Below are 72,089 nucleotides of genomic sequence, written 5' to 3'. Positions count from 1 at the left end.
AGAAGATGAGATGCATGATATTTACTGGTGTCGGTGATTGTTTAGAGGTCAGAAGTAAAGAACTGTATTCCCGATTGTTCATTATCCTTTAGAAAATAAAATATATTTCACATACCACTCTCAGACCATAGGCCAGCTGTCTCTACTGCAAGCACAACTAGTACTGAAACAGTAATGGTATTATAGCTAAAATTGTGCTTGCATTTCCATGTCATTATGTTTTTGTTGAGGTGAAGAAGGTCAAGTTACTAGAAACATTGATTTTAATTTTTTTTAAGATAAATTCCAAATACTTAGCATAGTTTGTGAGTTGTTTCACTATGTTAAATTATGGTTTAAAACTACTGTAATATTGGTTAGTACTTAAATTTTTTTCCTACTGAAATTTCTACAGTATCTGATATATTTTCAGACTTTCTCACTATGAGACTGAATGTGTGTGCTTCTTTGGTGTGAGCAGATACAAACATTTGTTTAAAGCATATTAGTGGAATAAATTCTTATTTAAGGTTGGGAAGAATTCCTGTCTCTGATATGGTACAATTGGCAGGTCAGGATTGTTTTCATGATGCAAGGTAAAATGGCTCTATCCAGGATAGTAATAAACTTAAGAGCTATGCTGATGATTACGTGGTTTATGATGACTTCATGACTCAATGTCTACCTGATGTCCTGGTTTGTACCAATAGATGCTCTTGTATCATACAATCAAGACAAAGTTTTCCTATAGGAAGCAGGACCTAGAAAAGTCAGTTAATAGGTTTGCTCTTTTGAAAAGATCATGCTTATAAAGGGTGGTTAAACCCTTGCTAAAATACACCCAAGTCTGAAAAAAGTACAAATCCCCTAACCTTGGGGCATCTTCTTTCCCTACCCAGAAGTAGCTCTTCTGGTCAGCCAGTACTGTCCTGAGTGTTTGCAGAAGCTTACGGGTTATCTACTGGTCTTTACTTAATCCACATGACATGTTTCATATCATGCTTACACAAAACAGTCCATGGGGTATAGGACTGAGTGATTCACAATTTCACATGGCAAAGAAGCTGGGACACATGCTGTGTGTTGATAGACACTGGAAAAAGAGAAGTCTCTCCTGGCAACTTGTGCTGATGATATGAAAGTGACAAGGAATCCTGGAAACTTTCCCAAAACTTCTTGTTTATAGATTGTGACAACATGGGGATTCCTACAGTCCTGGACTGTGTCTCTGTCACTTGTCCTTTGCCAGAAGGCACTGGTTAATGTCTCACTGGAATGACTCTTTCCATGTCTTGGCCCCTGATGCTTTTACCCTTTAAAAGACTTTTAACAGGTTGGTTAGAAACACACCCCAGCTGCTAAGGTACTCCAAATTTGTCTTGGTTTCTAGGCACCAAAAGGATTCTTCTAGAACAGTGTATTGTTAAGATTTCTGGAGGAGTTTCTGGGAAAGAAATTTACTTTGTGTTGACAGCATTACTTGAAGCCTCAAAACTTGAAAAAGCATTAAAAAAAAAAAGTGCATTGAGTGCATCAATGCGCTACACTCCTGATTTCAATTTTGGAAACAGAGCTATATGAGGACACTATTAAGAATGTGTAGATGAAGAATCAGCAAGTGTTTGGTTCTGACAAGAAAGGGCATCTTGTGTTCTGCTGACTCTGAGAGCATCTCTGAGGCATCTTGCAGCTGTGGAAGCTGAAGGAACACCACAGCATTACTGGTCTCCCAGCTCTGCCTGTTGGAGCATCCCTCTTTGAGGCTTAGCCCTGCTGTAGGGTTTTGGGGACACCTCTGCTCCAAATGTGCTATATCAGATGTCTGATACTAATTTGAAAGCTAAAAGCCACATACCCCTAGAATCAGGTTGCTTAGCTTTGAGATGGACTTTCTTTAACACGACCTATGTTCCCCTTTCTCTGTGCACTTCAGCTGCATGAAGGGTGTTCCTCTGAGTATATACTAAACTTGGCTAAGTTTTAGTCTCTTATATTCTTTAGGATGGGGATAAAAGGAAAGCAAAGAAAATAAGATGCTTCTCTGAGTTTATATATACTCGTATTAAGCATCCAGGCTGATGTAGCTTGTGAGTTGAAGGGATGTCTTTGCAATTCTGTGCAAAGACATGAAGCTGCGCATTGCTTTGCCCCAGTCTCTGCCTGGGGCTTCCCAAGGCATTGTTAAGCATGGGGATGGGGTTCACCACTCAGGGCAGGAGGGAGATGCTTTGGCCCAGGATCTGCTAATCTCACAAGAAGGAGGGCATGGAAGAGGGGCTTGGAGGTGGAGGTGACATCACAAGCTCACAGGAAGCTGTAGGCAATTTGATTAAAAACAGGAGGACCCCAAAGTGTCAGTACAGAATCACAGTTAAGACGAACAAAACTGAGCATTAGAACAGAAGGGCCAAGTTTGTTTAGGAAGGACTGACTGGCAGAAAAGAAGGAAAATGAGGTGTGAATAAAAGGATGCCTACACCAAAATAGTCCAAGATATGAGGAAAAAAAAATCATCTTGATAGTATCAAGGTCATGGAAAAAAGAGGAAAGAACATGGATATTTTCATGTGCAGTTGTCTATCATAAATCTATAATAAACCAAGGGCATTTCAATCGCACCAGAAGGATCAGATAGATGTGGATTTAACTTAGCAAAATTATCCAGCATCCAACTGTCAACAGAGATTCCTAATCACTTGTCAGGGATGGACTGCAGCTGGACAGTAGGGATTGTCCAAAAATTTATCATAGTGTGTTGGGATGAACTTTTTTGTATGGATGGAGAACAAAGGAATTAACAAGGTGATCTACCAAGTTTGATTCTGACAAGAAAGTCTTGCAGAGAATGTGAAGGAGAAAGGCACCAATTAGGAAAGGATGGTTAAAGAAAATCAATTGCAAGAAAACAGACTTCAATAAGTTGAGGAGTTTGACTTATGTTAAATCTTGAGAAAACTCTTTAATAGTGGAGATAGTTGCATAAAAAGGTATAGTGACAAGGAGTGGGGAATGCTCATTGCTGGGAGATTTGAGTGGAGAAGGAAGCTGTGTTAGGGAGCTGGTGATCTTGCACTGAAGGAGGTTGCCCACTTGTGGCACCTCCTATGCCTATTTTTGATCTGATGATAAACAGATTGCTATTGAGTTTAGCATATAAATCACACCCCTGCTTATGCCTAATTGGCTATAATAATATTCTCTATTCCTATGAATGTAACTAGCTGGTTTGTAAAGCACTTTGAAACATCAGATTACATGAAAAATGCCATTAAAATGCAAATTGCTCCCTCACAATAAACACCATTAAAAAAGTAGTAAAAGTTGCCAACATTTTATCTGATATCCCTTAACTGTTTTTTTTCCTACTGTACTCACCAACTGTTGTTTTTCAGACCACATCTGATGAACAGACAAGCCACTATTAATATATATTTAAGAAAGAAATAAATCCATATTTAAGCAGCTGAATAAAAATGCATAGCACATTATGGGAACACCATAAAAAGTGGCCTGGTATTGTATGAAAACGCCTGACAAATGTGAGTCTGCCAACATGGAAGGACACTTTTAATGCATTATTTATAGATATTGCTTTACCACCACAAGCCATTGAGATCAAGGTCACTCAGTGGATTTCTGGGCAATGGGTCAAGACTTGAGAGGCAATATTGATAACAGCAGCTGACAGTTTCTTGGATGCAGCTGGTATTTTTCTAAGCAGAAGGTTTTTCTAACTTCTAATGAACAATGGAAATCTGTTTGCTGTGAAACTGCTTGTGTCTGTCTTGGTCAAAATTCATTAATTGTGGTCAGTTCTGAGCTTGATGTAACTGCTCTCCCTCTTCTCTGCATCTTCCTGTGAATCAGCCAAGTAAATACATCTAATCAATATAACAACTCTAGGTGGGTTTTAGTTTTGTTTTGTTTTGTTTTGTTTTGTTATTAGTTCCCCAGACCCTGGTTTCTCTCTCTCCCAGTTCTCTGCCGACCATACTTTCTAATATGTTCATGTCCCAAAGCTGAACACTTCCAGTGTGCTGGGATCAAAAATAATGAAATTTAAGCTGTGACTGAAGAAAATGTGAATAGTCTCTGTGTCCCCCAGCACAATGATATCTCTGTCTGGCCTTAAAGGTTTCCACTCCCTTTATAACCTGTTCTTCCTACTGATCGTCATAACTTACACAGTTTTGGTTGGTGGAGTTTCTTTTGTTGTTTTGTTGTTGTTGTTGTGTATGTGTTTGGGTTTCTTTTCCTTAATGCTATCTAAGTGAATTTCTTCTCAGAGGAAGATGTAAGGAAAAGGCATTTTGTTCTCCTTAGACAAATTACATTCTTATTTAACAATCCAAGTCATGTCTCATAAAGTATGAGGGGAATTTTTTTTTCCCAAAATGTTTTTGCCTGACAAAGCCTCCTGACCATGTAGAAGCTTTCATCACTCTCCTAACTTCTTCCTTACTTCCTCCTGATTTTTCAAGGATCAGTTCTTATTGCTTGCCTAGCAGGTGCGTTTACAGTCTAAACTGGTTAGTAAACTGCTGATGGAAGGCTTGGTCAACATTTTATTAAATTCCATTTTTTGTGTCATTCGTTTTGTGTGTTTCTCTTACCGTTACATTTTCAGTGGCATTAAACCAACCATGTTTATATATTCATCTTTTATTGGTTAATGGATGTTCCTTTCCAAAACAATTCATCACCTTTGTTAACATAAGTTATGGTTTTCACTGAGAAAACAAGCAGTCAAACCAGGTGACGTCTTCTGAAGAAGAGAATAATGCACATAAATAGTGTTAACTTTCTTTTGGGTGACTGGACTGCAAACTAGCTCAACCTTTACTTCTAAGAAAAAAAAGTCTTAAAAATAAATTACCTCTTATAATCCCTATATTTCTTTAAGAGACTTTGGAAGGACTTCATTCAAAGTAAGCAATAATCCCTAAGAGTAACCAGAGTGAGATGAAAATAGATGGATTCTTTCTCTATTAGTTTTAATCACAGGGAAAAACTTACAAGATTATACAAAGAAAGCTGAAATCTGGGCACTGCATCTGCCAGAGCAACTGAGTTTCCATTAGCTGCCAGAAATTGTGGCATTTTTTGCTCCTAGTAATAGTGGCATAATCTAGTGCAGACTTCCTCTCCTGCCTTTTCTGAAGCAATTTGGTTCACATAATGTATACACAATAATTAATTTAAACTAACATGAAATAGCCCACTTAACTTTGAAAGGATTTGGGATTAGAAGACTTCTAGTACAATTTTCAGGACGATTTCTGTATATATGGCAAACTACTTGCAAAAATAAACTAGGGCAGCAGAAAAAAAAGGATAAAATCCAACTGTACTTTGAATTCTGTAAAATTTGACACATGAGTTTTTTAATTACTTCATGTGGAATTATTTCCCTGAAGTAGGTAAATATTTTTGGTACTCTTTGATGGAGGATGTGGCTCTAACAGTCAAAAATGCCACATCTTTAGTCTGCAGGCACTGGTGTGTGTTGTGCTACTCATCAATCAGTGATTTTGTATTGCTGCAGATAAGATCAATATTTGTCACTTGTAAATTGTGGCTTCCAGTCCAATATTTACAACAATTTTAATGGCTAGTGGCTTCATGCATGTCTATAGGGAGAGAGCAGCCTCTCAGTTTGCTGGGGCAATAAGGATGTGAGATGGCCTTGCAGAAGCGAAGAAGCATTGATCATTTTGGTACCACTGGGCTTCATTAGAGATTTAGTGTAGGGATGCGTCAGTGTCTCTATGAAGAGATGGGGTGGGTGCAGCCACACATGTTGGGTCCAGGTCCTTGGCTCAGGTCATGAAAGACAAGGGCTTGCTTTCACAGAGCCCCTTGGATGTGTCTGCAGCAGGCCTCATTCTGTGGTAGGTGCCTCTGGTTTGGCACAATGCAAATGCGTGGAGCTCACCAGGCTGAGTACAGGTCATGTGGAAATGCTGCATTTGGGGTGTGCAGACAGTGCTCCTGGTGGCATCAGCCAGAATCCCACAAGCCCAGGTGGATTTACATCCAGTTGCATACCCAGTGCAACTCTTTGCTGTTCACTCTGCTTTGGGAATGTAGAGAGGAGACACCAGCCCTTGCTCTGAGTAGGCAATAGCCAATATGGAAGGGTATTTATCTATTCTGGTGCTGAGCTACGCAGAAGCTGATATGCTCTCTGCAGATAAGCTGGCCTGGCAGCAGTTTGCCCACTTTTATGTGGCACTCACACCTGCAAACCTGCCCAGGCAAAGGTGCCCCTGCAGCTGGGAGGTGAGGATCCAGCTATGGGTAAGAAGGAGTTAATTGCAGGTCATCATGTGATAAGGCATAAAATGTCCAATCCAAGAATTGCTTACAGAATGTATTATAATTGGCAGGTGAGAGGTAATGATGAATAATAGCTACATCATCATGTAGCACATAATCCCAGCACTAAGTGTAGTCTCAGAGCCAAACCCTGGCTTTCCCCACACACTTGTGTCAGTGGATCACATCATTTGACAACAAGGATTGTTCCTGCGGTATTTCTCTCCTGTATTATATAGAAATCAAGGATCTGTGAAATGGATGAGACCTACACAAATACTTCTCTTCCCATATCTTTCACAAGTCGTTTCCATCCCAAAATTTTGAGGCTTGAAAGGTTGTTGGCAAAGAAAAGGTTAACTTTTTCAGCTGCTTGTTTACAGCACCAAATGGGAACACATCCTTTTGCCCAGTGTTTAAATTAACCTTGCTCAATTCTTGTTTTTGAGTTTGCTCTGACATTTGCATGAATTTTTCGATGTAATTTTGAAAACCCAGTGATCAGTCAGGACTGTATAGTAATTTTCATGATTAGAAGTATTAAATGTTTCTTCACTGTTTGCAAGGTGATGCTCTCTTCTTCATAGTCCTGCCCACCATGAGCATGCCAAGTATCTCTGTTAACCACTATAAGGGACAAACATTCAGAATAATTTTTAGCTTGCTTTGCTTTAATTGATTTTATACCATTTGCTGGGTATAATTAGTTTTTCATAATCAAGTCTTTTTTTCAAAACAAAATCATATATAAAAATAAATCCAAGTTGTACTAAAACCTGAAATCTGAATGAATACATCAAAGCTGAAAGAATAAGGCTTACTTTCCAAACTGTTTGGAGCTGTGCTCAGCTTTATGTCACTGTGGTGAAGAACAGTTAAACTGCTTTTATTCCTTTCTAATCCCAGGACCACCTATGAATCATACTGGTCCCTCTCCTCCTTACAATAACCTCTGAGCTCTTTTTTATGCCTCATTACCTAATGACTTGCAGGAGGCTGGTGTCCTTGAGAAGGGTGTGGTATTACCAACCTGTGGATTCTCTCTGGCTACTGTTCCTTCTTCTTGGTTATGTCTCTTGCAGTAGAGGTTAAAGAAAGATTTTGGCAATGCTGGGGAATGGTTGGACTTTATGATATTAAAGATCCTTTCCAACCTGGATGATTCTATGACTCCCTGTTGCAGGGACTCATGCAAGCTGAGGTGTTCTCCAGGTGAGCTGGCTGCCTTGTGCTCATGGTGAAACACAGAGCATCTGAGACAGGACAGGAGGGTGAGATTAACCCTATGCAGCACAGCTATGTTTATTCACTGAACGTGCAAAGTGCTCCATGGGAGATATCAGTGAGAATTCCTGATAGGAACTAAGTTTCACAGAAAGCTGAAGTGAATGCTACAAGAAAAAGTGCTACAGCAGCTGGTGGATGCTGAAGGGAGTCAGTGAAACATGCAGGTAAAGTGACTGCAGCTCATGGAGATGATATTAAGAGCAGATTGTCATTTGAACCTGTGATGTGGAGTCATTCCTATCTTCCTATCTTTTTTTTTCTAGATCCACCTTCCACCATCTTTGTTTTGTGGTATTTCAATTATTTTTACTACAGCAACATACTTAAAAGAAGTGAAAATAATAGAAATTACAAAGTGGAATGCCTGTTAAGCATAGACTGAGTGCTGAATCAGAAAACAAAGCTCATTTCTTTACTCCAAATTTTAATGTTGCATCTCTGTTCTACCTACAATAAGAGTACATGATTCATTCCTATGCCAAGACAGATTTATTCTTGCTGTAGTATATGTTCTGGTGTGCTTTATCCTGTCTATATGCAAATACCTCGGATGATGATATTTCCATCTATACCCTCCAGAGATTACTCTGTGGGCTAATACATTATATTGTTAATGCATATTTTTTCCTTCCCTCCTTTCTTTTTTTTTTTTTTAAATTTGTATATATCTCAAACTTTTTTCCTCTCTTTATTATTATTTTTGGACATTTTATCACATGTATTAGTTATAGCAGGAAAAAGATCACTTTGAGGGTGGATTTCCTATAATAACAGAGTCTTCATATGTTCCTATGCTTGTGGAACAGTTAATGACCAAGTAGCCAATAAAATGTGCTCTACTCATTACTCATATTTTATCTATTACGTTTATTTTTAAAACTGTTAACAACTTTCCCACCAACCATGTTGCTCTTGTTGCTCTTATAAGTCTTGGGGATATTGAATGGAGACACAGCAGCTGCAATGGAAAGGCAGGACAAGATGTTCTTTTTCCTTACCATGCTCTAAGGTAGGAGACCTCAGGTGCCAAAGACAAAGGGAATGCAAGGAAAAGTAGCTATGCCTGTCACAGTGAATCTGAGCTCTGGTGTTTAGCACTGTAAGTTTGGGTCCAAAGCTTTTACCTTATTGCACTTTAAAGGTGTCACTGTTGGTGGTATTACTGCATTAACCATGAGCTGCTTCTCTCTGCAGTAAGTTGCTGGCAAGTCTGGGTGGTGTGCATTTAAACGCTGAACAGATCGACTATTGATAAATACATACAGAGAATTTTAAAGAAGCAAGATCTTAGAAAAGGCAAGCCTGCAGTACATTGAATAATGGTATTATCAGCACATTGAATAAATTGGTGTGATAGTGACTGGCCCATGGTTTTAACTCACAGACTGTGTGTGTAAGGCTTGGCGCAAGAGGAGAGCAGCTGTCCCTGCAAGGGACAAGGATGGTTAGTGTAGTTGTTTTACCTGCCGGAGCTTCAGATGAGCAAAGCAGGGAACCAGAGACACTCCCTGGTACTTTTTCCATTAACACTTTCAGGTGGAGAATAATGTGAGCAATTCAGATGCCAGGGACTAGACTCTAGTTAGAAGCAGCTAGAGCTTTTTGTTTTGATTGATATGTTAAACTTAAGCTAGCTAAAGAGTGGATGTTTGAGCAGTGGCTGACATGACTGACAGGATGGTTGTAAAGTCAGGACCATATAAAAGTGAAAATAAGCAGTCCATGCTGGATGTGACAGAGGAAGGGAGCTTTTGAGATGTGTAGAGGACTGATAGCTGTCGTCAAAGGAGCCTTTAGAGTGTGGTGTTTGTGGCAGCATTCTGGAGAGAGTTCAGCTGTTCCAGATTACACTATACAAAGTCAGGCATGGCTTAAGGGAAGTTTCACTTGTGCAGCTGCACAGGAGGGGAAAAATTTCCAGGTGTTAGCACTGGGACTCAGACTATAATAATCACTGTGAGGCTGAACAGTGAAGAGTCACGTTGCCAGCAGGGCTGGGGAGCTGATCCAGCTCAAACCTCATCCAGTAAAACTGAGTTACGCTTTTCACGGCAGCTCATGCTTAGACTGGTTTAAGATGGTGGAAACTGCCAGCTCGGACTGCTCTTCGAAGACAATACCTGTGCTGCAAGCCTGAGTGACAAGCAGAATAATGGCATTGTCTAGAGAGATTGAGAAACCAAGCAGGGGAGAAGGTATTGCAGTTCTGTTTTAACTACCCTGGGCTTCAGCTGACAGCTAAACACCAGTGAGGAGATGTCAGGGAGACAGGCCCAGATCTTAGCCGGCAAATGAGGAGACAAGTCTGCAGCAGAGAGAGGTCTATAGGTCATCAGGATAGAGAGAGCAGATGAGTTTGGCTTGGTGGATAAAATTACTTGCATATTTTTCTTGCCTTTATCAGAATTCTTTCCAATATGTCTGTTGATATGTTTCTGTTAGAAAATTGATTCACACTCAGCATATTGCAGCAGATTGATCTTCATCAAGATCATGACGTGATGTCCTGTATCTGGAGTTCTAAACTGTGCTGGCCTCTCCTCTGAGTTTGGGGTATTGTTAATTCATGCTCCATTTGCTCTTTTCCATGCTTCTGCTCTGTGTTTCTATATTTTGGATTATTTCTCTTGTAAGAGATTAGGTGTTCATTTTCCAGGGTGCATTATTTAATTTCTCCAGGGGCTCTGAATTATTTCTTGCTATCCTTGCAGCAATGTACACAGTGCTTCTCATTGTGTGAGTGAAATGAGGTTTGTATAAATTTGTATTAGGAATGGTATGTACACCTTACAACACAACCCTTGTGAGACAACTGCACCAGCTGAATGAACATTAGAAGATAAGATGTTCCTTTTCAGTGACTATCCTCTGAGAATTTCAGATTATATAAGTTTCTGCTTACCCTGTCTGGCCTCTCCTAGTCTCCATTTCCTTCCTACATATACTTGTGGCATTGTGTTTAGTTCCTATTTCCTTGCTGATAACAAATCTTATATATATTATTATATTCTGTATATCTATTTCATATAAAAGTATATCTATTTCATATAAATATATCTATATACATATCTTTATATCTTTATATACATATATGTATATCTATTTCATATAAAAGTTATGAGTCAACAACATATTTAAAACCATGCCTTCAATATTGTACAAAAACATAAATGTCTTATAAGTAATTTATAATGTATTTACAGAACATAACAATTATATTTTCAAGCATCAGTGATTACCGCAGACATAGACTGGATACTATATTATAAAAATTGTCCTTTATTGCAAATGGCTTAGACATGCTCTGAAAACATATTTAATAAAATGAGTAGCCTTTATCATCAAATAAAGATAATTTTGCTGGCTGTAGACAAGTTATAATTCTTTAAAAAGCCATTCAAAATAAATTACACTATTTGTGGATATACAATGAACAATCTAGTAAAGCATTAGTAAAATACTGTGCATTTGAAACATGAGCTGTTTTTTTCTAAAAGAACTTTAAATTGTATTTCTTTTACAAAATTTCCAACATCCTTTAAATATAGTTGGAATAAAATTTACCTTGGAATTTGTAGATTGCTTTGATCATACTTGACTGTGTTCCAAACAAATAGAGACACTTAAAAATGGTGTATGTGTTTGCAAACACTTCAGTAAAATATGAAAATTAAAAAAGTATATGTTATGCTACTGAAAAAATATGTAATAAAATATTCCCAAGTTCCCCAAAAAATTTCACTGGGGAAAACTACTATATTTTCCTCCAATAAAATAGTGTTACTTTATGGAATAAAATGAGCTGAAATTTTATAGAATAAAATACTCTCTGGAATCAAATAATGAAAGTAGAGGAGTTATTTTTCTCATACACTGGAAGAAAGGGTAAAAAGTCGATGAATTGAAAGCTGCCTTTCTGGACAAACTGAGGAGTGAGAAACATCAGGGGAGAGAAGCGTGAAAACAAGAGAGAACTTTTTCATCTTAATTACAAACTTTTTCCACTTTGATTAAGCCCATTTTCCAGTTCAGACTATTTTGCTAGGAGGAATTTTAACTAAAGTTGTGAAGAATGGATAGCCACATTAGCTGAATATTTGGTTAACCTCTCTTGTTTATTAATAGATGGAATAGAAAAATGGTAAATCAGTTTTCTGTTTTGGTTTAATTGTATCTATCAAAGGTATTTATTCATATTTCCAGGAAGCATTCAGAGGTGGGCAGGGCTTGATGTAATTGTTTTATGTGGACTGATGAAAAAAGATGTTCCAGTTGGAAGAGGAGTTGTAGCGTGTGTGATGAAAAGGTCACCTCCAGCCACACAATGAAGTAGACAGGCACAAGGGCTGGTGGGGGAATCTGGATAACCCCCTGTCCTCACTGCTTCTAGGGCTGTCTCAGGGGAGCCCTCAGCCAAATGGTGAAGATAGGAGCACCCCAGAGGCTACCCAAGGGGAATGGGGCTCACTATGGGATGCAGGGAAGAGCCTTTTGTAATTATATGAGACACTGTGGGATTTTTTAGGTGCTCAGCCTTGCTGCTGGCTTGATCTGGGGACATGTAGCTGTGCAGCGTTGCCTTGATTGGGCTGCTGGGTTTTGTAACCTCTGCACACTGCATACCTCAAAGAAATCATCAAATGCACACCATACAATGCTCTGTCAAATGTGCAAATTTCATTTACTATTGTGTAGACCACAGCACTTTCTATGCAAGTGTTCACTGACAGTGAAAAGTGCTAGTGTGTTAACTTAGTTGAGGAAGCTAGTGGAGTCCTTACTAGAAGCATTATATTAGTATTATTAAATATATAGTACTGATATATGTATATTTACAATTGATATATTGTATATTGTCTATGTTAATATTCTTTGATAAATTGTATTGTAGTTCTTTCCATGTTTCCAAATTGTGTCAAAATTCATACCCTGTCACCTATCATTTAGACTCTCTCCTGTTCTTTTTGGTGTGGTCTGGATGTAAACCACAGTAATGGTAGCCAGTTGAGAACCCCACTATTTTAGAGATAGGAGGATTAGTACTTCCTCTGTGGAATATACACTGCTTTTTTACCTCTTGACATACAAATAAGGTGCATATTTACAAGGAGAGCAGACTGGGACAGTATTATAGGCTTTTTAAATGACAGGATGGTTATCTTTTCTGCCTGTCACAATTCAAGGAGTATCTTGAAGATGCTCTTACTCATATGATTTAGTCTTTGGTAGTCCTGCAAAGAGCAGGGAGTTGTACTCAATGATCCTTATGAGTCTCTTCCAGCTTGAGATATTCTACGATTCCATGATTCTATGATTAAATTCATTTTTGCTCTTCCACAGGCACACACCTTTGCACAGCACTGGGGTAGACTGAGGCAACCTCCGTGCTTTGAGTGCGTTCAGAGGTTCCCTGGACAAATTGTAGTGCGATGGTGTTCGGCAGGAGTATCCAAGTGACTGCCAATTCTTCATGCCTATGTATTTCTGCCTCACACTGCTAAAGTACCCCAGGAGCTCAGAGAAACTGGATCTCTAGGGGTATGATATTTTTGGCCAGCAGAGCTGAATCTGAGGGAAAATACAAGATGAGCAGGAGGCTGGAGCATAATAGTTTGCCTAGCCACTCCTGACCCTCCCTGCTTGCAGCTCAGCCAATCTGTCCTTGCATGTATTTTACAATGTCAATTACATAGACTAGATACTCTTATATCTGGAAGGACCCTCACCTCCTGCAGTGTATGTTATTGAAACTTACAGAGAAGTGACTTTGTACCACCCTCTGTATGTAAACGTAATTTTTATATGCAAAAAAGCATGACAATGCCCTAGAACTGACCTTGGGAATTGCTTTTTTGTTGTTGTTTTGTTTTGTTCTCCTTTTTTATTCTGTGGAGGTTCTGAAAGACAAAGGCAGCTCTCTGTTTTTAATTACTGTAAGTAGCTTGTAAGTAGCTGGAACAGCTTTTTATACAACCTGATTTGAATATATTCCAGGCTGCAGATAGACACCTATTTTAAAGGCACAGCATGCTCATCGTGGCTTTCTGCCAGTCAAACAGTTGTCACTTGCTAGACAGTCCTAAACAACTTCTGCTCCTTCCTCAATTTGCTGTCTGTCTGACTGATGGAAAGGGCAGGGCTTCTCCCTTCCCCCTCCCCTTTCTTTTCTTCTGAACCAGTGTCACCACATGGCAGGACAATTCAGCCACTGCTGCTGAGAACAAGGCACTGTTTGTGCTGCTGGCCCCAGGGCTTCGATAAGGACCCCTGAAATGGAGCAGAGCAGATTATCAGTGTAATTCCCCAAGAATCCTCTGCTTTCTGTAACTCCTTGAGGTGGATATGGAGGAGAAGAAGGTTTAGTTGGTTTTATTTTGCTTTTTAAACTTTTGAAGCTTTCTCAAGACTGACAAAAATGAAGTCCAGATCTGTTTTTTCTTAACCCTGGGCAGACAGATTATGTATAGATTGTATGAGTACTGTGGTCTGGTCTTGTAGCAATAACACTCAGAGACCTAATCTGAAGCAAAGCTAACATGATAGATGCATGGAAAAACTTGTTTTTTTTTTTCTCCGTACTTGGTTTTATCTCCATAGCACAGTTATGGGGGAGCTTTGGTACTGTGTCAGATCAGCAATGAAGCACCTAACATAGCTCAGCAACTCCACAGAAGACCTCAACTGAAACTCAGTATCTTTTGCTCCACCTCGTGCCTTACCTCTTGTTGGTCTCCTTGCTTGCTTGTTGGGCTAGAGGCTCCACGCATTTTGAAGAAAGTCCTAGAAATGTTCTCTCTGGACTACTGAAAATATTCTGACTCCTGGTTCCTGATTTTGACCCTTTGACCCTTTGGGATTGTTTATGGTTTTATGGACATTTTCTTTAAGACTTTGCTTTAGCCAGCGACTTAGTAAAAATTTGGCTACTATCTATCTGGGGCAAAAGCACATAGTGGTCAATCCTGCCTTTTATGGTTCATTATTATTTGTGGTTTGTAGAATTTTTCCACTTTTTTTTTTTTATCAGGCAAGCTTTTCACAGCCAGTTTTGCTAAACTTTTCACCCTGTAATGAAGAGCAAAAGTATCTTATTCTGATGGTCAGGATTCTTAATTATATCTTTAAGATAGCTAAATATAAAATTCTTCTTTTCCATTAGAAATAGAAGTCTTCCACAGCCAGCCATCATTGCAGAGACTTTGAGTGCAAGATACAGTTCTTGTCTCTTTACTCCTTCTTTGCTTGGCTTAGGTGAAATGCAGCACTACTGCTAAATGATGAGGAGAAAAAGAAGGGAAAAGAAAGGTTTCCCTCCATGTGTTTTGTATGTACATTTTGTTTCTGACTGATCCCTTTGGAAGAGCTCAAGCTGCTGAAGAAGACTGGTCGGTATGAAACACTGTTTTCTTCTCCATTCCTTTTTTTGCTTACTGTTGCTGGTTTTAGCTATTGCCTATATATTTTCTTAGGACCTTGCTGGAAGAATGCAATAGTTTTTATTAAAATAATTATCTCCAGCAATAACTCACTGCCTTCAACCAATGCCTTCTTAGTGTCTATGGTGTCTTGTGCATGGTATTCAGGTTTGTTATACTCTGGTCTCTGGACAGTTACAGAAATTAAAAATCAGGAAATGCTCTGTTAGGTCCCTGCCAATGTGCATATAGGATATTCTGTAGATTTTCCTATATTTCCTATATAATATCGACTATATTCTTTAGTTTTTCCATTTGTTTAGTCTGTTTTCTGCTTCCTTCTCTAAGTCCCAAACACTAAGACACTTGTAACCTTTTCCATTTTTCTACTACTAATAGTAAAAGAGATGTCACCCGTAAAATCTGCTCTGCCTCTCTGACTTGCTGTCTTGCGAGGCCACCCCATGATTATGTCTCCATAATCTATTCTATGATGGCACATGTCTAGTTAGAGAAATTCTCTCTATGCTTGATGTTTATGCAGTTCAAATATGTTTAAATATCAATTTGTCTTTCCATCTTTGTCAAATGTTTGCCCTCAGCTTTTTCAAATTTTCCTTGCAAGGCAAGTTTTCCAGGCCCTACATCTCAGTGCTCGGTTTTTGGCTTTTTCTCAGAAGTCACAATCTGTCAATGCTAGAGCTAGTTGGGAATTTTTCAGTGAAAAGCCTCTTTGTTTTGTTTTCTAATCGGAAAGTAATTTTTGTAAAATTGGAGTAAATTCTCTTGCAGAAGGTGTTTGCTCCCCCTGCCCCCAGGTATGTTTTAGGTTGGTACGATCTGAATAGACACATTTAGTTTTGTGAAACCAAATGGATGCTCTTCCTTTTGGTTAACTGGCAGGAATATTAGAACTTTTCTTAAACATTTTTTCTGTGAAAGAATTCAGGCACCACATCACACGGCAGCCCTTCATCTGTTGAAACGTTGTGTTTAAAATTCCAGCAGCGGAAAACTGGAAGATCATGGGAGATGACACAAATTGGCCAAGGCTTTCTTCTGCAGGACAAAAAACCCAACAAACCCAAACATTATGTACGGTGGCCATTAGGAAGAAAGGGACAGTTATCAAACTAAGATAAATATTGGTGGCATTGGCTACCTTTCCCAATGGCAGCATTACAGGGTAGTTATGATTCAGGCAGCTGTAAATGTTCCCTAGTTTCAAACTCAGAAAAGTTCTGAATGGCTTCTTGCTGCTGCAGGTTAACAGCAGGTTCATTCATTACTATTATTACTGATTTCCTAGGAAGATGCTCTTAATTAAGCTGGCTGCTACCATCACATGAATTTTAAGTCAAACTGCTAATGTGAGCTATTTATTCCATGCACAATTGAACACACTGCCAATACTGCCTATAATAATACAAAAATGTTGTTATGATTACTAGGAGTGTGTGCTAAAAGACTGAAGACATTTTGTCACTTGGCTTCTGTAAGGTTTAAAATATGTTGGCTAGGGTTTAGTGTTAAAAAAAGCCTTTAAAAAAAAAAAGAAGAAAAAAACCCATTACTAAAATATCTCTGTGCTCCTAAACACACCGTGTTGTAGCAGGGCAAATGGGTGATGGTTTTAGCTGGCTCTACCACCTCTCTCCAGTCACTGTTTTTAATATATTTCCCTCTTTCACCTGTATTGGACTCTCTTATATATATTTACTGCAACACAGGGTATGCTGGTACAATCTAGAGGAAAAAGAAAGCCGGGGGATGGAAATCCAAAGCCTCAGGATTAGCAATAACAAATTCTCAATTATATTGTGATGTGTTTCTTCAGAAATCCCTTTGCATATACAAGGCTTCATGAGTGAGCTCATTATCTCCTGGTATGTAGAAATGTATTTTGCCTTTGCTCAGCCAACACTAATGTATTTATTATTCATCTGATACTAGACCAGGCTTTAAGCTGTGTAATGCTTTTTTTACCATTTCATTGTTTATTTGTTTTAATGAATACCCATGAGCCAGATTCTGAATGCAGACCTGTTGTTTTACTCATGGGTGGCAGCAAAGACTTCAAAAGAAAATGTCTTTTATTTTTTCAAGGTACTAACCTCCTAACTGGAAGTTATTTAAATGACAGTACTGTTTCTTCTCCTTTTCCAGATATTCATGTGCAAATACATTGGAGCACTTAGTACTTCTTGTGCAGTTTGACTGACTGGGCTCACAGTTGGGACTGAGTAGATAATTTCTGTGTGAGCAGCTGAAGTATCCAACTTTGGCTTATATTCAGCTACAAAGAGTTTAAAATAAAATATTGAGAGAAATCAGCAGGAGAATGGAAAAATCATGCTGTATAAGTCAGAACATGTTCACCCTCTGTGAAGTTAAGGCAAATGATAATATGCTTGCACATTGGTAAAAACAATAGAGTTTATTTACAGTGTGTTAAGTTTCTGTTATTGTAATGCTACAGTGTATACAGGCATGTAAGTGTGGTAAAGTGACATGAGCCAGGCCAAACCTTGATAGGCATGTGAATTCTGCCAAAATACTTCAGTATGACAACTGGAAAATGTAGAGGATGAGATTGAACTGGGGGAGAAATAAACAGTGGAGAAAGCAGTACTGGAGCTGTACTGGCAGTGTGATCTGTAAAACAAAAGCAGCTTGTGTGGGAGCTCCCATGTTAATGTTCCTTTTGGGTCAAATTCCATGTATTTTGTTATTGCAAAAAATCCTTTCAAAGTCAGTCTTCTGGTAAGACTAGAGGCAGGTAACAATAATAATTAATAAATTATACTGAGGCTAACTAGTTATTATTAGGACAATGGTCCCCCTGGCTACATTTTTACTAAAGAATAAAATGGATCAGGGATTGTTCCCTGGCCCTGAGGCTAGAGCATGTCTTGTGTCCAGAGAGCTAAATATTTGTTTCTAAAATAGGCTGCCTGTTGGCACTGGCCTTGGACCTGGGCTGGGCTGGCCTGTGAGCCAGCACCAAGCACAGCTCTAACAAAGGACTTCAATGCGTCTTCTGGTTCACTTGGGCTTTTTGAGGAGCAGCAGAACAGATGACCTCCAGCTGTTCCTGGCTGAGCTTCAGGTGAAAGGGTTTTCCAACAGGATGATAGGCTCTTTTCAAATACTGTTTTCTCAACAAGAAAAAGCAATGACTGCTTGTATCAGATACAACATCAAATCAGTACAGGTTACAGAGAACGAATTTTGAGGAAATATTGGGTTATTGAGATTTATTTTTTCTTTCTCCACAAAACAAAACTCATTTTTCTTGGACATCTGTGCCCAAGTAGAAGCGGGATGAGTGGGACTCAGCCTTGCTGTGTGCTCCTCAGCTGTTTGATTTTGTTTTCAGTGACTCTCCAATGCAAAAATGCAAAAGCAAATTCTCAATATGGGACCAGAAACCAGGTATCCTCTCAAACCAAAAGGTCTACTGTTAGCTAGACCAGAGTCAGGCTCTGTTTTTCTTAGTCCGTCTCTCTCATTTGCCCCATAAAGATGAAGCATCACAAGAAATAGAAACAGTTTGACCCCATCTCAGTCTTGGCTGCCTCTTGGGATACGACAGCAATCACATCAAGCCCCCTCAGGCTGAGAGAAGCCTCAAACCTTTCCTGTGTGAATGCTGTGCTTATTTCACAGAGGTGGAGAATAGCAGAAGTATGCCCTGCTCTCCAAAGATGAGGCTTGTAGTTCCTCTTGGGTCAAATTTAGGCAGAATTTAAGTGAGACCAATAAAACTTTTTTTTTTTTTTAATTTCCCTTCCTTCTGCTTAATCTGGGTCATCACGGCCGTGAGAACTCCAAATTGCCAGTGTAGGAGACACCTTGGGTGTGATTGTCAGATCTGTTGTCACCATTTTATAATGGGTGTCAGGACTGCTATTGCACTGAGCCCTGCAGATTTTTGTTTTCAGCCCTACAAGGTGCACATTCTGAAGGAGGTAACACTGCAGTGTCTTTCTCAGGGTGATGGGAGGTCACAGACCTGGGGTCTATCACTGCCTCAGGAAGATTTTCCCTAGGACATGAGATGGTGTTTTGTCCTGTGAGATGTGCTGCTCCTAGCAGAAGCAAGGGATGACGGGAATCTTGTTTTATCAGCAGCCAGGGTCAGGCAGGAGAGGTGGCAACCTTTTGCTCTCAGCTGCTGCATCAGTTTATATTTCAGTGATTACTGTGTATGTATATACCTGGTGTCAATGTACGAATGCTGTCCAGCCCCTGACTAAAGCCTCCTCCTAGGCACTTGTTTGGTCCAGGGGTCAGACTGCTCGCCTCAGGAGACACGTCCAGGTCGTGGTTGTGCCCTGACACTCAGCACCTGTAAGCAACAGGATGAGCTGCCTTGTAGGGGTCACCCTGCTCCTGCTCATCTCCCCAGCATATTGCACCACAGCCTGCTGCAATGTCACCTGTCCGGCACAGGAATCAGTCTTGGCTACTGTGTCTGAGTACTGGTGTAATGAGAAATGGTGGTAATGACAGCAGCTTTGCATATGGCAAATCAACTTTGGCAAATGGGCTTCATGAAAATGGATATTTTTGAAAGGCTTCTGCAGTTTTTGATAGACTCGGGATATTTCATGTGAAACAAGGACAACTAAATTAATGTGGTTTTTTTATTCACAGCTGAAGTGAAGACTTCACAAAAATGAAAGGGACACCTTTAAATGAGTGCTAGCAATTTTCTACTGACCTCTGGATATTTCAGTCCTGCTTTAGAAAAATAATAATTATTATTTTTTATGATTTCTTTCTCAAGTGGTGTTTTATTTAAGCAGATGCTTTCATTTGTAAGATGGAAACCTTTTTTGATTTCCAATAAAATGCCAGGCTCAAGTGAAGAGAAAATGCAAATCTAAAATCACTCATCTCCTTTTTCTTGCAAACACAAAAATCTTTTGTTCCTAAACAGAAATTAAGCGGGGGAGAAAAGAAGTCCCAACCCCATGGCTTGAAAGAAAATGTAGCAATACTTATCAAGCTTTTCTATCTTTCCTTAGTATTTAGAAGGCTCAATTATAATTTCTTGTTGGCATTAAAGCTCCTAATTATGCAGTTGTCTGTTTATTTTGAATAACTAAAAGACTGTGCCAGAAAAAGAAGCAGAGAGGGAAAGGGAGAGAGAGAGGGAGAAGGAAAAGATAAAACTCATTAGCTCTCACAAACTGCTAATCATTGTAAATGGTCACAGAGGCCAGAGGAGACTGCAGAAAATTACTATCAAGCGTGAAGCAATAAAAATACTCTGGACTGTATTGCTAGGAAAAAGAAAAAAAAAAAAAAGAAAAATCTTCTTGGTGCTAAAGCAACTAAACTGGAAAGAGTAATGGAAATGAAGCACAGTAAGGGGTCCTGGCAAGTCCTGTAAGCAAAATAAATAAATAAATAAAAGAAGGTAGGGAATGGGGAAAAAAATGGATTTTATTGTTATGTACTGAATATATTGGCAGAATCCATTTCTATATCAGAGGGTCTCTTATTAGCAGGGCTCCATGGAGCCTCAATGTTATTTGGTTTTTTATGTCACCTCCTGTCCGTTTCTCCTCTCCTTCCTTTGCTGCCTGCGAGCTGAAATGCGGGAGCAGCTCTGCTTCCCAAACCAGCTGGCAGTGGCCCCTTCTGCTGGAGGACACGGACTGAAAACACCAACCCAGCCACCTTGGAGGGGATGGCAAAGATTTTTGGCTCTGGCTTTGACTTCCAGCTTAAACTTTTCACCCACAGCTGTGCTCTTGAGGATGGATCAGTGTCAAGGATTACAAAAGAGGCTCGACTGGATGCAGATAGAAAGCTCCAGGCACTGAAAGTAATATCGAAGTAGCAGCCTTTGCAAGCCCCGCTTCATGAAGTCTTCACAGTGCTGGTCCCCAGTGGTCCTGGAGCCATTTAAGGAGCTTATTGCTTGCCTGGCAGCCCAGGCTAAAGCCATGTTGCTATCAATCAAGTGAATTCTGTGCTAAATATTAGCACTGTAGCTAAGGAAGCTTTCCCTCTCCAGTTTTACCTCTGTCAATATTAAAGAAGATAGAAGTAAGTCACTGGATGGGAATATTGCTCCTACAGTCCACCAAAGAGACCTGCTGAAGCAGAAAAGTGTAATTTAATGACTTATATTTCACAAAAAGGAAAAAGAAATATCTGTGCAAACGAAAGAAAAATTAATTTCATTTTGCTAAAGAATAGTTTAGAAAAAGTCTCAGATTGCACAAAAATCATGTCCTGCAGCCTGGGATTTTTTCCTGGTTGCATTTATGTTTTTTTTTACATTTAAAGTTAACTAACATTTAGGGCTTTCTGTTGATTGGATTGTTTTTGAAGATGCCAAGCTGATACAAAATCATTCAAACACTACCCAATGTCTTAAAAAACAAAAAAGAAACATTTACATTGTCTAAAAAAGCCTAAGATATACATTAACATTTGTGTTAACTTTCAGCTAAGTTTCTGAAGAGAATTCCTAGAGTTCTATGTGCATGTACAGATATTGTTTATGTGTAGAAAAATTAGGAAATAGCCAGTTGTCTGGGCACAGTGGCGAGACAGAGTAATCTTTTTGTGATAATTTATTTGATCTCTTCTGTGTTTGCAAAAAGGATCTTTTTTTCTTAAAAGTCAAAACCAGTGTCACCTGTTTTGACACAAAATTTCATCCCAGCTAACATAGATTAGACAAGACTGTTAGCTCAGCCTCTTGTTAGGTTCTGTACTAGCCTCCTGATTGTGCCAAATCATGTTGATTCTGGTTAATTCTCTATCCTAAATCATGGATGTGCAATCCATGAATGGCTGATGTAAAAGTGTCTTTAATTCCTTCCTCCTGCCATGCTGACAGCAAGTTTATTACTGTGTCCCTTGTGGTTGCCGGGATTGTTGCATGAGTGGATGAGTGAGTGGTATCTTGTAGGGGGCTGTAATTAATTCTCTGGGGTGTCATTTTGAATGTGTGTGTGTGGGGGGTCCCACATGAGACTAATTTCTTCTGCAAAGAAGGGGTTTTCTAAAGAGCTTTTGATTCCATATGCTTTAAATATGTAATATTTACTTGTCTTCTCTTATTAACATGGAAAACTAGCATTTCTAAGTTTTAGGCTAGCAGAAGATCTTTCTCCCAAAGTTCTCTCCTTTTCCCTATGATCTGTGCAGTGCTGAGCACTCTCCAACACTGGGTCTAGTCATGTTCTGCAGCTCACCTCGGTGAAGTTTTTAGAGTGAAATCATGCTTGTAGATGGCATTTGTGAGGATCATGCTTTCTTGTACATATGGCTAAAAAAAAATATAAAAAGCTAAAGTTAAGTAAGCACGCATTGTACGTGTGTTTTATGTTGCTATTTTATAAAATAAAAGTTTCCTGGCTGCTGTTAGCACCTATGTGTTGCTAGATACAGGAACTCAGACCAGAACAGCATCAGGATCTTGACCACTTTTCTTACTAAAACTAAATTACCTTGTGATGTTCAATTAAATTTTCTTGTGAGGACTTGGGTGACAAATGTATTGTGTGAACACTTCATTCTGTATCACCTGGTTTAGCATAACACTAGTTATTTTTGTGGAACCATTTAGGAAAAGGGTGAAAATATTTAAATGAAAGCATTATTAGGGTGGAGTAAGGAAAGAGCAAAATTTAGATTTGCTCTAATTCCTGAGTTTCTGCTTATGGGAAAATTACACATAGGTTGGAGAGTTGAGCACGTTTGTGATTTGCTGTTACTTTTTATAGCAGAGGCCAGTTGTTCATCGTCCTTTTAGGAGGCAGTTGATACACTTCTATAATAAGAAGGAAAGGGAAACGAGGCAGTTTTGGGGAAGACCTTGCTGATCAGGCTGGAATCTGCATTCCCCCTCTGGGGACTATTGGATCTGCACTGCCATCCTAGGACTTGGGGTAAGTGCTTTCATAACAGCTCATGTATATGTTGATCTAATGAAAACCATAAGAGGTTCATTCCTCAAGTGATGTTCAGTTTTAGGCCAAGTTTAACAAATGCTGGACCTGACACTTTCCTTTGGCTGATTTAGTTTTTCATTAACCCAAACCTACTGTGTGTTCTGCTTATCAAAACAGCAGCACATCAGAAAGTTCCCTGGACCCATACTCAGGTGAGGAGTCCTAATAGCATACTTACCTGACTCTGCAGTGCATTTTCTAACCCACACCTCTTTCCTTTCCCTTCAGTTTTACTTCTGCTTTCTCACCCTGTTGTCCCTATTACGTTCCGTGGTTCATTTCAGAAATGTGTCTGAAATGGAGCACTTTTTGCCAGTCCCCAAAAGAGTAAGGAAATGGAAAAAGTACAACTCCATTGCAATTTTCTGGTTGTCAGCACTTGATTGTGATTCTATGGCCTGACATCCTCTTTCCTGGGAAAAAGAAAGGAAAAACAAAAGTGTCAGAAAATGAGTATGTGCCATCCATCCATCACAAAGGTACAATCTGCTATTTCATTCTGACTCTTGAAATCTTCTTTTTCTTCTTTTTTTAATTTTTCCTGGCTGAGTTAACATTGCTAGTTTCCGGTTTACCAATGGTGCAGATTTGCTTTTACATCTTAATATCTCTCTGGTTTCTTTTCTCCTGTGCCCCGTGCACTGGTTGTTATGTGCTGAGCACAGCATCCCAACCAAAGAGAAGAAAAATACTATGGGGCAGCAGTGAGCAAGCAAACAGCTCTTGGCAAAATCCCCTGCTCTCCCTAGCAGGAAAAAGTCAGGCAACTACAGGCCCAGTGGCAATGTTGAATGGGTTGTTTGCTAGTGATCTGGAAGTAAAGTGTCATGACTTTATTTTGGAGGGGTGAGGCACAGGTCCTATGCACCTAATCATCTCAGAGTCACCATGCATATTTAACTGGTGATGTATTATGTAGATGATAAAATGAGCACTGAGTAGTCAGATTCATTGTTTTATTTTATTCAGCACACAGCTCATTACAGATCACCTTGGATGTGTCTGATGCTTTCCATGAACCAGTTATTTGACAGTAATCTTTATTTTACATATCTCAAATTTCAAGACATTTTTCTAAAATTCTGTTTCCCAAGAGAAGTCCTGCTGAAGAGATGTGCCTTTCTAGAGATCTGCTTTATGTAAACCTTAAACTGACAATTCAGCCCTAACATTTCAGATCTGATACTTACTTTCCTTAAAAAAAGGAGAAAAAAAGGCGTAGGTGGCCGTCAAGAAGTTTCCATTCTGATATAGCGCATAGTACTACAAAGAAGCAGTGTGACCTTCTTTTAACCCTTCAAGAAAGCTGCTCTTTTCTTTCCAGATTGGAAGTTTTCCACCAGTAGTAGTAATCTGGGTTGAGTATGTTTGCTTTAGACTATGCAGGAGTAGAATAGAAATATTATGATAGTTGAACTGCAGTGGTGTGTGTTCCTTGGCACAGATACTCAGGGATTTATTTGAAGAGCTCAAGGTAGTGTCAGATGCCAAGACTCTATTCCAGGAGGCTGTGCCTGTGGTGTGTATGTTGGGGTGACATAAGTCACAGAGTTGTCAGGTTTCTCACAGTGGTGTCACAAGATACAGCGTGATAGTATGATAGGGCTAGAGCTGGTGATGCGCTGCACTTTGAGCACAGTGGAGGTACTGTGCTCCTTGTGTCAATGCCTTACAACATCTCCTCTGTGCAGGACTTTGTAGCTGTGCTTGTATCACCAGCTGGAAAACTAAGTCTCTTTCTTTCTCTCTCCAGAGTGTCCCCTGCATGCACCCCTTATGCCGTCCTCATGACATCTCCCTTTAATTTCATACCCAGCCCCCCTTGCACACAGCACTCTTCATCACAAGGCAGAGGCAGGCTAAACTTGGCTCTCTGCATTGTTAAAGTCAGTTTCTTTTGGTTGTCTGCAGAAACTGAGCAATGCCCAAGCTCTCACACTCTCACTGGCATGTAGAGCAAGGGAAACTGTGGTCAGCTATCAAACTTCTTTGTGCCAAATGGCAGTTCAGTGCAGCACTGTGAGTTTGCCAGGCAATTCGCACATGCCTTGGTGGGAAAGGAAAAGGCAAAATATGAACTTGTTCAATTTCCAAGACTCTTTGGGAACCCACTGAATGAGCTGTAAGAGTTCCAGTAAATCTGAATTATTGTTTGATCTAATTATTGTGATAAACAATGGAAGATGCAGGGTCCAACGGCAACAAAAGACATGGATGTATCCCAAAAAGATGAAGGGAAACATGGGTAAAATAATGTAGTCATAAAACTACACATTACTGTCCTATATTTAGAATTTTTTCAGCAGCTAGCCAAAGACAAAATGTGCTCTTGGTAGACTGAATCCACAGCTTAAAAATGAGAGGGACTTTACAGAAGTTCTGCTGCAGGGAGGATAGGAAGGTTAGGTTCTTTATTTCCTAATGGCTTTTTAGGTAACTGGCATTTTGATTATTCATTGGAAAAGTGTTTATGAAAATAGCTGAACTGGAGATTAAAGAGTTCACATACTTCAGTCAAACTCCACTAAGTCTTCATTATGACAACTTCACTGGAGAACAGAATGATTGTCACTTTTCTAGGATCTGTTGGTAGTACCTGTTGTTATTCTGCTCCATTTTAAAATCAAATATGCATCAGCCCACTTTCCAATAGCACCTTCTTTCAAAAAGGATTTTTTCCATGCAAGGCAGCTGTGTTCAAACACTGACTTCAAGTCAGCTCAGAGATTTTGTCGTATGACCAGGTGATTTGAAAGGGCATGTGCTTGTTTGCAAAGGAGTTGAATAGTCCTCAGTGGAGTTATTCCAACAGTTTATGACATGTGTTGTATTAGGCATGATTACGCATATGTAACCCTGGGTGTGACATGCTGTGCTGCACTGTAATGCGTATTGGAAGGGTGATGAATTACAGACTCTATGTTCTTTGTTTTTTCTTTATGGCTCTTTTATGCTACAGGACTTTCAATCCTTGCTCAACTTCACTCTGCTTCAGTAGTCTAGCAAGAAGCTATATAGGAGCCAGTCTGGTTCAGAAGGCCATATCTGACATAGAGAGAAAAATGACATGTGACTGATAAGGTGGAAAGAGGACAAATGAAAACTACCTCTTCTGAGTTAGTGAAAAACAAATATTGGAAGCTTACGTCCTCCTACACCTGGGAAAAAAGCTTCCCAGAAGATATTAAATTAAAATTCCAGGATTTTGTTGTTGTAATTTGTAAAATTTTTATACATCTAATCTTCTTATTCTGTTAAAACAGTTTACTATATTTTTAGGGCATTCAGACCTATCATGGCAGGCAAGTTTATGACCCAAATGAAGCCAATTGCTATGTAATGCCACTTTATACTATAAGAATAACAGAAAAAAAAAATGGTACAAGGCATTGTTATTATCTCTACCAGCATAGCAGAAGCGTCAGTGAGGGCTAACTTTCTGAAACAAGGGGAAGACAAGGTGAATAATATTTTTTTTAGAAACAGTGCAGCAACAGGGTCTGTGATGAAAAGTGCACAGGGCATCAAAGACATAAATCAAAGTCTTTCTTTGCAATAAAAATAATGCTCGTATAATTCTGTGGGAGATGAGTGACCCAGACCTGTTGGGGATTTTATTTTTATTTAATATGCTTGCGTTGCTTTTGCACTCCAGAAATCCAGGGATTTTCAGGAATGCAAGAATCTACAATATACCATTGAAAAATAGTATGCAAATTGTTCAGCTGTCATACGCATATAACCTCGCATGATAAGAAGAATATTTGTGTGTGAAAAACATGCCTTTTTCTCTCTTTTACCATGAAATTGCATCTGAAGAGAATGAGAGTTTGTAAAGTACTCATCAGGAGTTACAGAGTTGGCTGAGCATGTAAGGACAATCATTGGTAATCTTTCAGGAACATGTCACTTTAACTACCATGCCATGCTTCACAATGACTAAAACTGATCTTCTGTTCAGTGAGACTTACCTGTTAGTTATATCCCGTTTATAGGTTCAAGCATGTTTTGAATCAGGGATAAGCTAACTATGTGCTTGTCCTTTCCCTCTTGTAAAATCACACTGGACATTTAGGTAATCATGTAACCTACAGTATTACAGACTTTCTCATGTCTTTCTTTAGGACTGAAGCACAATGATAGAAATTTTACCATAGATAGATAAATTGTTCTAGTTAGGAATAATTATGGAATAGAACTGGAAGTAGTAAACAAATATGTGGCAGGCAGATGATGCTTTATGTTCACTAAAAGAATACTTGAATTTAAATTATTCTGAACATCAAAAGCCAGGTGTTCAGATAGTACTCATGAAAAATCAAGTCAGATAATAATTCAGTAGGGTACATCTTAATCCCACCTGTAATAGAGATACTCTGGAGACTAATATACAATTTTCAGCCCCTGTGAAATGATAATCAACATCAAAATCAGCAAAATTAAGCAAACAAGAGTAGTGTGAGCCATTTATTTTCCCTCCATTTGCTAAAGAGAAGTAGGAACTTAGGAAGGTTCCTAACCTCAGTTTAATAGCTACAACTGAACTGTGGATTTTCTTAAATGTTCTTCTGTCTCATTTCTTTCTGCTCTGTTAATCATTTAGACTAGATATGACTGGTAATAGAGTTAACCAGTTCATGCAATCCAATCTGATAATCTGCATGTCAACTCTGCAGTTTTGCTCTGACATGTATCCACCTAACATGATGGGGATCTTCCATGCTTTTTTCTACCCAGGTATAATTTTGAACCAGAATGGTATAATATAGTATTCTCTGAGCATATCCAAAGACTGATTTCTATGAATTCATCCAGTATGATCCCACTTGACAATCTACAAACTTAATCAATAGAGTTACACATTAGTAATTACTCATTAGAAAAGTTCCATCTATATTGAGATTTGCACACATCAATTTATTATTTCATTTTCATGCATGCCAAGAGAAATCCATTTACCTTTCTGAAGCATCATTTTCACAGACAAGGTTAATACTAATTTAATTCACTTTAACTGTAATCTAAATTAAATGTCTCCAAGAAAATGAAGAATCAGAGAAGCTTCTCATGAAATCCAATCAGATTCGTGCTGTTTCAGCAATACAGCTTTATCAAATGGTGGTAGTTAGCAATATTGCTTTCTTCTGTCCACACTGCTAGTTTGGGGAGAATGCTGCCTTCCTTATCTGGGCTAAAATTATTGGAGCAACCATCAAATGATTAAACTACAAGTCTTGGTCCAGTACCCAGGGTCTACACCCACTTGGCCATTAAGGGATAGACATATACAAATACAGACACATATCTATACCGATGCAGATTATCTATGTCTCTAGATCTATATATACTTCTGTCCAGGTAGATATTTATAGATCTAGGTAGCTATCCATATAGATCTAGATATCTATATATAGATAGATTTATGTATTATCTATATCTAGATGCCTTTATCTATCTAGATAGACAGATATAGATATCTATATAGAGCTAGTTGGCTAGATATCTGTGTATATATTAGGAGATAAGATATCTGGATATCTGTATCAGTTTCTACATATATCTAGATATAGTGGGTAGATAGATTTAGATATCCAGATATCTAGATATTTTTATCTATAGCTAAGTCTGTCTGTATTTATATCTATATGTGTTTCTCTTGCAGGTCTCTTCACCATGGAGGAGGAAGTGGTGTCAGAAAGCCCTTTAAGTATCAGTGTTTTGTTTGAGTATGGCAGGGAACAGATCTCCCAGTTCATTCTGAATCTGGATTCAGAGCCAGGGTTTTGTTCTTTAGGACAGGAGGAGAATCAGGATTGTCATCAACTGCTTCACCTGGAAAAGGAAATAATTCATGATGAGAAAAAGATGAATTTGCTGTTTTCTGATCTCTTGCTGTCTGGATAACATCAATTACTGTACTGCATTTCTACAGGGAAGATAAGCCAGGTAAAAGCCAGGTCCCTTTTTTTGGAAGTGCAGCTTGGGAATGAGTCTCTGATGGCAACTCAGGCTGCTGATGAATGTGATATAAGCTAACCAGTAAGTTAATCATCCTTAGAATGCTGACAAGTCAAAACAACCATGTTGCAGCAGTGTTTAAGCATGGTGGGTTTAATGAAAAAGGCACAAATCTGAAGGTAAAAGTGAAATCAGGAGCCTATGCTCTAGCCCCTCACAGAACACTTTTCATGGTGGTCTCTTTTTCTTTCACTCTCTCTCCATCAGTAACCTGTCCCAGTAGTTAGCATGAAGCCCATGGGACTGCAGACATTTTTTGTTGAGTTCTGACTGACAGCTGATAACTGTAATGTGCCAGTCTAATAATGATATGAGATCCTCTTCAGGGATTGTTAAATAGCATCTCAGGGTTGTGCAACATCAGGTTATTAAACCTGAACAAACAAACCCAACTGATTGAGTCAGACTAGAGAATTAGATATTTTTCCATTCTTCATGCACACACATAGCAGCATCATCAACACTAATTGGAGATGTGCATGCAGATGTGACTGCAGAAGTGACTGCTTGCTGTATGCCTCTGTTAAGTTATTCATAATGCTGAGGAAAGAAATTCCTTGCAGTTTTCACTAACAGAATATAGTTTGCATTCTCCTTAAACCAAAAGTGGCAAAGCAGTGAATTTTTTATTTAATATGGTTTTGTCAAAGAGAAGGTGGGCTTCAGAACACTGAAAGAATGGACTTTCAGTGTAAAATCAGAATAATATTTAAAGAATTATTGGTGCAAAACAACCCTAAAGCATATCTAAAAGGTTATACACAGCTGGCTTAGCAAATATACACATAGATACAATTATAATGAGTTCTGTGGTTTACTGCCATTTTCCAGGCATGAACTGTCTTTTTCCTCCATCCCTCTGCTAATCTACTTGATTGTCCTCTTCTTTTCTCTGTGTAGAAAATCATCCGATCAACATAATCTTAACACTGGCTTTGTAGTTGAAACCCTCAGACTTCAGACAGCATCTTCCCTGTCTATCATGAATACAGTTTCATCTTGTCATTATAGTGCTGCATCACTTGTTTCCTACTGCTCTTGTCCTCCAGTGCTGTGAAGAATAACACTGTATGCTTGTAATGGGAATGCAGGCATCCCTTTGGGCCTGCTCTCTTCCAAGTCTGAACATTTCTGGTCCAGAAATAGCATATGTAAAATAGATATTACTTTTTTCTCGAACATTACTCTGTTGCAAGAGACGCCTGTCAGGCTGTGGCTAGGAGGAGTGGGATGGGAGCTGGTGGTGAATGAGGCTGACAGGGCTCCCTGGCAGGGCATGGCCCCACAATACACAAATGAGGTGACCATAGGCACTTGCATGCCAGACAGATCCTGGGAGGCTGGGGAATATCCTCATGGCTCTGACTGTGCCACAAAGAGCCACTTGTGCCACATGGTGTGCTTGGAAAGCCTGTAGGGTGGAGAGCCCAAACACCCAGTGACAGCTAAACAATCCTGCAATTGCTCACCCTCCAGAAAACCCTGACTTTTTCATCTCATGCTGTGTACTGCACTTATAATATTTTGTAATGTCCCCTGCTTGATCCCTTCCCTTAAAAAGTAATGGAGTTGAATAGAGCTAATAAAGGGAGAAATTCCTAAACAGTTCAATCACATTTTTATAATCCATCCTTCCTCTTTACTAATTTTTATGTCACCAGGCAACTGAAGCAGGCTCTCTCCAAACCCCGTCTGACTGCACCATGATCAACTTCCTTACCTGCAAACTGGGTGACTTGGTTTTCCTTTCCAGTCCTTATCTGTCCAAAATTTTCAGGTTTCCTTTCTTTGAAAATTGCCATGGTTTGACTTTGCTTAGCTACCAAAAATAGCACTGTCTGACTGGATGACCTTGAGTGGAGCTGGCTGGCTTGTTACCAAGATATTTCCTTCCATGACTTGCATGGTCAGAGATACTTTTCATTTTGAACTGGTCATAATGATGAGTCAGTGATTACTGCTTGGAACAAAGTTGGTTTTGCAAGGTCATTCTTAACGAGAAAAATTAAATTGTTTATTCTGTGAGTGCATTTGCATCCATCCCATATTCAACTGAGCTAAACATTTATTTTCATAGGTATATTATTGAGCAACTGTGTTATTTTGAGATCCTCTTTTATACATCAAAATGTGGGGTTTGGTAAGAGACTGAAAAATAAACGGTCTGAGATAAGAGACCTCACTTGGAGTACTGTGTACAGTTCTGGTGTCCTCAATATAAAAAGTACATGGAACTGTTAGAACAAGTCCAGAGGAGGGCCATGAGGATGATCAGGGGACTCTAGCCCTCACCTTATGAAGAAAGGCTGAGAAAGTTGGGGCTGTTCAGCCTGGAGAAGAGAAGGCTGTGTCAAGACTTCATCCAGTACCTGAAATACCCCTTCAGTATCTGAAGGGGGCCTATAAGGATGCTAGGGAGGGACTCTTTGTTAGGGACTGTAGTGATAGGACAAGGGGTAACGGGTTCAAACTTAAACAGGGGAAGTTTAGATTGGATATAAGGAAGAAGTTCTTTACTGTAAGGGTGGTGAGGCACTGGAATGGTTTGTCCAGGGAAGTTGTGAATGCTCCATCCCTGGCAGTGCTCAAGGCCAGGTTGGACAGAACCTTGGGTGACATGTTTTAGTGTGAGGTGTCCCTGCCCATGCAGGCAGGGGTTTGGAACTTGATGATCTGAAGGTCTTTTCCAACCCTAACTATTCTACGATTCTATGATTCTATAAGTATTAATTAGATATTTTTAAGTGAAAATTAATGAAAACCTTGGAAGGCTTTTTTGTGGGGCCTGGAGGTAATTTCTGATAGTTCATATGAAACACTGTATGAGGGAGTTTTATGCTAAGAATATTTACAACATTAGATGACATTTAACATATTAAATAACTATGCATGCTCCATGTATTTTCACTTATAAGACTAATATCTCTTCAGCAACATTTCTCTTTGACCTGACAAAAATATTTTTCAACAAACTAAAGCAAAAAAAATTTTGCTAAGTGATATCTTTAGCTTATGTGGTACATGCCATGGCAGGGGGGTTGAAACTAGATGATCTTAAGGTCCTTTTCAACCCTATTCTATGAATCTACGATTCTGTAACAATTGTTATTGAGAGAGAATGCCTCTACATGCTGGGCAAATGCTGAGCAGTCTGAGAAACAAGAGTAGTACGAATGCAACCATTCCTGCCTACGTAAACAAGGCAGTACGTTCATCCTCTAAGGCTATCTGGAAATGAGCTCTATCCATTTGTTTAATGAAGCCTCAAGAACGAAGAAGTTTAAATGCAACTAATTAATTTTAAAACCCTGTAATTAAAAGTATTATAGCAGTGATCTAATTTGGGAGAGCAGTAATCAATATGGAAGGAGATCAGCTAGAGTGCAGCCAAAGATACCATCAGAATCTACTGAAGATATGAAAACCTCCAGGAATACCTTCAACAGAGTTTGGATAATGGCTCATGGTATTGAAATCAGTGACAGTGTTTTGTTTGTAACTTAGGAAAGATTAGTGTGCAGTTATCAACAAATTAGGCTTTTAATAATAAATAAGGCTTTGGAATGATAAATCCTGGGTTTGATCCCTGTGTTCTTTCTCTGTGGGGTAGAGAGGAAGAAGAGAGAAAAAAACAATCCTGTAACAGGTATGGACTATGGAAAAGTTACCCTGGAAGATATATTTCACCCTGAAAACTTACACAGTTAAAGCTGAATATATATGATGGTTTGAGGTTAAGTGAATGTGGTATAAATATTTATACTACACCTTCACATTATACATTTTTTATACAATACATCGGCAAAATGCCCTGATAGAGAACATTTTGTAAGGTACTATGAAAGACTAAAACTTGTAGCCTTTTTTCTAGTTTAAGTTATCATACTTCAGTCAAATGTAAAAAATGCATGATGTAACAGTTGTGGGGTTATGAAGAGGGCTGATGTAAAAACGTATCAGGCAAAGGTAGAAACCCACTTAATTCTGCATTGAATCTTCTACCTGAGTAATGATTGATCTATGGCCACTCTAGCAGAGCTTTATTTTAATGACTGGTGCTCTACAGCTAAACAACATCCCCAGGTTATCTTAACTATCCTCAGTTAAGTTAATCGAATATTGATGACCATGAATTTGGACTTGAAAATATGGCGGAGAAACTTTAGCAAAGAGAAAAGCGGATTGCACGTGAATGGAGAAATTCATCATAATGTCACTGAATACCTGGGGAATGGAGTTCAAGCTGATTTATTACAACACCATTTTTCATTTTTACTGGACACTGATTGGGCTTGGGGTAAAGCAATCTCATCATGATCTCCAGTCAAGCAGTGATAGCGACACTGCTACTTCATAGGCATATTCTTTATAGGTTTTGTACTGCTGCTAGGTAACACAGAGCTTTTCAAGGCTGTCAGCTCTCTTGGTATATACTTCACAGCGTTCAGAGCTGAGAGACTGTAGCAAAAACCACAGCAGAGAAATGTCTTGAGAATTTCAGCAATAGGGAATGTGTGACTACTTACAGGATAATATAGGCTGCATCATGAACAGAGAGTGCCGTGCATCCAGAAGTCCTGAGGCAGGTCCCCTCTGATGATGAGGTGCACTTAGAAATGTGAGATTTTCAACAATAAATAAGGATCTTTCTCAGCTTCAGGATACCAAAACCTCACAAAATTTAAAATAAATGTAATAGAGTGTCAAAACTGCAGATTCACAGAACTTGTTTTTTCCAGTCAGCTGTGCTAGAAAACATTGGAAGCAGGTGTCAAATACGGGAGCAGAATATCCATCCTTCAGGCTAGCAGTCATAGAGTAACCACTGTGCTCTCCCTTCTCCATCTTTGTTGAAGTCCTTGGATCTAGAACTGGTGTGAGTGAAGAGATGAATAAAGGCGGTTGAAGTTAGTGTACCAGATTATGAACTTCAGTAGCTGAGGACTCAATCCCTGATGTTTCCAAGCCCCTTATTATGGGAGAAAAGTGGATGAAAAGCTGTAATATCTTCAACTGCTTCTGGTTTTTGTGTTGTAACTTGTCTGCAAAAACTTGATGGCATGTACCTTTCCATCCCTTGCTGCTTTTATGGCCATGGTCATTTTGGGGATGATGCTGATTTTTTTTTTTTTTTCTGGAAGAAAGGCAGATGCTGGGACCTAAGTGAGAAGGGAACATGTCTCCTCTGAGCCTCCATGCATGGCTCCTCAGGGCAAATCCAGCTGGCAGCAGGTGATAGTCCATTACCTCTTACACTGGAGCGCCTGCCTGGCAGCAGGCAGGAGCAAAACTCTTCCATGTGATTTCTGATATTTCCCTCATACAGAGCCCCTTTCTTATTAGAGTCTGCAGTTACTGTTTTTCTTTCTGATTAAAATATGCTCTTGGGAATACAGGCTATTTGTGCTGTGCTCTTAATAACCTTTCTACTGCTTGGTGGGGGTGAAATGTCAAGACTGATAAATACCATGAAGTGAACCCCCAAAAGACAAGCTTGGATACCACATCGTTATTTTTGCCAGGCAGGGTAGTTTGGCCAAGCTGTTAAGAGTATTGATTCACATAACTATAAGCTATTTAAGTATGTGCACAAGATTTTTTGTCCAATGTTAGATTTCTTTCTTTGGAAATTTAGAACATCACATGTTCCTTACCTTAAATTAGGTGCTTTTGTGAGAACTTCAGATTTTAAGTACTTTTCCATATTGCTTAGGATCTTTTTTTACTGCCATTGAAAGGATAGTATTTTCTCAACAATTGACTAGTTTTTCTCAGCCCTTTGGTTTTCAAATTAATGCAGAGGGTAGATTTCATCTAGTAACAGAGGGAAGTATGTTATTAAATGTTATAATTTTAGTATTTTCGCTGGTTTTTAGTGGCATGAAAAGGAGAAGGTAAGAGATTTGGAAGGCAGAGAAAAATTGATGGGTGAAGGAAAAACAATGGAGTGGCAAAGAAAAAGCAACAACTTAATTGGGACTTAAAGCAGAAAAAAAGACTATCTCTTACTGAAATATGGGGGACTGTATATATAAGGTGAGAAACTTGTTTGGAATGGTGAGTTCATGATGCTAATTGCATTTTAATTGTAACTCTGTAATGTACCTGAGATTTGTTTTGGTTTTGTTTTCTTTGCCTAGCAATGAAATTAGGTAGGTGTGATCACTTGGAGCTGGATTCCCTTTGTCTTTTTACTTAGCATATAAAAATAATTTTCAGCGAGAGCCACAGTTTTGGGAAACTTTCATAATTTACCCATCTTCCAGATATGAATAAAACACTGAGAATGAGCTTTATGGAGATTAGACATCATTGTTTAATGCAGCAGTCTGGTCTGAAAGTCTCACGAATAATTTCAGACTGTTAAATCAGATTAGATAGTTTAGTCTATAAAATAAAAGCATTGAGAACATGGCCTTTTAGGAAAGGTGCATGGCTTCAGAGGGAAGTCCTGTCTCAGTAGCCTCCTCAAGTCCTTGGAGGGTGTCAGTGATCATGTCAATAAGCACACAAGTAAAGGATTTCCCTGGTGAAATGAAGTGGAGTTTACCAAAGTTGTTGTTAAGGTTCCACACCAGAGGTTATTATGGAAACTAAGTTGCTATGGGTATGAAGTGAAACCTGGTAAAAAGATAGAAAGCAAATATCTGTCCTTAAAGATGACTTTTCTGGATTGCATCAGCAATCTATTTTTAGAAATAGAAATAACAAGATATAATTGGGCTGAAAAGAAATTTTCAGAGTTACTTTGCTCTTCTTCTAAACTACCAGCCTGTATTTTTAATGTCAGAGTGGCAACGATTTCAGAAAAAAATATACATTAACTTTATAATGCTGTGCTTTCTCAAGAAAAATCTTCCATATTCTTTCTATCAGCAAAACTCTTCCCATATGTTTCTGTGAGATTTATGCTATCCCAGGCCACATCAAGTTGCATTTAGAAAAATAAGCCCTTTCTGGTTTTGAATCCAGCCCAAAATCAAAACCCAAGGAGATTTGAAGCTTAAAGTTTTCCTTCAGCCTTGAATTTCAGGGGCAAGAGGTGTTCAGTTTTAAGGTTATGATTCAGACCAGTTTCCACTGACTGCTTCCAGTCATTCTTAAAACTGAATTACACAGTTTAACAAAAAATCCCTACTCATTCAAAACAGCTTTTACTCATTTATTTTTTTCCATTAGAAGAAAGAGAATCAATATGCAACCAAATGCACTGATGACATGGCAACCACAACATCAGCTAAGGTTTATAACACTATCCCAGCATTTCATAACAGAGGTTTTCTCTTGCTCCTGTTCAGGCTTGTAACAAAACTCCCAAGTGCTTCCACAAGTACAGAACAGGACTTGCAGCTGTTAGTAATGTTGAGGCAATGGGAAAAACAGACAGGAAGGAAGATATGAAGGTTACTTTTGCAAACATTTATTCAGGAGCTCATCACAGAGCTGAGGGAAAGCTTAAATACAAAATGGACATAGAAAAGCTAGGAGAAAGGACAATAGCTTTCTACAGAGGTGAGACTGATTTTGTTAAGGGAAAGGGAATGAACTACAATATTCAAGATGGGGAATGAGAGTTTCTACTTTGAAGTAAAGGGTCTAAGAGCTTTTAAGCAGAAACTATTAACAATTTATACCAAGTCAGAGCCTAGGCCTGGCACCTCAGCACCAAGCTTGAATGGTCCTGCAAATAGAGGATTCATTTAACATAGATGGACATGGACCTATTGGAGTGAGTCCAGAAGGGGCCACAATGATGCTCATAGGGCTGAAGCTCCTCTACTATGAAGGCAGGCTGAGAGAGCTGGGCCTGTTCAGCCTGGAGAAGAGAAGTCTCCAGAGAGACCCTTTCGGCAGCCTTCCAGTGCCTAAAGAAGACCACCATGAAAGATGGAGAGGGACTTTTTACAAGGACATATAGTGATAGAACTAGGAAGCATGGCTTTCAGCTGAAAGAGGGTAGGTTTAGATTAGACATTTGGAAAAAGTTCTTTACTGTGAGGGTGGCAAGATGCTGGCACAGGTTGCCCAGAGAAGCTGTGGCTGACCCATCCTTAGAAATGTTCAAGGCCAGGTTGGATGTGGCTTTGAGCAACCTGGTCTAGTGGCAGGGGGGTTGGAACAAGATGATCTGTAATGTCTCCACCATTTGATGATTCTATGATTCCACAGCAGTCCGATGTTAATTGATGGTTTTAGTAGTGATTGAGGAAGGTGATCTAAGGAGGGCTGGAAGGGAAATAAGGATGTCACTTGCAGTAATGCTGAACTTCAGCTGATGCAGCATATCTACAAAGAAACATTAAGAACACCAACTGAGACATAGGCTAGCAGATTTGAGGTATTTCCTGTTTAAATATCTGTTTGGTTTTTGCCAAACTAAGCTATGCTAGTATAACAGTGTAGGCAATGTTTTGTACAGGTCCTTAAATTCCCGTTTTCCTCTCACTCACTTCTAACAGAGGTATTGTTTACTGTCCTGGCTCTTCAGGGAGCACTCAAAGCTTCACACTTCAAAGGGCTGGGGATGCAGCTCAGAAAAGCAGGTGTTAATAGTTTCCAGACAGTTTTTAAAGCACATATAGTTCTTTAAAGCAAACATGCAATGTACACAGAAAATATAAACTGAAACCCAGTAAATTCTATTTTGACTATCTTCAGTAATTGTTAAACAAAACTTACTAGAGCATTTTTACATGTATTCCTCATACAGTCTCCCTTTGTTGCTGTTGTGTACTCAAACATGAGGATTTGAGCACTTTGTATTGCATAAAAAGGCGCTCTTTTCTCATCTTGCTCCCAAGACAGTTCTTAAAGTTTATAGCATGACCACAGTATGTGTGTGAAAATGTCATCCATGCTCAGAGTCTGAGAAGACTGTCCCTTCCACAGCATTTTCCCACTGCTCATTGGCTTTCTGAAGCCTTTCAGAAACTTTCTGGGGTATCTCACTATTCTCCCAGCAGTTCTTCTCTGAACTGAAAATGACAAAGGTCTGGGACTTAGCCCTTTCAGCAGATATATCTTTTGGTTCTTCATCAGTCAGGCTTTTAGGGCAGTTCATAACTTTCACATTTATAAAGAATTTCTCATTGAGCAACTGTGGATGACCCACCAGATGGCTTTCCCACAATGGAAAGTTTTTCAAAGCTTCAGAAACAGTTACCAAACATTTGAGCGCATTTAGTAAGCGCCATATCCTATCTCTACACATTTCTGTGTAATCTAGACGAGCTGCTCTATCCCACAGTTTTCAAATATTTGGAGATCAAATTAGATTCTTTATACTCTTCTCTGGCTTGCTTCCCTATTCTTGAGCCAGAAAGAGCAACTGCCACAATACAGGATATGTGGCTTTTCCTCTAATTCTGTCAAATGTATCATGTCCATATTTGCTTTCTACTCTGGCAGATGCAAGCACATGAGTCTTCCATCATCATGCAAGTGTTTATGGATCTGAAGACTTATTTTAGTGAAGAAGATGAGGACCATTTTCCTTTACAATCACATGTGGAATATAACCACCCTTAAGTGAGAAATAAAGTGTTTCTTCATGTTCCGCAGAGTTTTTGGTCTCTCAATTCAGGTAAGTAAAACTTAGGTTGTCTCAGTGTGTGAAAAAATTAAAAGTTACATTACACTACTGGCCTTGTGGTGTTGTATTTAACTATCATCTTATATGGTTGTCTTGGGTTCAGCGGTAGCGGTCATTTTTTCTCCTTCTTAGTAGCTGGTGCAGTGCTGTGGTTTTGACTTTCGGCCTGGGAACAACGCTGATAGCACCAATGTTTTTAGTTACTGCTCAAATGTTTAGACTGACCAAGGACTTTCTGAGCCTCATGCTCTGCCTGGGAGAAGGGGAAGCCGGGATGAAGCAGAGACAGGACACCTGACCCAAACTGACCAAAGAGGTATTCCATACACAGCACATCATGCCCAGGATGTAACTGAGAGTTACCCAGGAGGGCTAGGGCACTGTGGGGTTGGACTAGGTATCGGTCGGTGTTTGGTCGGGCTGGGGGGGCGAGTTATCGGTCAGCGGGTGGTGGGGTGTTGTATTCTCTTCCCTTGTTATTTCCTTTATCATTGTTATCATTGGTGGTAGCAGTAGTGATTTGTGCTATACCTTAGTTACTAAACTGTTCTTATCTCAGCCCGTGGGAGTTGCATTCTTTTGATACTCCTTCGTATCCCTCCAGGAGCAAGGGGAGGCCAAAAGGGGGGGAAGTGAGTGAATGAGCTGCCTGACTGTGTTTAAACCACGACAACGGTCCAGAATGTATCTTTTATCTCAGCTCTGTTAATGTTGAATTCTTTTTCATTTCTTTAAAGCACAGAAGGTGATAAAAAAAAGTATTTTGATTTCTAACCGTACCTTCCCAGTGCAGTAATGCTGGAGATATTATATCTTAAAAACATTCTTTTAGTCTGAAAGTACTTCCCATTTGAGAAACACAGGGTTGCTGATGCAGTGTTAGTTTCTGTTACTTTAAAGGCTACTTACTCACTTTCTGGCGGTCTAACCCAGGTACGCATTGGTTCTGCACCAGTGGCATCTCAAGAAGATTCTGCTCTCTTGAAAAGCACATTTGGAGACAGGTAAGCTGATGAAGAGAAGCTGGTAGGTGGATGCTTGCTGGCCTCACAAATGGCTCCAGGTTTTTTCATGTAGTTTTGCTGTCAGAAGCATATTTTTAATTGGCAGGGACAAAATCACCAGGGGTTGATGTGCTGTTGATGAGAGTTGCAAGTTCGTGCTGTGAAGTGTTGGTGGCTGGCAATAAAGAAGCTCTCTTGCAGTCCTTGCAGCTGTAAAATCTGAACATTTATCAGATGCATTGTTTTGCAGGTTTGAACCTGGCCTCATAAATCTAATTTCTTTTTCGGGATTAAGATCTTTTTTATCAAATGTCTTTCTTGTAAACAGTCCAAATCAAGCATTCAGTTCAGCTTGGTAAGTTTTAAAATTTATGAGCCTTGAATTTGCTTATTAAACTAACACAAACTCAGAATTAAGATTAAAGGGATTCTCCACATATGAACAGTCTAGAAAAACATATTTAAACTCACTCAAACCATTGTCTTAATACAGACTTAGGGAGCTTTACCCTTTTGTACATCTAAGGAGATACTGGAAAAAGTGTGTGTGTGTATGTGTGTGTGTGAGTGTATGTGTTTGTGTGAGTGTATGCGTGTGTGTGTGTGTGTGTGTGTGTTCAAGAATACAGTTTCTTCATGGGGAACTATGATATAGCACTATTATAATTCCCTTGATCATTATGTGTTGACAGCGTATAGATAGCAGTCAGACAAACGGGGGTGAAATAGGCACTTGGCATAGAATATTTTAAAATAACATAATGATAAAATATAACCAAAGAAGAAATGTGATTGTATTCTTCAGGGATTGAATCTCTGACTACCAATTCACTGTAGTGCTGCCTCCCTCAGCCCCTTCTCAGTTTTGAGGGGAAAAGAAAAAGAGAGCCCTCTTAATGTGGTTTTAAAAGCACATAATCTTGAAATGACAGGATGAAGTTGTTATTTCTCCATTCTCCTGGATTCTGCAGCAAGGATGGATGGTGCAAGATGTGTGACAGGAAAAGGGAGTGGATTGCAGAGGGGACACTGAGATTTTCTTTGCTCACCTCCTTGCTGTGTTATCCCATTTTTCCTTTTGCTCCACCAAGTCAGAATGCAACTGGCAGTCAAAACTCAGGTAAAAATCAGTGCTAAAGAAGCTCTAGGATTAAATATCGTGTCTACTAGTGAAGCCAGCAGTGATGGTTGAGGAAGACGTAGACCTTTCTGTAAAAGCTCACTCAACAATTTAGTTCATTTTTTAGCCTCCCATCACTGATGACTGCTGCTTATCATTTGTTTAGCTCTGGGCTTCCATCCATCCTGACAAAGGGCCCACACTGCATCCATTTAAAGTGACAGTTGTCAGACAACCTAGTTTTGCTTATTTAAGGAAATAAGGACAGGATTATTCATCCTCTGGATTTTTTTAACTCCTTTCCTTCTCAAATGATTTGTAGTAAGCTGGAGGCTTTATAGGTCTTGGAAAAATGACCAAAGAACAGTTAGATTAAATGGTCAGTATCTGAAGGGGGCCTATGAGGATGCTGTGGAGGGGCTCTTCATTAGGGACTGTAGTGACAGGACAAGGGGTAATGGGTTCAAACTTAAACAGGGGAAGTTTAGATTGGATATAAGGAAGAAATTCTTTCCTGTTAGGGTGCTGAGGCACTGGAATGGGTTGCCCAAGGAAGCTGCGAATGCTCCATCCCTGGCAGTGTTCAAGGCCAGGTTGGACAGAGCCTTGGGTGGCATGGTTTAGTGTGAGGTGTCCCTGCCCATGGCAGGGGGGTTGGAACTAGATGATCTTAAGGTCCTTTCCCACCCTAACTATTCTATGATTCTATGATTCTATCAAGCATGAAAAGATACAGAGGTGTTAGATTAACGGTTGAAGTCAATGATCTAAAAGTCTTTTCCAACCTAAATTATTCTATGATTTATGATTCTATGATTGTATAAGACCATGGACAGTTATTTGGAATATGTGAGTCAGCATTGCCAGGATGGAAACTAAAGCACAAGTTATGTGACAGTATGTTACCAAATGGCTTTTGTAACTATACAGCTTGTCACAGAGTTTAGCAGTTTTGACTTAAAAAGAGAGGCTAGGGACATATTTTCCAGCAGCCTTGCATTATGGTGTGTCAAAGCTGAAAGCTTATGAAAGGCTGTGAGCCCCCAGAATACTAAAACAGAGCAAGCTGAGATTTTGTCAAATTATTTGAGCACTTGGGCATAAGAAGTGAATGTTCAGATTAAAGGATGAGCAGTTGTTTCTATGCAGTCATAAATCAAAACCATCCATGCAGCTACCTGCCTTTTCTATTGGCCAGAGATACCCAGAAATGCCTGGGCTGCTTATTCCTATAAAGTGCTAAGGCATGTGTTTCTGGCAGGCAAACCTACCTTGACACTCAGGCTCTGAGATTGTCAGCAGGAAGACAATGCCTTTAAAAATCCCAATCTTTTAAGAAAGTACCCACCGCAAGTAACTCTGCTAGTGTAACTTAATACAGATTGTCTCAGCTATTTCTCTCTGTGAATGCCTAGAAGGTGTATTTATCACAGGCTGAGAATACCTGTATCTACACATATACCGTCAGTTTAGTACAGGCTGGGGGGCTGTATGTGAGCACCACATGCAACATCAAGAAATTGGAGGCAAAAAAAAAACCCTGAAAATAAATTTAATCAGCTTCCAACAACTGTCATCCCTGGTGGTTAATAGTGAATTGTGTATAATTAGCTTGTAAGACTAAAGAGGTGAACTGTATGCTTCTAATTGTCCTGACCAGGAATAGCATCTATAGTCAGTTATGTGAAATCCTGAATGATACCAAGCAGAGCTGAAATTAAGAGGAAGCACAAAAGTTTGCACCTTATTGACTGTAGGCCTGAAGATGTGTGTGAAGTTAAACTTGCAAAATGTGGTCACTTCTTGGTTTCCCAAATTGAGACATCTTTATCTTCACTGTGGTCTAAGGAAGAAACTGTCTGCTGGGTTGAGGTATCTATCCACAGGAGAAAAACATGGTGCAGTTGTTCTCCTATGTGGAAAAATAACTTTTTTTTTTTTTTATATCTATAATAGTAAAATGTCTTGTGGTATTCTGTGTTCTTTAGACTAATACTGATATACCAGAGAGATCAAAGCATTGCAGTATATTTTATCAACTTGCCTGTATTCTGAATCTACAAAATTGCATTTTCTCTTGTTCTTATTCAATTTATGATTTATTTTTCTCCCAGTATAAATCAGTTTCTGTTCTATGGATTCATGGCAGGTATTCCATCTTGTTTTTCAATATGCTATGTCTAGAACAAATATCTAGTCAGTCATGGGCATATAAAGTATTAATCATATGTGTTTGAAGGTATGTTGCTATAGCAATTCCTTTAGTGCGAGGAAAAATCAGCATATAGCAGGCCAGGGATATGAGAACAGTAGGAATTACAAAGCTATAATGGCACTATTAACACATTACTGCATTGTAACGATATTATTTCCTAACTATTCTAGTCCCCAGCTGGCTAATTTTCAAGATGGAATTCTTCAGCAGGGATTTCATAAATGACTCTGACACAAAAGACACTTGCTATATGAAGAAGACATTAAGCAATCTGAAGAAAATGTTTTTTAAAATAGAAAGTAGGCAATCATGCTAAATATCTCCTGTTCATGATTTACCAGATTCCCTCTCCCATATTCCAATGTGATCTACACTGAGGGGCTGAACATGACAGGGCTGAATGCAGGAGATTAGCAAGGCCTGGCTTAAAAAAAAATGCTGTGAGTTTAGCCTGTAAAGCTGCAGAGCAGGAAATCTGGGGAGCTAGCAGGAGAAGATATGGAAATGTAATTTCATCTTGTATTACAAATCTAACTGAAAAATTTTAAAACCAAAGCAGAAAAGACATTGTCTCCAAGAGCACTGTAATTATGTGGGGGAAAAAGGAGGCTGTACGTTATGGTCCAGTTCACATCTGAAAAAGAATGCAATGGTAAATTGAACTGATTGGGAATATAGGCTGAAGCATAGTGTGAAAGAGGAGCTATTCAGACATGGATACACTTAGGCTGTATTAAGGCTGCTAATCCTCTGGGCATATTAGTATTGCCTTCACTGGGGGGAAGGTAGGGTGAGCTTCAAGTAATCCCACTTTTAGTATTTAACTCTTTGAGTTTGATGCTTTTCTAATGTAGATGTTTGCATTGCATTGCAAAACATCCTGAATTGCCTAGAATAGGTCTTGCCTTGCTAAGCTTTGTGTTTTAAATACTAAAGTCTTGAGGTCCTACTATCTTAATATCATTTTTTGATACATTCTTTGGAGAAAACAGAAATTCCCACAAACAAATGAACACTGCAGTAGACCTTTGGATTTGTTATATTGATTTAGTGTCTGAATGAACATGAAAACATATTTATATCCAAATGGATGGGATCAAACAGTAAAGATCAGAGGGAGCTAGCTATGCATCATGAACATCCTTCTTTTTTAATTAAAGACAAACATAAGCCTTCAAGAAAAAAAAGCAGCAGTTCAAATGAATATTAAGTTTAGTAAGAAACAGCTTTTACAGAGATGGATCATTTTCTCACAGTTTTGTTGTACAGCAAAGTGACAGTAAAGAGCAAGAGAAGGAAAACCAGGAAAATTTAACCTCTTAAAGAAAAAAGCAGAAAGAGACTGCTTTTTTTCAAACATGCTTTTCAGCTTGGAGAAAGTTTTCAAAAGGGTAGGAGGTGGGGAAGAAGCACATAGATTGAAAAAAATAGAAAAAAAATAAAAGAATACACTCCCTGTTTTGGTCTCCTTGGGAAATGTGTGAAAAGAAGCTAAACAGACTGCTTAATTTAAACTGTGACGGAAGGAAGTACCTCAAGAAAATATAAATGCCTAGGCATTTCGAAATGAACAGTTGTACTTCACCACTGAGTACTTCTAGAAAGCTGCAGCTTGCACCCACATTTAACTTTCAAGTTTCCTAAAAGTCAAAATTCAAATACCTGAAAAATTCATTAGAGCTATCAGCAACATCCAACATTTGTTTAGCACAAGACTAGGCTGCACTGCAGAGCAAAACATTTCAGAGCTGTGTAGTGCCAAGTGTGTGGCAAGAAACTGTGATACCACAAATGTATAGCCTTTCTGTAAATGAAAACCTGCCAGCATCCAGAAGATATCAATTACCTAAAATAGGTTAGGTAAGCGCCAAGCATAATTGCTACCAAAGTCATCGATATTAAGTATTAGAATGTAGTCCTGGCTGGTGTAAATCTGTGATCAGGGTCTGCAACATTCGGGAGGTGAGTGTGCACAGCATATGTGAGTTTGTGTTAGAACGATATGGGTGGCTGCATTATGAGTCTCATTACTGCTGTGTACATTTATTATTGCTGTTTATATGAATATATATGAATAGTGACTGTGGAGTCTATGAATACAACTTACATATATACATATATAGTCATTAGATGTGAGCTGAGATTTCTTAATATGTTCCTAACTGCTTTTTCCAAAACTTTGTAAAATATTTTCAAAATTTAAAAACATTAGGTACTTGGATGAATCTTGAATAGACCTGTACACGAGGCTATTCCTACCTCTCTCTCAATTACCCCTCTCTCAAAGTCAGTTCCAAATGTCTTGAGAATGCATCTTTTTCATTTTTTTATTAGAGGACCCTTTGCATTCACCAGGAAAATGACTTTTACTGATTTCCTGAGTGCTCCTTTAAATCAGGTTTCCCCTATAGTATCTAATTCAATACTGTATCATTTTGAAGTAATACACAAACAGAACACGAGGTAAAAGTGCAAAACACTGAGGAAGGTGTCTAGCTTTCCTCATACATAAAACATACATCTACTGTATGCTATTGATCTGTAAGGTTTATGTTTTCCAGTGAGCTACACTGGACCTTTATGGATTAGCTATCTATTTACACTGACACTTCAAAAGCTCCACCCTGTAGAAACCCTCTGGAACTAACAGAGAAAAATCTGGTCCCACTGAAAGCTTTGGGAATTTTGCCACTGACTTCACTAAAATCAGGATTTCACCTTATATATTTGTTCAAGAAAGAACTGAGCCCTTTAACCACATTATACTCCTTCTGCCCCTCTGCCACCTCTCTGGATATGTGTGCACAAAGGCTTGCGCTCGGTGCCAGGCAGAGTGGATGCTGTTTGTTTGCTTCCATTCCCAGCTCAGCTGAGCGTGCTAAGTGAGATATATGCCAGCCTGCCTGCCTCATCGCAAATGGCCTTTTAATGAACTGGTCAAGGATTTAAATTACCCACAAACCTGGGGAAAAGCATTTTAAATTTAAGACACTTTTAGGCAGTTAAAACCTGACATGTTGCCATTGAAAACAGGCCAGGGGAAAGGTGATTCCACCTCTTGAGATTCCTCACTTACAGGGAGAGATAATGGCATTTCAGGCACCCCTGGTACTGCAGCCTTCAGAGGGTGCTCAGATGTCAGCTTCACGAATTGATTCTGGCTGTGTGACATCTTGAGTTGACCCTCCAGGCATGAGAGAGTGTTTGGTCACTGAACAAACTGGATTACTGTAACTTGGGCCAATGCCATTTCAAAATATGGGGGAGGAGGCGAGCAAGAGCAAGAGGAAGATTTCCACATCTCAAGAGATTTGTTTCACTAGAGTAAATAGTTTTATTTCTGCTTTTGTTTTTGTTTGCTTGTTTTAAAGATGTCATATGATTTATTTCTATTTGAGAGGAAATCAAGTCAAATATCTTAATACTCTATATATGAAGTGTTTGTAAACTTGCGAGGAATCTGCCATTCAGCATTTGCTAAATATCCTATCAATAATGTTCTTTAAAGAAAAAAAGTTGCTGAGCTACACTGCTCTACAGAAATGGAAAATTTCCATGGCCTTTCCATTTTCCTCTTGTGTGGCACTGAAAGGCTGAAGTATTAACTACATATATCATAATGAAAAGCTACATGGTGAGGCCCTGAAAAAATACCTTTGCAAAACATTCCCTGGTAGCTAAAAAAACTGTAAAGTCAATGCCTAACCACAACGCATCACTCATACACTCAATTCTCACGTGCCATGTCAGGGGCAGGATTGGTGTACATGAGCCATTCCTATGCAGACTGGGGGAAGCCAGGCTGCTCTTGCCCCTAGCAATTGTATCTCATCACCCTTATGTTGGAGATAACAATTCATTATGTTTTCTAGTTTAGCTCTGTCTGTCTGTTACTGATGCTCTCAGTTTTTATAAGCCTAAGTGAAGCATATGTTGGATGCTTAGTTTCCTGTTGGAGCGTGGGAGAATCAGTCCTGCCCTTAACTGAGTTACTTGCTTTGCATATGATCTGTCTGCACAGGTTGGGCTGGCCAGATTGTGAAATCTTGCTGACAGTTTAGCAATGAAACATTGGAAATGACCGCTCGGTTTCCTGAAGCACAGGACCAGAGAAGCTGCAAAACGCTGGCACCAGCTGCTTGAATGCTCTGGTGAGAGCTCATGAAGGTTCAGAAAGCAGACCTGTTCTTCATCAAACCCACTGCTGCCACATCAGAGACCTTCTTGCAATCTGTTTGCCTTACCCCTTAGAACTGCATCCACATGTGTAGTTAAGATTAGTTAACGGAAAAAACGTGAAGTGCTGTGTTTTAGCCAAAGTAACAATCTTTAGAGAAGTAGAACAGCTCTGCTTTGGAGTCATTTGGAGGAGCAGTGCCTGGCTGTCCGGTACCCTGAGTCCCCTGAAATGCATCTTCCTTCACAGCCACTCTCTAGCACTCTAGAGGGTAGTAGGGTTTTCTTGCTTTTCTAATTGTAAAATGCCTTTCATGAGATAACTTCAATATTAGTAGAGAAAAGGACACCAATGAAAATGAAAATCTCAAGTTCTCAATTATTTTTTATAAAAATGTGGTTATTTGTAGCATATTCACAGGCATGGATGTATGATGATGGAAGAGGCATGAAGCAGGCTTGTGAAGTGGTTAATGAGGATGCTGGGAAGCTGGTGGTACTGGAGAGGGCAGCTTGGCCTGACTCATAGTGGGTCTTCAGGTGCAAAATTGTTTGCCTGCTGGTGATGATACTTGTTTTAACTGCCTTTATTTCTTATTCTCTGTTTTTTCATGAAACTGTTAAATACATTTTTTTACAGAGCACTCAACTTTCCTGCACGACAGTCCTTTTGTGAGCTAAATGACCTTTGAGATTTGGAAAGAGCAGCCTTAACATGAAATAATGAAAAGAGTTCATGTCATTAGTTAGCTTTTTTGTGCTATTTTGTGTTTCAGCCAAAAGTGTAAACTTGCTTCACTATTTCTGAAGCTTTTCCTACAGAATGTTAGAAAATGCCATTTTTAAATGAGGAATGATTAAAAGCACTTTGCATGTTATCTCTGAGCCTTGAACTTTGAAAAAATACTAGTATCAAAGAACCAGAGTAAATGGAGACCTCTACAAGGCTTAATATTAATTTTTGCACTACATAATTTTATTTATTAAAAGTTATTGAATTTCTGTTCCTTTCCATAGGAAGGAATATATTCAATATTCCTTCCATGCACTGGAACATTTATAAATCTAGAAAACCTAATGCTGTATTTCACCTTGGTGTTATGTCATAATTGATATGAGTAAAGAAATGGAGGACATGAAATTAGTCAGAATAGCTATATATTGCCTTTATATATTTTCACGCAGGCCACAAAAGCAAACTGCCGGCCTCCAGTGCCACCTTGACCTAGGGTCCCTATTTCCAAAAGCCATTTCTACACATCTTAGAGGCTGGATTTGTGGTCTTAAATTTTGTCATTCATAAATGTATGAAATATATTTAATCTATTTCCTGTTTCATCCCAAATCTGAATATCCACATCCCAAGAAGAGATTCAAAGCTAAATAATTAAAATATAGTAATGGATCTAAAAAACTGGCTGCAGTTTTTATGTATGATATAAAAAATAAACTGGTTTCTAGTGGAAGATTGCTCAGAGTTTCTGTTGCCATTACCATTTTTACTCCCATGTAATATTTCTAGGCAAGTCTCGCTGCTCTGTGGCATACTTATTCCAAATAGCAATGATAAGGTTTTATGAATCTGAAAACAAGTCAGTTTGAACAGAGTTAAATTTGCAGCGATGCCAGCACTTGGTCTCTGAATGTTAGCTCATGGGGAACAATGAACTTATCTTATTGCACTTCAAAATTAAATAATTAAGACCAATCCTTCTCCCCCCTATTTCTTTACGGTTAATAATTATAATAACATACTCAGATGCAGGCAGTGTTATTATCTGATAATGCCTGAAATTTGAAATGGGCCTATTAGCCACCCGAGGCGAAACATAATTGCCCAGTTTCTGTGCATCATCAGATGCCAGATGATGTTGCTGAATGTTATTACTTAAGTATTTCAATTTTTCTTATGGTGGAGAAATTAAATTTCATCTGTATAGTGCAGCAAAAAACCCTGGCTTGAAAGGTATTGCTATTTCTGAAAGTTTGCAGCCTTTGGTGAGGTTGGTGCTTTAACAGTATCATTGTTGCTGAGAATATAGTGATATATATATATGATAGAGTGCATTTGCACTTCCAAATAGCAATAGCCCTGTGTCAGCTTTCCTAAATATGTGAGGCCTGAGTCCTTTTTTATTGCTGGGCTCCTTATTAATTGAGATGATAGAGCAGTTATACACCTCTAGCATTAGTCACTGTGCGTGACAACCCCCCTGGATAGGCAGAAGCCAAGGACTTTGCTGGAGCAAGGACTCCTCTTTGTCCGTGCTCCAAAGTGTGCACGGGCTTACGCAAGTGGAAGAGCCGATTCATTTCTTGTCATCCATTGCTGCAAAGAAAGCATGCATATGTTCACTCACTGCTAAATCCTGAGATTGCAGACACCAGCTACGTGACCCCCAGCTTGGAGATGGATAGGCTGCTAAGTACTAAAGGGTGATTGGTTTTAGTAATGTGGGGATATTTCCTTTCAGCTTTTTCAGTACATTCAGGACAAATCTCTTTTGTTCCCAAGTCTAAGTTCTTCTTTAATGCTCAATTTAAATTATCAGTTGCTGCTGCTTTTTTTGCATATGAAGTTCTCGGGAGCCTCAGACGAAGGGAAGTCAGCTCATGGCCCCTTAGCTGGGAGGTTTTGTGGGGCTATGGGAATGAAAACCAGTGAGACTGATGTTGCCAACAGAGTTTGCTGGTGTGACTCAGAATGAAAATGTCACTTGCAAAAGAAGGGGTGCAGCTTGAATAATTGTGTAACACCAGAACCTCTGGAACTCTCTCCCAGTGCAGTCTAGTAATACTGTCTCGGTAGAATAGACTTTGGGGCTTGACATATCAGCCTCACCTACAACAGCAAGAATAAACCATGCTTTATAATAATCAGAATGTACTTGTAAATAGCATTTCTGTGCTACTGCTTAAGGCAGTCATGAAACAGCAGTTATTCCAAACTATTGGAATGCTGTGCTTTCATAGCACAACTGAGAGTCAAGCTCTTTAGAGAGCTGGCTTTTTAAGAATTTTCTGGCTTTTAATTAAGATTATGGTCAGTTCATCTCTGCAGTGTCCCAGTTATGCAACACCAGTTCACAGGTGAAGGACTAAGTGTTTAGTGGGCTTTAGTCTCCTGCAAAAGGAATTCTGCTTTCAGGTCCTTTGCCTTTCCCTTTCCTTAAAGAAAGAACTACTAACAAATCCCTGTCCCCTAGAAAGCCATTTGAATTTAATTTTTCTAAAGAAACTCATACTATAATGCTTTATTTTAATATTAAAATTCTAATTGAGATAAAATACTTTATTGTTGAATATAAAGAATATTTCAATCCCTTCCCCCCTTCCCAGATGCTTTGGTGAACTGTTCTTCATCCAGACAGGTGTATTAATGACTCTTTCTTATGAATCCATGAATTAAGGGTTTGAATAAGCCGTGATCTTCAGCACCAGTTAACAAAGAAAGCCCTATGCTGACCTAAAATTGTATCATGTTTGATCACAAAGCTGCAGGGCCTGGCAAGTATGGCTGTATTTCAAGAGACCTCAGTGAGGAGGCCAAAGAGGCAGGCATCCTTTGGGCCTTGTGAGGGCTGCTCATGGTGGCGGCGAGGCTTATTGCAGAGAACCCAGCACAGTAATGGTGATGGTCAAAGGTAGCTTTGAAAAAGAGAATATCCTGGCTCCACATTTTATTTTATTGCAAAGAGGAATTAGTGAAACCACGATTAAGATATCCTGGGAAGAGGGATTTCAGCCTGTAAAACAATAGGACTGAATTGCAGAGTGAGGAGAACCAACTATCTTCCCGCACGTCCCCTGTGGCAACAGCTGATGTAAAGGGCCCTTTACTTGTACAAAGCGGTAAACTGGGACGCAGCAGAGCATTCCTTTACTGGTTCAGTATGCTGAAATGTATTCCTTTTGCTTTTTAGATGTACATCGAACACGTAAGACTGTGACCAAAATGCTTTTTTTTTCTAAAAATTCCTCAAACAGCATTTTTTGGCTACAAGAAAAGGAGTTATTTTCTTTTCAATGTGGGGAGAAATTATGTTACCATATTTCTGCATAATGAATTATATTCATAAGTATTTTTAAATCAGGGGAGACATACATTTGGGAGGGTAGGGATAAGATATCATGAAAGAGGACAGAACCCCAGTATACTTTGTTCCTTTTTAGTGTTAATGGATTTGAGTTGAAACCCCATTAAATTATGCAGGATAAGATGAATTTTGGATCTGCAGAAAATTTTCAGTTTAATGAAGAATGTAATGTCTCTAGCAAGTCATAAGCAAATATAATTTTTTCTTCTTTCTTTATGAAAGAGAGGATTAATTTATGGTCTGAGCAGGTAAAGTGCACTTTTGATGATGTTTTTGCCTATACACACACCCTGGACATTGGGAAAATAAGTGTAACAGTCTCCAATCTCTGTCAACACAGGGATGTCACCCCCAGATGCGAGATACACAGGAGAGAAGCAGCTTTATTTACCCTTCAGCTTACTGGGAATCAGTATAATACTGGGAAAAATCCAGCTCTGAGGCCCTAATTCTTCTCTCAGGACATCAAAAGAAATGCGAAGAACTTCACTGGAAAGCAATTCTTAACAGAAGATGTAGGGTGCAGCTTGGATACTGAGTGTGAGAGGTCTGCAAAATTCACAGCTCCTGCTAGCCTCTTTCCCCTGGACCTTGTTCATAGTCTGCGCAAAACAGAGAGTATCAGTACTGCTAAGAGTTATGCTCATCTCATCTTATCTCAAAGGAGTGCTTTAAAAGTGGAAGAACAGACTAGCTTACAAAGTGTGAACAGATGAACAGTTAGTAACTCAAATTCATTTTTAATATTCATCTCCCAATTGTTTTGGAGAGGAGGTTAACAAGACTACTCAAAAATTCTGTCTGAGCACAGCATAAGTGACTGTGCTTTGGCAAAGTTGCTGCTGAGCCGCCCAGAAGCCCTTCACAGCACATCAAGCTCCCAGAGTGGTATAGTTTCCTCTTGGCAAGGGCACTTGATAGTCCACACTTCAGTGCCAGAACTGGAAAACAATATAATAAACTATAAGCTATAATGCAAAAGGAAAAAAAAATGAAAGAAAAATTATACTCATTGTAATTGAGTCAGCTTGTTGAGGGACATAAAAATCTAATCAATTGCTTTTGCATAACAATCACTTGCCATGTTGGGCTCTAATTGAGCAGCCAGATGGAGCCTGGTAGTTGTAGACTGTAGTAGTAGTATTCCTGGGACACACAAAACCACATGAGGCGATGAACGCTAGGTTCATCTTTCTATTAATGTGTAAGGAGAGCTCCACTTAACAGGCAAAAACAGATTTCCCAAACCAAACATATTCAACTCGATGTGCTTCTCTCCCTTACATAGCAGATAGAAACCTTTCTTTTAATGGATCTTTTCCCAGCTTATAGGTATTACAGAAGCTGGGACACAGGTGGCTTCCAAACGCCGAGATGACATGGAGGATCTACAGGAACTTAATTTCCTTTCTAATATGTTTGTATATGCTCCATATGTGTGGCACATTTAAAAGGACACCAAGAAGACATTTTTCATAAACATTATATTCCTTAATGTTTGTAAAAGCTTCTTGGGAAAACTGAAACTGAAATCCCTTTCTTGAGTGAATTGTTTTTCTTCATCTGGATACTTTGATTTACCTGGCTGTGGGCTTTCTATCAGCAATATAAACAAGTGATAAGAAATTCAGAGTATTTAACGATTTATTTATCTAAAATAAATAAAACTGGGTATAAGTTATTACTGGAATTTTAACACCCACCCCCCCAAGTCCTATTTTGGGTCTGCAAATCTCAGCAGCATTCTGTCAAAGAGGATATTGAATCAAATATGGTAAAAAATAAAAATGACCAACCAAAACTCTTTGGTGAAAATACAGTCTGGGTTTCTTTTTCTGTCTGTGCTCCTTAGGATCTTCTCAGTCCAATAAACTTCACTGCCTTTGGAAAGGGCTCAGCAGAACAACACCAATGCCTTTTTAAAATTTAAATAAATCTACTTGTTGGCAGGTGGGTGATTAGGCAACAGTTTTGACTCAGAGATCTAGGAAAGGAATTGAACTTGCTGATTCTGTTCTTAGCTTCCAATAATAATTAAAGTGATAATAATAATTGCTCTAAAGTTTAATGATGCCTCTCTTTAATGGAGGAGAACTGCTAAGGACAGCTACCACTGCTGCACTCTATGAATTTAGCACAATGCTTGTTGGTCTGTACTGTTCTTTTGTGCCTTTGCAGTGACGTGTGTTCATTGCACTCCTGCTTTGGGCAAGCCGCCACACTTCTGAAGCTTTGGTCAGCCTGCCAGATCCACCTCCCATAGGTAGATATCAACCCGCGTTTCATTTTAGTGAATTAACATCCATTATCTTCGTTGTGAAAGCTTCTCTTTTTCTCCCCAGTCTCCCTCACAAGTAGTCTTCGGATAACATTTCTTTCTGCTCTTGTCTTATTTTCACTCTTTTTTTCTCCCTTTTGTCTTCTTCTCCTCTGACTCCAAATTTCATGGCTGTGCAGACTGTTATTGATAGCTGTCATATTCTTTCTCCCCTCCCCTCCTACTTCTTTTAGCTGAAGCTCTCACCTACAAATACTTCCTTTTTAAATTGCAAAGATATGCTGTGGGGATTATACACAGCTAGTAAGGATCAGTTCTGTTGCTTTCATTGCTGTAAAACAACACTTGAGGACTACTTACAAAACCTAAGTTCTTCTAAAGATTCATCCTTTAACAGAAGCCACCTTGGTTTTGTTTCTTGGGAATTTCTCTGTTCTCCTTCACTCTAATTTGCACAGTTATAATTCTGTCTGATCTACCTCCAGGCTTCCTACTAGGGCATGCTAAAAAAAATTCATTTGAACAGCTTTTTATTTTATATGTATTACTGTATTGAAGTAACATATATATTACAATTTTTTAGTAATTATAAGATAATACTGCATTAAAACAATGCATTGATAACAGAAAGTAGTACCTTTCCAATACCCGAATAGATTGTCTGAAAATGGATTCATTGTCAAAGAGATGGAACCTTGTTGTTATCTAGTCATTTCTTACTGTTTGAACTAAAACGAGTGAGTCAGAGCTTTGTTTCTCTGAGAAATCATCAAGAAATAAGCTCTTTCCTCACATCTCAACTCAGGACTTCAAAACTTCCACAAACTTTCAGGAAAGCTGCCTCCTTTTTAGGATTTCTTCCCCCTATGCATTTCTGAAATACCTGTAAACCTCTCTTTTCTTCTACCCTCAACATTTAGATGTAGTCACAGATGGCAGAAACCCACCATTTTTTTGTCTTTTTTTTTTTTTTTTTTTGTCTTGTTCAACACTTTCCAAGTGTGAGACTTTACAGTTTGGGTGAAGTACAACTCAGTGAGCTTTCTGTGAGAAAATTATGAGAGAAAATCAAAATCTCTTTTTGTGAGAGAGATTATGAGAGCAAAAATGCTTTCTTTCACAGCGTTGCTGAATTGTTTCATTAATATTAAAATACTCACAAAGATTTACTTTTTTCTTCTGAGCTGGGACAGCCCTTCAAAGTAAAAATGCTGGTCCATTGCTATTATGCTGTCATGTTAAAAAAACCCCAAAAGGTATTTTCCATTTTAACAACTTCTTGGCTTTTTACATTACAATTATAGATTTATTATGGCTTTTAATCTCACTTTTAAATGTGCATTTTTATTGTTGTAGATGATAGATCCAAGGGGATTTTCAGACTCGCGATAATTGTGTGTAAGCCTTTGGAAGTGACCTGTATGAGACGGATGCTACAGAGAAGCTGGATGCTGCAGACAATCTTGAAACATCTGGAAAGCAATCTGCATGTGGGTTTTGATAGGGTGTGTTATTAGTGGCTCCAACCACCATCTGGAGATAGAGTGAACACAGAGTTTGCTCCATGTTCTTGACCCTCCCCTGGTAGTGTGTTTCTATTTGGGTGCTTTCTGAGACAGTGGGCAAAGGAACTGATAAGTGATCCTCTTGTAGCAGCTTGAAGTTCCTTGGCCAGGTGTGTCATTATGAGACAAATTCCTAAGTGCTGTCTTCATCTTACAAGTTGGTCAGCATTTTGGTGTCTGCATGGGAAGACATACAAACAAGAACCTCTGGTAACTTTTTGGCTTGTGATATGGTTCTACTGTGGCTATGATTTTTTCATCCTACGCATACCAGGGTGAAATATTAGACTACAAGTAATTACCCTACTACTGTGCATAGAGAATACAATCTAAAAGTGAAGCCTCTATAACACACCAGCCTCCCCCTACCATGGCAGGCTGCAGATGTATCTGGAAGTATATACAGTCTATGAGGTGTCTGGTGTCCCCGTCCAGGCTCTTGGGACTGTCCATTTGTCATACCATAGCCTTCTGCAAAAGAAGTGGTAATTGTGTCCTAACAAAGTTTCTGTCTGGAGGAGCCTGAGGTCATCCGTGTGCCTGTGCCCTCCTCCCACGTGGGTGCTGGGGCCGCAACAGCAGCCTTGGAGAATTCTTCATATGTCCAGGCCTTAGACCTTATATTCAACCTAATCAGCCTGGCTGAGCCTTGCAGGAACTTATGACAATCTTACCATGCCAGGCTCAGTATAGGCAGCTGGAGAGAACCTGTAGAAAAATATCAGTGAAGAAGGCTTCTCAAGCAATTGTGAAAGATACATTCATATGAATGTCTTGTGCTGTTTGGAGCTGGAAATTTTCCATTGGCAAGATTTTTCCCAGAGAAATATGCAATTTTTTATAAACCTTTCTCATGGCAAAATTTTTATTTGCAGTTTCTCATTTCCTGGATGACTGCCACAGAGAGCAGAAAAAGGAATTCAGCCTTTGAACAGAGGAAGGAAGCTGTATATGTGGCCACCCAGCTGTTGATCTGCATCTGTTGGAGTTAATACATTTTGCTAGTCTGTAGTGGAAATTGCAAACCTGAAACATCAAAATAATATACATGCCCAGATTACAATGTAGACTCCTTGCCAGATGTCTTGATAGCAATCTCCCCAAGCCATTTGGTCCAGTGCTTTAAGCATATAATGAAGTAAAATTCCATATTCTGTCATTGAAGACCACAAACCGTATCTTACCAATATCTGAAAATGGAAATTGTATGTGCCTGTGTGTGGCCTATCCCATCTTCATCAATTCCCTCTCTGCAGAACTGCTTTTTTTTTGTTTGGTTGTTTATTTCTTGTTTTTTTTCTTGTTTTTTTGGTGTGTTTTTTTTTTTTTTTTAGTGAGGTTTTCTTTTAAAATCTACTGCAAAACCCAGATTTAAATTGAAGGAAAAACCTTGCTTGTGGCACTGTCAGTTTTACTACTTGAGGAAGAATGACTTGTGGGCATTGATTTACCTGAACTTCAGATCCTGGGCGTTTTCTAGGAATCCTGTTGCAGTAAAAAAAACTACCACGTTGACATTTTGATTGCTGCTGCTGTCTGCATCAATGCTTTTTTAGAGTCCTTATATGCTGTCTACTCTTCAGGCTTGAATTTTGGATCTAGATTTATTTAACGACCTGAAATTAAAAAAAAAAATATAAGGTGACCCTAGGTAGATCACATCACTTTCACTGCAATATCATCCTAAAATTACTTTATCCCTAGTGTAGCTTTCCCAGAAATTATTTCTTACCTGAACAATCCATATTGCAACAAATACAGATGTCTGTCAGGTAAAAAAAGAAAAAAGAAAAATTCTAGGTATGTTTGTGTTCCTAGATTATTCCTCATATAAAATTAATGCAGTGCAACACATACACACATACAAAGCAGTAAAAAAAAAACCAACCAACATTAAATTAGTGATTCAAATTCTGTTTCCAATTAAGTTGTTGTATACCCAGAGCAATTCCACAGATTGCTGCATTATTACTTTTGATTTATTCCAGTATAATTAAGAAAAACTTATGTCATCAGCTCTAATGGAAGCCACAGCCTGAAAATCCAAACTAGAGAAATATAGTTTAATGTGGTTTCTACCTAAATGAATTGCAATATAATTCAGTATCAAAAGAAGCAGTGATTTAATACTAGTATCCTTTTTACTTAACTTTGTATTCTAGGTACGCATTCCAGTTATGAAAAAGGAAAAGTGCTAAGATTGGAATAAAAGTATTTTTAATTTCCTTTTCTATTACACAAAGTGTTTGCCTGTCAATCATTCAACAGGTAAATTAGAGTAGAAATGAGATTTCGAGCAGAACAGACTCAAAGAAGAAGTAAATTATACCCCGCTAAACTTGTTCAAAGTCCAAAATAATCACATTTTCTGCTGCCTTTTCCTCATGCTGATGCTTTACTTTCTTGATACATTTCTCAATATGTATTTGTCCATGCATATGCCTCCTTATACCTGCTCAAGTCACTGCTTTTTTTGCACTTATCTATCCCTTATATCCCAAGTTGCACATATCTATCCCTCATTCCGCTAATGACCTTGTGAGAATTACTGCAAATTTGCCAGACTCATAAAAGTAGACGTCTTTTTGCCATTAATTCTTTGTTGCTTATTTGAGTCAGTTGAGCCTTACTCTGAATTCTTTCAAATGTACTCTCATACTTGCTGAGGGATTATTAAAACTTCTGTCTTGTCATAGGCAACTTTAGATGGCGGTATAAGCATGACCTGGCATGAGATTTTTTTGGGTAGTCCCAGAATCTGCCGTGTCACTGATTTTTGCTGAGCATGCAGTTTCTGTCTGCACCTCAGTCTTAGAAACCAAATGAAATATGCTGGCCACTTAGTCAGGTACCACACATCCAGCTACAAAATCTAGTAATAGACTAGCCAGAAAAGGCTATGGTTCTGTATTCAGTTTATTTTTATGCAGAGGGGATAAACGTCAAATTCACAGAGAGAGGCTGCTGTTTCACTACAGAAATAATTAGATGTGCCTTTTCTGACTTCTGGACTACAGAGTAAAATTCTTCTACTAGGTAATAGTGCCTTTTGTCCTGTTTCCAAGAGCCAGCAACTGATGTCTCCTCTTGCAAAGGCACACTTTCCTCTGTGATTAAATATTTATCATAGTGAGAGACCAGCATAAGGACTAAGTGCCTCCAATTAACTATTGTGGAGCTTCATAAGGGACTACACTACATATATAAATATTTTAAAAGATCAGGTTGGAGCAAGGTCCATTTCAGGCCATCTCCCTGTAGATCAGGGTGTGTTATTTATTGGTAGGCAGATGCATGTCTACTTACCAACAAACAAAGCCTCCAGTTTATTTGCTGCGCCTTACCTATAGATCAGTCGGTAAATTATCTCATTAAACATGCATATGAAGAGCTCTGCTTGCCTGGTGATTATGAAGGGCAAGCAAAACATAATTAAAGGTGCTGCAATCTGTTTTGTGTTGTTATTTTTCCAGGGTTCACCAGCAGGAAGGAAATTCATATTCAATTCTCTGGACCAAGAAGTGTCTGAATTTATGAGGATCTTTCTTACCCATGTGGGAGCCCCCTGTGTCTGCTTTCATCCAAAAACAAAAGACAGGACATCTTGTCCCAGGTCTGCTATCAAGAGCATTTGGAGGGGGTAGAATGGAGTGAATAATGTTCTCCCAGGCTGGTTTCTGATCCAGGGCATGAGATCATGCTCCATGGGGAAGGCTGACTGGTCTTTGGCTTACATTTTAGGGAAATGAATGCTCATCGATAGGGCTTTGGAGTTCATGGTGACTCATGATATTTTCCACTTCTCTGTGAAGAACAGCTCTAATCTGGGGTCCACCTAAAACCTATGGCTGTGGAATTCATCTGGTCTGCCTGTACCCTGGGGAGAGCACCTACAGACCCCAGGGCTTGCAGTCTGCAATTCTCATCCTTCTGGCCACATCTTGTTTGTGGTAGTGGAATGAGCTGTAAGGAGAAAAAAAAAAGAAGGGGAAAAAAAATCACCCCAAACAAAACCAAACCTGAAACAGTGACTGTTTCAAAAGATTTGGAAAATCAGAGTAATAATTTGTTCTGCACTGATCTGTGGTGATGTAAACAAACACAGTTGTGGAGGTGATCAGGAAACTAATTAATTAACAGTTTAGCAAGCATATGACTGAAATTCAAATATGAAACAAAGAGGCTTTTATTCAGTCCTCTGAGGTTTGGGAAAATGTCTTTATAAGGTGCTACAAAAGCTTAAAGCATTTTAAAGTGTGTGTGAAAAAGATTCATTGCTACTAAGATGACAGGAATATATTTCAGGCAAGGGTTATACACTGCTAGGTTTTGAGTGAATTCCTTTAATAACAATTTTATTTTCAGTTTATCCATCCTAGTCATACAGGCATGAGTTTACTTCAAGTTTAGACTCCCTATTCTGGATCTCCCCAGGCAGACTTGTGGTTTGGTGTACATCATAATGAATTTGGAACAGTATGGGCTCCTATCAGCCATGATAGAGCATGAATTCACTGTGCTTCAAACCCCATATGGGAATTGAGTAATGTTGTGAAAAGCTCCCTGTGTGGGCACCTCACTCCCTGGGGGATTGGGAGCCTGGAGGAGAGGAGCTAAGCTGCAACAGGGTATCTTTAGCCATCAACTGCATTAATGGACAGCACTTGGAAGCAGCAGGGGCTCATTAGCTTCCCTTAGACCCCACAGGCATAAGTGTGGAGAGTCAACTGTTGTGGGTTTTGGGAGGCCCTTGCCTGTCAGGCTATGAGAAGGCTGCTTATGATCATGGGACCCTTCTACCTGAGCCTGCTTTGCAGGTGCTGAAAGATGTTTTACATGTTGGTTATTTCTGGTGAGTAACAGGGCCCTCATTTCAGCAGCTTTTCCTGCAGAAGTGGAGTGATGTCTTTTTCAGATTAAACAAAGGGAATTTATGGAAATGTGAATATTCTGAAGCTTAATGAAAAGTTTGGATGATAAGAAGAGGTCACTAATACTCCTTACATTTAGCACAGAGAGGCATCTTCATGGGTATGATCTCCTTCATGGGTATGAGCAAGGAGGTAACCTGGTGCTAGAACTTTTCTGGAGCACCTTTTGTAAACTGCTCTGCTTGGAGAACAGGAACAGCACTCCTGTCTGCTGGCAGGATTCCCTGGGTCTCAGCAGTACAACTACTGTGGGCATAGGAACACCAAGCGCCTGTGAGAAAAAGTGGATTGGGGCAGGCCAGCATTGTAGGGCTTTTCTTTTGCCTGAAGAAAAACACAAAGTGCACTGTAACTTCTCTGAGTGGTAGCACTGTATTCTATTCTCCATGTGCACTTGTGTAGCCTTGGCTATGCTGAAGCTGAAAGCAGTTCAGGCAAGCCATACAGAATGGAAAACAGCCTCAGTTGTGGCAGGGGGCTGTGCAGCTGTGACACAGGAAACAGGCTGCAGCAATGTGCATGGCTGGTAAGTCACCTTTTTCATATTTAGCAGATGTACCCCTTGCCTTGAAGTTCAGACATGCACACATTGTAGTCAATGCACACAAATCAGGACATACCCTCTTCATAGGCAGCGCACGCAAAGGCAGACTTCACTTTTGGATCACACTAAAGAAGTGGACTACTTGAAAATGTCTGAATAACTTTTTCTGTAAAATACCAACAGATGTGCCCCTTCAGTGCTCTCATTTCTGTGGTCTGTTTGTCTAAACACGGGAAACTTAAAGCTATGCTGGCAGCCCACAGACTTCAAGGTAAGATGAAGTTGTGTTGCTAGATGCCTCAAAAGCAATGCTTAGCTACGGCTGCTGGGCTGAGCCACCTGCTCAGATAGGAACTGGTACTTCCCTGGACCTGACTGCTCCCAGGTACAGCTGCATTAGGCTGTTATTTCTTTGGACGTGTAGAGATATATTTTGTAATTGTGATGATGTTTGTTTTCAGTAAATCTGACTGAGCAGGGGCATATGAAAAGACATTTCAGGTGTCACCTTGTTACAATCTTGGCAACTACATAGCTCCATGAAACACTTGAGCAGTTTCATATCTGACACACATCTTACAGGACATCAAGCCACCAGTGACTAACTTGGCCAGCAAAAAAAATGTTTTCCTCTGGATTATGGTCATAATAATAATACCGGAATAATAATTTTTTCTCCATTACAGCATGTACCCAGCACTGTAGGAAACTCAAATTCTCCTTCTTAATATATTAATAATTTCAAAGTAATCATAATTTACTATTTCAACCCTACCAAGTTCTCAGAACAGTATATGGTTGTTACAACTTGGACATGTTCATTCTCATTTAAAAGTGTTTTGACTTCAGTAGTACCCAGAGATCTTACACAGGGCTGTGATGATAAACATTCTCCAAGATGTGGCCAAGGGCCAAAGAACTGTTGTTTCAATGCTTCATGCTTCCGTTCTTTGACAGGCTCTATAATAAGGCCATGTCTCCCAGGATGGACCACAGTCTTGTAAGCTATAGAAGTTCACAGTAGGGGAATTAACTGGAGGATCCCTGGAGGGATCTGAGAGAGTTTTCTTTCTTTCTTTTTTATTTTTTTTTTTTTTCCTTTTTTGCTTGGAAACGGAAACATTCTGTAAAATGTTCCTGCATTAAAGAAAAAGGATTAAAATTCCCCACCACAGCCAGACCACCACACTTTTTTTTTTTTCTGGAATTAATGTTGATAGGTAATTTTCCAAATATGTCTACATGGGTTAGAAAAGTGAGAAAGGAAGAAGGATAAAGAAAGAAGAAACAAATAGTGGTGGAGCACCCAGACTGAAAAGCAAATGGGGTTGGGTATGGAAACCAAGCAAGGAAGGCTGTGAGAAACAAGAAGAATGAGATTTTAAGGGTAACTGTGTTCCTTGGAAAACATAGTAAGACAAATGTTCCTATAAGAAAGAAGTTTATTCTGTCAACATACCCTGTTTTAAGCCATAATTATTCCTGTTTGTCTCATGTGCTACAAATACATTCCTTAAATAAAAATCAGAAGGAGGTGCAAAACAATGAATGATGTCCTTTAAAAGTATCAGAAGAGTAATTAGCCAGAAGAAAGGCAGTGACCAGAGTTTTTCATCTTTGAGTTCTTCAGAGAAGAATAGAAGGAAATGCTTGCACTTGCTGATGAAACTTAGAGGATGCAGAACTCAAATCCTCCAGCAAATTAGATATGTTGCCAGAAATACAGATAATTCCCTCAGGTCTCTACCTATGTCTTTCATCTGGAGATGTCAAAGCACTTCTTAAGGCTTCAATAAATGCTTTCATACTGACGTCTGGGACAGATACTCCTTAAAATTATTTCCTAGCAATATTTTGGCATGAAATCTCACGGAAGTTAGGTCTTGTAAAACTGGAGGTGGTGGTGTTGTTTTAATTAGAGGAATGGTAACATCCTACATAAAAAACAATTGTCTGAAAAGTAAAACTGTATCACCAAAACTATTCACAAACTTAGGATAAATCCTGAAATATTTTTTTCCACACAAAACTTTAATAATGATACACTGGGGACAACATAGTGATGAAACAGATGCAGAAAATACCAGTTATTCCATTGAACAGCTTGAAAATGTGGAACAAATTCAGACAATGAAAAATCTACTTCCTAGTGGAAAAGGGAGCACAAATGAAATGGCCACATGCCTTAAGTGAGGATAAAGGCAAAGCAGAGAGCTGACTCAATATTTAATGGCTGTAACTTCAAACCCAAGTATGTAGCTGTGGTATAAAGTACTGTGGGGATCTTGCAGGTGTTGAAGGTGCTTAAGCTGTTTTTCTGATTAATGAAGAGAATTTAAGAGCTGTTCACATTCTTTAAGTAAAAGGGACATATAACACTGGTGGCTGTCTGGTTTCATTGTTGTATAAAATGTGATTGGGTCGAAGAAATTATGCATATAAAGTAAAAACATAATATGCCTTGCATTTGATGTTTATCTGTCAGAGTTTCGAAGAGGGTTCAAAGTAACCATAGATCATGTTATTCATAAGAGAACAGTGACTGCTGTGGAAGCACAATTACAGCAGCCTTCCTCTTGGAACAAGATTAAGGATTTCTTCTGAATTTTTAACTAGTAAACATTGATATATTTCAAGTAAACCAAGTGTGTTTTCAGTGGTTGTGGAAGGATTCTTGAGAGGCAGGAGAGCAGGTGTTTCCATGTGGTTTGAAAGGAAGCAGCAACACTAGTGGAGAAAGGACACATGGAGCAGCTTGGGTTGATTGAACATTCTGGTGTTGTGCCAGCCTTGTTCAAAGCAGAATGGGGGCAAGAAATTAGTATGGGAGGAGTGATGTATAATATACAGGATATTATACAGTATACTACCTATGCTACTTCCAGTTTATGGGATAAAACTAGAAAGTTTTCCTTTTTTTCATAACGGAAGCTCCTTGAAGTTTTTTCAGAAACAGTTAAACTTTCAGAAACAGTGAGGTTATTGTGTTAAAAAAAACAAAACCTGGTATTTATCAGGGTTTGCAGCAATAAACTATAACTAGAAAAGCAAAATTTTTGAAGTAAAACAAGTTTTCAGGTTCTAGAGTTCCTTCAGGGTAATACATAAAGATTTTGTCCCTTCCTGCTGGGCTAAATACATCTCCAACACCTGAAATGAGCTGTTACCCTTGCTAGTGCTCACAGTCACAACTGGAGATACCGAAGCATTAGCTCTGAGCATGCATGGGTAACTTCTGCACAGAATTCCTGCAGTATATATGCAGACTGACTGCCAGCCTAGCACAAAAATTAAAGAAAAGTGAATAAAAGAACTTTCTTAAAATTTATATATATCCATGATAACACAGGAGCACAAGGGACAAAAGGAATGAATTCAAATAAGAGAGGCCCAGACTGGCCTCGTGGGAAAATCTTTTTCCTCATGAAGGCAGCCAAGAAGGGACACTGAGATATTGTGTAGTCTGAGAAGGGTGTAGGATGTGAAGCTCCTGAGACTCCTTCCGACCTAAGATGGCAGATGTAGACATCTCAAATTCATAGATGTTGCTCAAAAAAAACCCTCAAGACCAGAAGCAAACAAACGAAAAGAAATAATCAAAACCCCTCAAAAGCATGAGAAAGCTCTTTAATATGCAGTGCTCTGTTGAAAACTAGAAAGTTTGTCTGTGTGGAAAACACAGACAAACATCAGTGTAACAGCCTTTATATATTATATATGAAAGTTAAATTGTTCTCTCTACAAGAGACTAAGGAAAGAGAAGATAACTGAATCAAACACAGGCTCTGAGCTTGCGTTGATTAGAACTTTTAGAGAGAATGAGCTAATGTTTTGAAAAAGGCACCTTGGTCAAGGGAAATGATGAAGTGGAAACATTTTTAAAATGAGTAAAATGCTTGCTAAGAGGATATGACAATCTGACAGAAAATAAGCAGCTGGTAGCAGACCAAAGTGAGAGCAGCTATACAGAAGATGAAAAAACAGGAGTATTTTAGTTTGGTTTCAGTACAAGAGATCAATTACAGGGTCTGAGGTGGACTTGCAGGAACTTGTTCTACAATCGTGATGCAAAGGTGCTTAAGCACACTATAATTTGAGCTCTGTTCTTATAACAACACTAGAAGAAGGGAATTTAAACTAATGTTTTTAAACCTCTTTGGGAACTTTAGGATTTCATTTCTTTATTATGACAGACACAGTTTTCATAAAATGAAAATTTTCCCTAGCTGAATCAGAAGATGATAAATGAGTTCTTTTTCACTTCGTTGAGCTTGAAGAGCACCTTTATACCTGCTGTCAGGATGGGATCCCATCCACCAAGGAGAGTGTGGATCTCTCCTTGTAGATTGTGAATGTAGACTGTGGTTCCCAGAGTTCTCCAACACTGATGGAGAACACAGATCTGTGATCTGTGCTGAACATACCCAAATCCCTCCCAAAAGTTTTTATGCTGTTATACAAAATGAGAAAACTTTGCAAATGACAAAATATTTTGACTCACTTGGCAATGTCAAACTTAATTTTGACATTTCTGAGGCGTTTCTATGAAACTGAACCCTTTTGCGAATCATTTGAAAGTGTGGATTTTTCATTTTAATTCTGGATGCAAACAAACACTGCAATATTTGAATTATCCATGAGATGAATACAGTTTGTCCAACTCTGTTTGGTATTCAGTTTAGGCACTGAATGGGTTTTAATGGTTCACACAGCTTCCCAAGATATATCACATATTTTTGCTCTCTCACTTTCACTTTGAACAAGGTGAAATGGACGAATTTCTCTAATCTTAGTCTGATCTGCGATGACCCTGTCTAACACCAGTACGTTTTGTTCTCTTTCTCCTGTGTAAGCATATTAGATCTTGCTTAGTAGGAGCTGTGAAGCACAGTTGTTTATGAAGAGTATTTTTTAGAGCGGAGATGGTTCACATGACATTCAGAGTAATGCAGTTTGAAGCTGGATTGAGCTCCCAGTTGGCAGTTTGGTGTCCTAGATGATAATCCATTGTATGGGATGAGGGAATCTTCTTCTATCTACCAGAAGTGCAACAATTTACTGATTGCACAGAAGCGTGTGATAGATTCACCAATATTTACTTATGTCATGAGATCCTCTAATGGGCATACTGACACATTTGCATATAGTCTGCCTTACTTTTTGCTAAGGGAAGTTGATTTAGATACTTATCTGGAGCCCAATATAAAATTCATCCATTTGTCACTTTTCTTGGTTTCAGCTTCCTTCCTAAAGCAATTCCTTCCCTTGCTGTCAGACAAGGCCTCTTCTGGGGACAAGGAAGGAATCCTGGATGAAATGATTATGTTATTTTTCACTTATTAGACTTTCCACACTTTGGTATCAGCATTAAAATCTCAGACAGTGCACATGCTGAAATGTTTCCTTGGCTGTCAGGAATACATCCCCTTAGACAACTGGCCAGCAGTGTCTACAAACCTCACTGAATATGAGGCAAGTGTGTGCCCAGGCTAAGTTTCGTTAGCATAATTAATAGCATTAAGAGATGGTCTTTCTTGGAAGTTTATATCAAGCTTGAAAGTTATCTGTTACTGGAGTGCTGGTATACAACATCTGTAAACTCTGGGATGTGAAGATAGAGATCTTGCTGTGAATAATGACAAGCCTAAACGTGATCAATAGCAATGTTCTAAAAAGACTGTGCACAGCAGGTGTCAAAGTAAGCATATTTAATTTTCTCATATCTCTGTTTAGTTTTACACCACGATGTGCATCCATGAGCAGATTAGATTTTAAATTTCATGCTACAGGTAGTGATGACAGCTGATCTTCAGAGTAGATCTCAGAAAAAGAATAGGGGATAGGAAAGTTATTTAAAGGGCTCAGCATATTCATCTTTTGTCTCCTGCAGTGGTAGAATTTAGATTGTTCAGTGTCTTCCAATAGATGATATAAAGGAAGTACTCAGTTCCTTGGCTCTCACCTTCCACAGCACATCAAAGGTCAGCAGAAAATTCCCATCTGTTTTCAACTGTCCTTTCTAGATATTGTTTCAAATAATGAATATTAGAAGCAATGTATTAAAACTGACCTAACACTGTGCAAGTGTAAAAGTAAAGAGAAATATCAGAATGAGAGCCAGAGGAAATCTCTGATAAACATTCCTATCTTTGTAGAATAGTTTTTTACATTTTTAAGCTGTTCTTGAAATGTACATATCAACTTCAATGAGAAAAATGACCTTATGGCAGAAGAGAATGAAAATAGATTCTGGCAGAAGAATGCAAAAAATCTTGTGGATCTTTTTACAGAATGGGGAAAAGTGCAACTATTTCTTGTCTTTGCAGAATGGTTCTAAGATGAGGATGAGCTATATCACTGAGTCTGTGCTCAAAGTAGTGGCTTGAAACACAGTGAACTGTGTACGATTTTATATTCTTTTTTAAGAATAACTACTAATGGAAGAAGTCCCAGAGACAAGTAATAGTTGACCAAAGGCAGGCTAATTTGCAAAGATCAATGGTCTGACGGCACTCATCTATCATCTTGAATATGTGTGCATGGTAATCAATGGTCATCCATCTCTTTCCTGTAGGTCGATTAATCTTTTAAATTTTGTAGGCTTGCAGCCCTAGTAATTTTCACTTTGCATAATACCTGCACAAGCTTTTTATATATGTATAAAAGAAAAATGTAAAATGAAATAAAATGTATATGGTGTGGTTCTTCAAAGTCTAAAGGTATTAACAGCTTGTGGTGCAAAGCCAGCTGACAGTCACTTCTTCCTCATACAGGGTTTTAAATGTCTTTTAATTTTAAACTCAGTTAAATAGCAGAACTTTTAAAATGGGCTTTTGGTTTATGAAGCTGAACAAATTAATCTTGTAGGATGGCATAAAGAGAATGCCTTGGTGCAGTCTTGAACTTGCAGCAAGATCCATCTTTCTGGGGCAGAAACACTATATACAATCTGTTTGAAATAGGAGAAAGAGTTATGTTAAATGTACGTATCTCTGAACATTTAACTTGGCAATAAAAATGACCATCCTCCTGGTAATTTTAGATCTGCATCTGATCATATGGACCTAATCAACTATCCTTCAAGACAGACCTTCAGCTAGGTGGAATAAATGGCCATCTGACAGTTTATAAGATATCTTGACAAGAAAAGAACAAGAGCTGTCCTTGGAATATCCCCCAGGGTGCAGGCTACTTAGAGAAAGGTAGTAGCTTGCTGAAAACACAATCTATGCAGCCCTAATTCAAAAGACTTTTCAGCTGGAAAAAGGTAGAAAATACTTAGTTAAATTATCATCTTGCATAAGGCAAACAATGACTCTACTTTTTTCTATTTGTTTTACACTTTGTGTAAGAAATGCATCAAAAGCTCTATCTTTGTCAGGAAATTCTAAAATTAGATAACTAATTAGCCTTCATTAATAGTAGGCTCATTTTGATTGTTTTCTCTTTGATATACCTTGCTCTGTTCTAGTGCAGCAGGGTTTTCCAAGAACATGTTCCTATTAGGTTCTATTTTTATAAATACTTAATGCAGAGTGGGAATAAGTTGAATAAGATATGCTATGGGAATAAGAAAAAAGGTTGAAATCACACTTTACCAAGTAGTTTACATATGCCTAATGTTCTTACAGCAGTATTATATTAAATTGATATAAATTTTGATTATTAAAAAAAATTAGGTTCTTCAAGACAAATATTAAGGCATTTTAACCAAGAAAGATGGACCACAGTTATATAACAGAATATTGATTCTGATAACAGAATACTGTTATCACAAAATGATATAGCAAACTGGAAGCAAAAAAAAATCCGTGTTTAAAATGTGTGGACAGATATTTCTTGAAGGTTTTTTTTTTTCAAAGCACCTCTTGCTGTTGAAGAACAAAGCAGTGGATCCTCCCTGAAGGTATGCTGCCATTTCTTTAGTACCTGAACTCAGATGTGCCTCAGTGTGATTAGGACAACTGAAAAATGTAGACAGCAGGTTGGTGCTATTCATCTAACACATTTTATCACTTTCTGAACCAAACTCTTCAAATAACTGAAGAGTAAGCTATGCATAACACACACACACACACACCCCCCAAAAAAAAAAACCCAACCAAACCCTCGTATCTTGGTTAGTATCTCACAAGAAGACTGGCAAAACAAAGAACCCAAATGTTCCAGGGCTTGGATTTGTTCCATAATAATTTTCACAGAAGACAAGTGTCACTATGCAACTGCCATTCAAGTTAAGTGGAGTCTGCATTTCGTTTTGACTCTGAGGTGTCGATGTGCTGATTAGTTTTCTGATACAGCTTGGTTGTCAACATTTAAAACATTTCTTGGAAGAAGAAAAATAATTTTGAACAGAAGGCATTCTGTTATACCTATATTTATACATATTTCCCTGCACCCTCAAAAGCCAGTTTTAAAGCGGCTCATTGGAAGAGCTGTCAACATCACCTTGGAAACTGGTCCATTGACAGCATGTATCAATCAGTCGTCTCACAAGTATATAGCTTTCTTAGCTTTCTTTCTTGTTTGAATAGTTTCATGCTTTCCCTGAAATAGGAAAAAAACAAGCTAAATTCAGCTTGTCAGCATGGACTTTTTGGAGTGTGGTATTGCTCATCAAACAGAATAACTGACAGATTTTATTTATTTATTTTTTATTCCAAGTGTTGTAGGTCTTAAACTTGCATACTTGCATGGGAGGGAGAAGTTCCAGTCTGTGCTCCAAAGGGCGCTTCTGTTCTATCTGAAATAATCTTTGGTGGTTAACCTATCTACCCAGTATCTACTTGTCAAGGCACTTTTACTGTCTCTGTTTTTGCTGCAGAAGGGGAGAGTACCTTCTTTCCAGAGTAGCTGGTAGCTTTAACATGCTCTTGGGAGAGACGTAGCTGTGAATCCTCTCAGGCTGAGGAAGAAATGTAGCTGTGAATCCTTTCAGGCTGAGGAAGAATGATCTATTTATGTAAAAGGGTGAAGCTGTGTCCTACAGTAGCTGTGCTTTTCAGGGGGGGGGGGGGGGGAAGATGTTTTTGGAAGGGAAGAGCTGAGGCTCTGACTCTGGGGGGGGCGGGTGTCTTTTTTTTTGCGCTGCAGACAGCATGGGGCACCTGCCAAAGCACGAGGTTTAAGACACATAACTGCCCATATCAGTCTTGTTGCACTGGATACCTACCTCTGCAAAGTCCAGGAGAGATCCTTAAGCTTCTCAGTGTTATGATTTCTATTCCAGGACTTTGACCCCTCAAGCTGTTCACTTCAGTGCTCATCATTGCAGGCTAAATCCAGTCTTGGAATTGGAATTTAATCAATCAGTACTTGTGGATATGAGACCAGATCTCAGATGGGACCTGAAAATCCTGGTTATAAATTTTTTGCTTCTAGATGAGAAAAATTAAGATATTTCCCTACATTTTAAAGGCATCTAGAAGAAAAATACATAAAGACAGCATCCTTCTTGCTAATGTATTCAAACATTTTCTATGGAAATAGTACTGAATGAAAGAGATTACAGGTTTATCATGCACAAAGTGCATGTTCTGCATATTTTGCCAGGCATACCATCAACATAACAACATAAGTTATTTCTGATTTTATTATTGCTTCTTGTTACAAGTAGCACCTAAACTGCCTTACAAAAAGAAGACTAAAGAAATATTTGTCTTTTTTAATTTAACTATTGTCTCTTAGCTGTGTTTCATGCATGGTCAGATTTGTTTTCCTTATGAATTCAATTATTTAATCTCTCTTTTGTGTGTGTTGGTCTTTTACAAAGAAACAGGGGACAGATGAGTGTTTTAAAATGTAAATATAACCCAGAGAAATTGGTGAGCTGATTCAGTAGCAGGTAAAATCTTCCACAACTACTTTTGACTATTTGTTTTTAGATCAGGCTAATATTCAACTTCATGGCACCTGTGGGTAGATGTCCAAGGCAGCTTGCTGTGGCCTGTTCTTGAAGACTCACTGTTCACATTTCCTATACAGCTCCTTTCAAAGTATGTTTTACATGCATATTAATATTTACATGACTCCAAACATGGCCTCTGTCAAGCCATTGGCCCAATCTACTTCTAGAGTAGACTGACAGCCTCCAACCTGCCAGGTGATTCTGGTGGCTTTCGTGGCAGTCTTATGATAGAATGGTTTGGGTTGGAAGGGACCTTAAAGATGATCCAGTTCCAATCCCCTGCTGCAGGCAGGGACACCTTCCACTGGACCAAATTGCTCCAAGCCCTGTCCAACCTGGTCTTGAACACTTCCAGGGATGGGGCAGCCACAGCTTCTCTGAGCAACCTGTGCCAGGGCCTCACCACCCCCACAGGGAAGAATTTTTTCCTAATGCCTAATCTACATCTCTCCTCTGTCAGTTTAAAGCCATTCCCCCTTATCCTGTCACTACAGGTCATTGTAAAAAGTCCCTCTCCAGCTTTTTTGTAGGCTTCCTTTAGACACTGGAACCTGCTCTAAGGTCTTCCTGATCCTTCTCTTCTACAGAAGCCCAACTCCCTCAGCCTGTCTCCATAGGAGAGGTGCTCCAGCCCTCTGATCATCTTCGGGGCCCTCCTCTGGACTGAAGCAGCTTCACATCTCTCTTGTGTTGGGGGCCCAGAGCTGAATACAGAAGTCCAGGTGGGGTCTCAAGAGAGCGGAGTAGAGGGAGAAAATCCCTTCCCTCAGCCTGCTGGCCACACTCCTTTTAATGCAGTCCAGTATATGGTCGGCTTTCTGGGCTGCAAGCGCACACTGCTGGGTCATGTTGAGCTTTTTACCAACCAGTGTTCCCAGTCCTTCAGCAACATCCATGTGCTCCAGGATACAGATGTATCCACAGCCCTCCTTCTAGGGTGATTTTTCTCAAAGAAGTGGTTAAAGGCCCTCTGAATTCAACCATCTGTACTATTCTTTGGGATGACAGGGCACACAGAAGTAAGTTCACAAAAATCACTTGAGGCATTGTGCTAAGGTGTCAGGTTCCTTCTCTGCAAGTCAGGATCTTGTGAGACAAGCTTCTCCACTCAGAACCAGGAATCCCAAATCACTTCCTTGTAAGGCCCTTGCAATTCAGTGATAGTGCAGCCCTGAACCAGGGTCATCCAGTTGTCCTCACTGAAGGTAGCTGACAAGGAGGAATCTTGCTAGAGAAGTGCAAGGGAAGGAGCTAGTTCTTGCTGTTTGGAAGACAGCACAAGACATGCTTGTCCTGCTCAGGGATCCAAAGAGATGGAGAAGTTCAGAACCTCACTCCCTTTCCCCCCCCAAGTCTGTGAAGGACCACATCCTACAAAGTCTCAATGGGCCATGCAGCAGAACAAGTTTTTTCCACCTTTGAAGTGGACAGTCCCTCCAGATACAGTACTCCTTTAAGAGTTTTACTAAATCTGCATGTGAGCTCAATCTGCCCTATAGAAGAATTTCCATTTGTGCAGATGGTATCATTTGGCAAATCACTCTGATGTTGGCAGCATCGCAGAGGTCATATTTGTGCACAGATGGACTGTTCTTCATCTGTTTCTTTATTGTAATAAACCCAAATAGGTTTTCCCACAATAGTACATATGCGCATTACAG

Source organism: Pezoporus occidentalis, unplaced genomic scaffold (genome assembly GCF_034315485.1).
Source record: "Pezoporus occidentalis ecotype Australia unplaced genomic scaffold, CSIRO_AGI_Poc_V1 ctg2, whole genome shotgun sequence".
NCBI classification, from domain to species: Eukaryota; Metazoa; Chordata; class Aves; order Psittaciformes; family Psittacidae; genus Pezoporus; species Pezoporus occidentalis.
Note: the sequence above shows the minus strand (reverse complement) of the source record.